General features: G+C 37.9%; 2 protein-coding genes and 1 long non-coding RNA gene across 5 annotated transcripts; 1 reads left to right on the forward strand and 2 right to left on the reverse strand.

Moving 5' to 3' along the window:
- The first annotated feature begins 12,792 nt into the window (after window positions 1-12,792).
- On the forward strand, window positions 12,793-29,612 carry LOC104093015 (uncharacterized). Of its 3 annotated transcripts, none has more exons than XR_011413776.1 (8): window positions 12,793-12,947; window positions 13,109-13,206; window positions 15,406-15,467; window positions 15,546-15,604; window positions 15,689-16,974; window positions 27,684-28,012; window positions 29,048-29,496; window positions 29,598-29,612. It is a non-coding gene; the product is annotated as an uncharacterized lncRNA (long non-coding RNA). The 3 variants fall into 3 exon arrangements; XR_011413775.1 differs by having other exon boundaries at window positions 15,689-16,867; XR_011413777.1 differs by lacking the exon at window positions 27,684-28,012 and having other exon boundaries at window positions 15,689-16,867.
- An 8,399-nt stretch (window positions 29,613-38,011) lies between these two features.
- On the reverse strand, window positions 38,012-40,889 carry LOC138904580 (uncharacterized). The gene is made up of 4 exons (XM_070193087.1): window positions 40,367-40,889; window positions 39,669-39,789; window positions 39,378-39,510; window positions 38,012-38,149 (listed from the first exon to the last, which is right to left on the reverse strand). The coding sequence occupies exons 1-4, from the start codon at window positions 40,887-40,889 to the stop codon at window positions 38,012-38,014; spliced, it is 915 nt and encodes a 304-aa protein (XP_070049188.1).
- A 16,141-nt stretch (window positions 40,890-57,030) lies between these two features.
- LOC104093014 (wall-associated receptor kinase 2-like) lies at window positions 57,031-61,432 on the reverse strand. The gene is made up of 3 exons (XM_033655327.2): window positions 60,365-61,432; window positions 59,028-59,198; window positions 57,031-58,434 (listed from the first exon to the last, which is right to left on the reverse strand). The coding sequence occupies exons 1-3, from the start codon at window positions 61,293-61,295 to the stop codon at window positions 57,248-57,250; spliced, it is 2,289 nt and encodes a 762-aa protein (XP_033511218.1). The 5' UTR covers window positions 61,296-61,432; the 3' UTR covers window positions 57,031-57,247.
- Window positions 61,433-72,089: the final 10,657 nt, after the last annotated feature.

A 72,089-nucleotide genomic window follows, 5' to 3' on the forward strand; every position in this document is an offset into this window, starting at 1 on the left:
GTTCAGTTTTCATAGATGTTCCTGAGAGAGTTTGTACCTCAGTCTCGTCGAGATGCATGGCGCGCGAAGTTCGAGCAGCTGTGCCAGGGCACTATGCCAGTGTAGAGTATGCCGTGAGATTCAGTGATTTGGCTAGGCATGCACCTGTTTTGGTCGCCACAGTTAGAGAGTGTGTCCGTAGATTCATTGAGGGACTCAGGCATGATATTCGGTTCAGTATGGCTCGGGAGTTAGAGTCAGATATTTCATTTTAGCAGGTGGTAGGGATCGCTCGCCGTATAGAGGACATGTGGGGCCATGAGAGAGAGTACATGTGAGATTAAGAGAGAGAGGAGAGGGAGGTGAGGAGGCCTCATAGACCGTAGAGATCTGCTGGTCCTTATTTTGGAGGCAGGGTACGACATAGTAGAGGTTTTGTGGGTTAGCCAGTTCGGTTTGCACTTCAGGCTTCTCACAGTATGTCAGGTGCTCATGGGTCTCAGAGAACCTGTACAGCACAGTTCCCATAGCCACGTCAGCAGAGTGGTTGCTTCGAGTGTGGAGATACCAGCCACAGGGTGAGAGATTGTCCTAGATTCCAGACATGTGTGTCACAGCGGAGTATTCAGGCGAGTAGAGGGAGCCCAAGAGGGGAAGGCCTGACCCGTTGATGTGTTTATATAATAGGCTTGAGGCCACTGCGCCAGATTATGTCATATAAGTATGCTTTTGATTTGTTACAGAGGGGCACCATTCGTATTTTGATTCGGTTCTGCTTATCGGGGCGAGTTCCCTTATTTGTTGTCCCACCTATGGGTAAATTCATGACTTAGTATTATGTTTAGGTATTTGCCCCTGTTGGGAGACTCTATGAGTGGTAGCCCGTGTCTATCATTTTTTTCTATTCATTATCGAAAGTTTCGAGACTAGAAGTGAATTCATGTTGTCCATTATGGCAGGTTTGATGTGATTCCTGAGTAAATTGCTTACGATTTATAATTTGATACTCTACCGGGGTGAGGGTTTAGTAAGTGTTGTAATTTTATTGGCAGAATTGAATTAGTGAAAGATTTCCATTGGTATGATGTGTATTCGACTTGTGATTCAGAGTTGAGGGTGAGACCCTCGCGATTCCAGGTGATTTGATATGTTTGAGCCAGGCTGCGTGCCACGATGGAAGTTATATCAAGATGAGATTCTTGTGATTTGTTCATATACTTTGATTTTTCCTATTTAAAATTGATTCGTAATATGGTACTGTTAGAGAGTTGTGCCAGTCGGGCTTGTTTGATATTTCTCTTATGTGTTTCTTTTTACGTATTCAGTCATTCTCGTTATGTGCTTCTTGAGTTTTTTCTTGTGGGGTGTGTGCCCGGTAGTGTTAGTTGTGACTTGTTAATTCGGGTGTATAGTTAAGAGGTCTTCGTGTTTTTTTGCATCATTATCAGTGTTGTGGAGGTTGAAACATGGTTCTAACGGATGTGAGGCTAATTGCCGGTGATTGTTTTGATTTCGAGCAGCTATTGTGATCAGAAATGTTATTATGGGCCTATGTGTGGTGTGTCTTGTTGTGTGGTCGTACCTTGTGGGTGTAGGCATAAGTTTTTATAGCTCGTTGAGACTGATATCGGTTATGGATTTAGAATCGCGTCTTTTGAAGACAAATGGAAGGTGAGAATTTTTGACTCTAAGGCTTATCGGTGTTGTTAGAAAGGATAAATTACAGTTGGGATGGTGTCGTTAGTCTTATGTGGATTGGGGTGACGTGGGGTCCCCCGCGGGTGTATGTTGAATATGTGCTTCCGGTGATTGAAGACTTTGAGGCGATTCTTAGCACGTTTGAGGACGAACGTTTGTTTAAGAGGGGAAGGATGTAGCGACCAGACAGGTCGTTTTGAGAATTTTAAGTCCCGTTCGGCGGCATAAGGCCCTGAGCAGCTTCGTATTATGTGCCTTGACTTGCATGCGTAGTTGAATTCATTATCGGGTGATTCGAAGTGATTTGGGACACTTAGTCCCTAAATGAGAGCTTAAGTCTTAGAATTTAGACCGTAGTCGGAACTGTGTGAAGACAGATCCGGAATGGAGATATGTCGACTCCGTCAGCTCCGTTGAGTGATTTTGAGCTTAGGAGCGCGTCCGGAATGTGTTTTGGAGGTCTGTAGTAGATTTAGGCTTGAATTGGCGAAAGTTAGATTTTCGGCGATTTCGGCCGATAGTGAAAATTTTGATATCGAGCTCGAAATAGATTTCAGAAAGTGGCTGTGGGTTCGTAGTGTCATTTGTGACCTATGTGCAAAATTTGAGGTTATTCGGACGTGGTTTGATAGGTTTCGGCATCGGTTGTAGGAATTTAAAGTTTCAAGTTCTTTATGTTTGAATTGGAAGGTGATTCGTGATTTTAGCATTAGTTGATGTGATTTGAGGGCTCGACTAGTTCGTATGGTATTTTAGGACTGGTTGGTATGTATGTTTGAAGGGGGGGGGCTCAGGTGAGTTTCGAGTGCTTAACGGATCAAAAGTTGCATTTGTGTTGCTGCTGAAGTCTTCAGGCATCTATCATTTTCGCACATGCGGTGGAGAGACCGCAGGTGCGTGATCGCACAAGCGGGGAGGAAAGCACAGAAGCGGAAAAATGGAAGAGTGCCAGGGGTCGCAGGTGCGAGGTGAATTCCGCATCTGCGATGCCCGTAGATGCGTTAGGGTCACGCATGCGCGGAGGAGATCGTAGAAGCGGACAATAGTCCGCAGGCGCGCACTCGCAGGTGAGGCCCTTTTCCGCAAAAGCATACCCATCCCTCTTAAGTCGTTTCCGCACCTACGAAGGAAATTCCCTAGGTGCGGCATCGCAGGTGCGACCCAAGGTCCGCAGATGTGGAATAACTGTGCAGAAAAGGGGCAGATTCGAGGGTTTGAAGTTCACTTCACAAATTTGATTGAGAGCTCGGTAGAAGGCGGAATTTGGAAAGATTTTTGGAGGAAGTTTTTGGGTAATGATTCTTAATTCCCTTATGGTTATATTCCACTAATCTATGCTAGAATTCATCGTTTAAATTCGGATTTGGGGTGAAAATTTGAGAAGAGTTCTTATGCCGAATTTTGGGGTTTTGATCGAGATTTTGGTGTCGGATTTTAGTAAATTCGATATGGTTAGACTCATGAGTGAATAATCTTTCGTATTTTACGACTTTTACCCCATTCCGAGACGTGGGCCCCTGTCGACTTTTTAGGGCAAATTTCAGAATTTTAGTTAAAGTATTGATTTAATTAATTATATTTGTCTATTATGATTGTAAATATGATATGTAATTGCTTTTGGCTAGATTTGGGCCATTCAGAGCCGGATATTCGTGGAAAGGGCATTCTTACGGATTGATTGAGCTTGACTCGAGGTAAGTATCTTGCCTAACCTTGTGTGGGGGAACTACCCCTTAGGATTTGAGTCATCTATGTTGATTGTAGTCTGTGTACGCGAGGTGACGAGTGCGTGCTCGGACTTATTTGTATAAAGTTGGCCTTTTAGGGTTCTTATGTCCTTATATTCACTGTGTATGATGTTGTTTTTGATACGTTTGAATTCCTATTTGCTAGTTTCACCTCTACATGCTTTGATTAGAGATAATTGCTTTAGGATTCACTCTTATTGTCTAGTTGACCCTTATTCGACTTAACCAAAGATTTTACCTCTTCTATCGTCGTGTTATATTTTTCATAATTGCTTATATTTAATTGAAATCATTATTTTCTAATCCTATAATTGTTTAGCCTTAATTGGAGTTATGATTATTTTTCGCTGCTTATCCTTACTTGAATTATTGAATTTTACTCGTAATTGCTCAACCTCAAAAGGAGTTTAGATAACCTATATCTTAGTTGACTTGCCATTATTTGGAACTATTTGTCTCGTGTTGGCTTCTTATTGTTGACTTGAATATTGTGAAATTGTTACTATATATTTGTTTTGTTTTCCCTTGTTAAGATGTTCTCCTTGTGCCTAGCATTCTTTACTGTGGTTATTCCTTGTGAATGAGTTCTACCGTTCTTGTGATTTAAATTCTTGAGTTGATTTGCTCGTCGTACCTTGCATTTATGTCATTGTTGCTTTTGTACTCATTGTGGTAATGTACGAGGTTTCTGTCGTGTTATAGTTGTTATCTCTGTTGTTTGCGCTGCATATTTAAATTGGGACTACAGACGCATTCCGGGAGATCCCCCAGTACTGCATATTTAAATTGGGACTACAAACGTATTCCGGGAGATCCCCCAGCACTGCATATTTATTTTGGGACTACGGACGTATTCCGGAAGATCCCCCAGCACTGCATATTTAAATTGGGACTACGGACGTATCCGGGAGATTCCCCAGTACTGCATATTTAAATTGGGACTACAGACGTATTCCGAGAGATCCCCCTGTCTTGCATAATTAATTCGGGACTACGGGACGGTATCCCGGTAGATTTCCCCTATGGTTATATCTGTATTCGGAGCTGCTAATCTTCCATGCTTAGGTGTCACAGGGTGACTTATACTTGAAGGATATTACTTGAAGAGTTTATATTTGAAAAGTATTTATCTTGAAGGAACTATATTTGAAGATATTTATTTGAAAGGGTTATACTTGAAAAGTATTTATTTTGAAAGAACTATGTTTGAAGGCTAATTATTTGAAAACTTTATATTTGAAAGGTTTTATCTTGAAAGAACTATGTTTGAAAGATATTTATTTGAAGGAAGTATATTTCAAAAATAATTTCTTATTGGAAAGGATTATATTCTAAAGACCTCAATTTAAAAACTTACGGGTGAAAGTTTACACTTGAAGGATTTGACTAATTTATTGGGGTTATTGGCTGAGACTTGATGTGAAAACTATTGCAGCTGCTGAGTTACTACTTGCCTTTACTTTATTGTGATTTCTGGATTTGGTTGGGATGTTTGACCGAGGGGTTGACTTTTTGATATCGGGGTCGAAATACGAATCTGAAAATTTGAGTACCTCCGTTATGTCATTTATGACTTGTGCACAAAATTTGAGGTAAATCGGACGTGATTTGTTAGGTTCCAGAGTCATTTGTAGAAATTAGAAATTTTAAAGTTCATATTGTGATATTGATACGCATGCGATAGTATAAGGTTTGGGTATTGAAACGCATGCGGTGAGATAAGGGTGGCTTGATACGCGTGGCTAGTAGGGGAACTACTAGAAGTCATGCGGTGTGATAAGGATGGCTAAAACGCGGGATGCTATTTCGGAAAAAATATTTTCTTTAAAATAAATTGTGAAGGCTCCCGCGGTGAGATAAGGAAATGAGATATTGTGAATTTATTTATGATTTGGGACTATGAGGCGGTACCTCGGTAGTGCCCTTGTTGATATTAATTTATGGCCATAGTTGCCTTCGATTAATTGTTGTGATTTTCATAAAGTTGAAAGGAATTCTGTTTCGATTCCATGAGATATTATTTGAAATTATTTGGTGTCATTAAATGTGACATACTATTTGATTCATTTCCATAGTCATTTTATCTTATTAAATTGTTTAAACATTTTTCCATGTCATTATCTATTCTCCAGTAGGGCCTGACCTGACCTCGTCACTACTCTACCGAGGTTAGGCTTGGCACTTACTGGGTACCGCTGTGGGGTACTCATACTACGCTTCTGCACATCTTTTTGTGCAGATCCAGGTACATCTTACCAGTCTAGACGTCAGTGAGTTACCTGCGCACGGAAACTTCGAGGTATATCTGCCAGCGCCCGCAGACTCCGGAGTCCCCTTCTATCATTTTATATTGCTTCCTTATTTTTCTTTAGACCTTGATAGATAGAAACATTGAGAATAAAATTTTAGAAGCTTGTGACTTATTTTTATCGGATTTTGGGAGTTGTAATTATTTGAATTGTAGTTTATTTATTTCAAATATTTATGATTATTCCGCATTAATAAGTTTATCTAGTTTTAGAGATTATGTGTCATCACGACCTCCTACGGAGGAAATTTGGGGTCGTGACAACTTGTGCAGTTCTAGAGTAGTTGTTTCAGACAAATAGAAATGTTCCAAGGAGAGATTCAAGATATATATGATGAATCCAAAAAGGCCAAATTGTTTCTTTTACAAGTCATTTGTTCACTGTCAGTTGCTTCCTTGACAACTAACACTTGACTCTTTAGTAATGCCAAATGAAGAAGTTGTTTGATTTAAGTTTGGGATTTTGACATGGTGTTACAACTTACCCACATAATTAGCACTAAAAAGCTCTAGTTATAGATATTGTCACCAGATAGCCAATAAATGTGTATCACAATAATAATATGTATATCAAGATGAATATCATAATTTTATTTTACCTTTCTGTTTATATTAAAATTTTATTGTATATCTAAAATATGAAATTATAAATATAATTGCTTAAAATTTATTGTTGACTCTATGTCAATGCATATACAAGTGTATAACAAAAAATAAATATATTGTTTGTATATTACAATGTATAACACATCAAATAATGTGTATACCAAAATGTATATTACAATTTTATTTTTATTTTATGTGTATATCAAAATGTATATCAATTTTTTTTTGTATATCAAAATATATATCAATTTTTTTTTCTATGTATATATCAATGTATAACATATAATTTCTTATGAATATACACAAATATAGATGGTAGAAATACATTAATATACAAGATGAAAATTAGGACTATTTTTTCAATCAAAAAATAAATGAAAAAAGCGAAGAAAAAAATGAGGATGAATCCACCCATCAAAAAGTATTGACCCCAAATATATGATACATCTGCATATACGTGTAATTATATATCTGCATTTTTTAATAACAAAATAAAATCTGCATTTTATTTGTTTGCAATCTAATCTGTCTTCTAAATAACAAATCTCAAGTTCATAGCAAAAAAGTGATGAGGCGGAGTTTGAAATTGCAGTCGACGAAGGAGGTTAGCATTTCGTGCTCTTTTTCTCGTGCGGAAACCAGATGTAGTTGAGTCATGAGGGAGAATAAATAGGGAAGTAGGGTTTTCTAGAATTTGGCTATACAATGCCAATTTTTTTGGATTATCTTTGCCAAACGTAATCTAAGGCTAAAATTTTGTTAATTCATGTTATATGTTGTCACACGGTGCCAATTTTTCTTTAAGTTTTGCGTCATGTATGTATATAATGAAGTAAAGATGGATTTATGATCTTTTTCTTGGTGCAATCTTGGAATTAGGTCCAAAGGTAACAGCATTATGCACTAATCTTAGTTAGGAGAGACATCCTTGATTTCAATACTTATGTTTGGTGGACGTGGGGCTCAAAACTAAGACACTGTAAGTTCTTCGATTATAACAACGGAGTCAGAAATTTTAATAAGAAGATTCAAAAAAATATAGAGTTCCACATAGGGGTGTACAAAGGAAACCGACAAATCGACCAAACCGATAACCCGAGTCAAACCGAAAGAAAAAAACCTGATTATGTTTCAGTTTGATTTGGTTTGGTGTTGAAAAAAACCCCAACCATAATTGGTTTGGTTTGGTTTTAACTAAAAAAAGTCAAACCGAAAACCAACCTCACATTACATATATAAATGTTTTAGATATATTTAATACATAAATATACTTATTGTGATGTAATTTATAAATATTTCTTAAACGTTTTCATAATTTTATTTTTTAAGGTATTATTTCAAGGTTGGACTTAGAACTTTTGATTGTTCCAATAAGTTTTATAGCAATTAATTTTAGTAACTCAAATATTGCTAACAAAAGCCTAAATCAAAATCAAATCAATATTAATGCTAACAAAAGGCATTCAATACTAGAAATGACAATGTATCTATTTTTTGTTTGCAATGATTTCGATAAAAATGCATAACCTATTTTTATTTTTTCTTCGGCGTTTAGTCACGAAATTAATATTTCCTTAGTAGTCTACTTATTTTAGAATGACATAGTACTTTTAGATTATTTTTATTTTTATTATGGATTTTTAATTAGCAATATTTATATTACGTGATTTTATTGTTGAATATTTTAGGATAATGCCATGACACATCTCATATTTTGTATTATTTTCTTGGAAAACCTTATGTAGTTGTATCTTACTAGGATTAAAGAAATATTTGAAGCACAAGTTATATGTTTTGTGCTACGAAGATATCACCGAAAAAAACCCCGAAAAAATCTGAAAATCTGAGAAAAATCGAGATTGAAAAATCCGAGTTTTATTAGCTTGGTTTGGTCTTTAGATTTAATAATTCAGCACAATTGGTTTGGTTTGGTTTGGTTTGGTAATTATAAAACTCGAACCAACCCGACCTATGTACAACCCTAGTTCCACATTTGGAATTTGAACATGAAACTTAAATCATTTTTTGGGCAACCATTCACCACTAAACTAAAAGTTTCCATTGCGGCAAGTGAATTCTGTTGGTATTATTCCTCTTTACGTGTTATACTCTAATTTGACAATGCAAATAATAAAGAACTTCTAGTCCACAATTAGTATATGGTTAATTCTCATACCTCTCCATCATTAATTTTTGTAACATATCTAGATTATATGTATATACAGAGTGGGAGAATGAAGTTACTACTTCATAAATGGTTCACATTCATTCATATGACGGCTTCTTAATTTTTGTGACTTCGCTTGTAAAAAGATATTAGCTTTTCAGAAAGTTTGAAATTAGTGTTTTTATGACAGTTTTGTCACTAAGACAAGAATAATATTAACTCCCATTTGATTCTTACATTTCTGATGGAAGAAACCGTAGATGATTTGCCTATATAAGAATCATCATTTGTGAACTAAATAACCAACCAAAAACATTATTCTCTCATCCTCTCAAAAGACTATTCTTCTTATTTTTTCTCGGCAATTATTTTTTGCAAACTCCAAACTTCCAGCCACGAGTGCACGTGTTTGGAAGTACTGTGGAACCTTGGGGAGCGACCGATCTTAATGATTTGCACCCAGTCGGACTGAAATCGCTTTAAAGGCAGTGGCTTGCCACGTCAGAGTATTTATTCGAAAAGTTATTTCTATTCTCTTATTATTCTTGGTCAATAATATTAACTATTTTTAGCGATTTCACGTATAATATTGATCAATGGCTACCTGTCACGACCCAAAAATCACACCTGCCGTGATGGTGCCTATCTCAATACTAGGCAAGCCAACAATATCAATAACCTATAATTTCTTTTAAATATTGAAAATATAATAATTAAATTTAAGAGAAAATCCCACAAATACTGGATATAAATACACTCCCAAAACCCGGTGGCACTGAGTACATGAGCATCTAAATGATAACAAAGTCTGATTGCTAAAAATATTGTCTAAAAATTTAGAACAGTACAAAAACTGAAAGGGAAGAGAGTCAAGGTCTGCGGACGTCAAGCAGCTACCTCGATAATCTCCAACAGATAAAACTCCGACAACTAGCAACAACCGTGTCCGAAAGTATTTGGATCTGCACACGAGATGCAGGGTGTAGTATGAGTACAACCAACTCACCAAGTAACAATACTAAATAAAGAAGTAAAAGTAGTCACGAGTTTCTAAGCTAAGATCAATTACAGTAATTTCCAATATAAGAAAGTATACATGCTTGCAAGTTCAACAATTAATGCCCAAACAGTAATCTCATATCAGGTTTGACTGAAACAGGAGATAATATCTTTCAGAAATTTTTTCAAAACAGGGATATATGATAATTGTAGTATAACAATAATGAAATCAATGCATCCTCTCAGAGCAACAGTCACTCAGTCCTCCCACTCACTCAACACTCAGCACTCGCACTCAGTAGGTACATGCGCTCACTGGGGGTGTGTACAGACTCCTTAGGGGCTCCTTCAGCCCAAGCGCTATAATCCGCACGGACACTCACGTACTACACGGACAACCCACGTGCTAGTATAATATATGGATCCGCACGAACAACTCACGTGCTGCACGGACATCTCACGTACTATAGTATAATATCTGGATCTGCACGGATAACTCACGTGCTGCACGGATAACTTACGTGCTGCACAGACAACTCATATACTAGTATAATATATGGATCTGCACGGACAACTCACATGCTGCACGGACATCTCACGTGCTATGGTATAATATCTGGATCTGCACGAAAAACTCACGTGCTGCACGGACAACTCACGTGCTATAGTTTAAATATCTCACAATCAGGCCCTCGGCCTCACTCAGTCATAAATCTCTCCAATCTCTCGGGCTTTTACCTTCCTATACTACATATGAAACTTTATTATCCCCCTAATCAAGTTTTAACTTAATTACATGACCACATACAATTTATCAATTATATACAAATTAGTTTTAAATGAGTATCCATTTATATTAGGAATTGAATAAGGAATAAGTTATTTCTCATCTCTTTTCTCGATCTCCTGCTCTCTCTCTCTCTCTCTCTCTCTCTCTCTCTCCATCTCTCCCTGTCTCTCTATCTCTCATTCTCTGTTCTTTCCCCAATTTTTCTTTCTCTGATGTTCTCTACTTTTTATCCTTTCACGTTGTATATATTTTTTTTAATGGAATTCATTAATAGATTTCAATCATTTTACTCAGTGTTTTAAAAGGCGTGGGCGTAAGGCGTATCATTTTACATATGCATCAGCGAGGCGTAAGCCCCGAGGAACAGGGCGTAAGCCCCATAGGTATTTAATTTTTAATATTTTATAAAATAATATAATTACAATAAATATTTATAAACAGGTAAAATTGCATAAAAATTGAAGAGTATGCTCCATCCCCACAAAAAACTAGTCAAAACAATCTATTATACGCTACTTACAAGCATAAGTAACTTGAGTTTAAAAGAATAAAATTTTCTACATGCAAGAACAAAAGGGACGACTAACTTGCAATTTGAACTTTGAACTTGCTGCTATGAAGGAGAATGGATTTCTCTTTGTATTTGTAAAAAAACATTGAATATTTGTTGCTTATGAGAGATATTAGCAGACTAGCGGACAAGATAAAGAATTGGAAAATGCCATAAATTAGGGCTTCAATCAATAAAAAAAGTCTTGACTTTTAAATTTAATACATTTCAGTTCCTTTTTAAAACTTTTGAGTAATTACCAAGCCGACTTTTAAAAATTTGGGTATTATATGAAGGACTTATTCAAACAAATTTTATTTTAATTTGAAAAAGTCTATGGGGCTTATGCCTCACTAAAAAAATGTCTCAAACGCCCCGGCATATGCCCCGAATGCCCGAGCACGCCCCGAACTGTTGGGCGTATGCCTCTTGAGACTTTCGCCCCACACCATCGCCTCGGGGTGTTTTTGGTGCGCCTCACCCAGAAAATGCCTTTTAAAATACTGGTTTTACTATAGAGTTTTAACTTAGCAATTTTCTTTTATGTTGCACAATTGGTGTTCAAATTGAAATTGTCAATCAATAAAATTTGAAGGTGTTTGACTCTCTACCATTGACAACCATTAAAAATCTTTGAAGCTTTGAATTTGAATTTGGGTTTTCAAAAATCATTATTTGTTTGGATTGGATGTTGTTGCAAATAATTGAAAATGTTGTTTGGAGTTTATATCTCAATTTTGAGGGTGTTTGGTGAAGATTAGACTTGATTTTGGCTGAATTTCAAATTGAAACTCCTCGAAGAAGAAGAAGAAGAACACATGACATACAATATACTTACAAAATTGTAGTAAATCTGTATTATAATTGTATGTAAATTGTATTCTGTTGTAGGTACGTATATTTTTTTATTTGAGTGTTGTACGAAAGTTGAAAAATAGTTGTATAATGTATGAATCGTTGTATAAAATTTATATTTAAGTTATCAATACTATCTTTTTACATAAAATTCTTGATACGTATCAAAATTGTATTAAGAGAGAATGTTTTGATTAGAATTTTAGAGAGCAAGAATCACACACCACATACGAAATATATACAAAAGACATTGTATAAAATTTGTATGAAAATTGTATTTACGTTGTATGATGTTGTAGATGTATTTTAACTGGTAAAAATAATGTATGAAAGTTGTAGATAAGATGTAAATAAGTGTGTACTATATAATTAGTTGTATGAAATTTATTTTTAGTATGTATGAAAGTTGTACATAAGTTATAAATAAGTTGTATAATTTTTTTTAGTTTATATGCTATTGTAGATGTATCAAATTTATATCAAATTTGTACAAAATTTATTTTTAATTTGTATGTTGTTGTACCATACATTATTTTTTTTCTGACAATCAATTGATTAATAAACTATCGAATAGCATATCTGACTAAAACAAAGAAGTTGAACAATGAAAATCAATTGCTAATCGTTTTATATAATGAAAACGGTATAGTACATACTTGAATTCGAAAGTTTTTTTTGTGTTCCCAAATCTCAACAGAATTGTTGTGCTAATACGTTAGTGAATCAAGAAAACGGTGTGCTAAATAGATAAATAAGAACATACACAGCTAAGAAGTTGTGACTGGAGCAAGTTTGATATGTTTTTGGACGAGTTTGTGTTTAGCTTAAAATAGGTAATCCAGAGTTGGAAGGAATCTTATTGAAAGATAAGAGGAGAGAAAAAAAAAATGGTATAACTTAATTTCCTAATTTAAGGCACTAATAATGAATTGTATATAAATTGTAAGTAAACTTTATTTAGGACGGGTAATTTTTAAAATTGGAATAATTTTGATAATAAGATTTTATATAGTATATAGGAAATCCCTAAAACAAATAAGGAAAACAAGTGGATTAAGACTCCAAGCCCATATCTGATAGCCCATTAAAATTGGGCTTCCTACCCCTCATAAAAAGCCTTATGAATGCATTGTCCCCCAACCGAAAAGATTTCATCTCCTCTCCTGTTTCCGAAGTTGAAAGTCCCGAGATATCTCGAATCTTCGGGAACTTGAGATCCTAATTTAGCTGATTCCTTATTTCCCAAGGTAACAATCTCATCGTACCTCGTCCATTCATTCACTTACGTTTACTTTGCTTGTCGAAATCTGATATTCGATCTGTGAAGTTACTAAATCAGAAGAAAAACGTAAAATTCATATCTTTCGATTGTTCTTTATTTATTTTATTCCTGTTCTTATTCGTATAGAAGTTGTAGCAATCAGCCATGGCTGGAGGAGGAAACTTTATTCATAGGGTTATTTCTTATGTAGCCAACGAATTGATCGTCAATGGACTCGCCAACAGGTAATTAATCTAATTTATTATTTACTTTTGGTTTATATTCTTATCTTATTTATTTATCTTTGGTTGTCCTAAAAGGACAAATCTTTTAGTGCTGGAATGACATTTATTCGAATAGAATGGAACGGATACAGTATAAAAAAGATTCATACATTCATATAGCTGACCTTAATTAGTTTGGAATTGAAACATATCGGCCTAGGAAACTTAATTTATAGGAAAAATGAAACTTACTTTATTGGGTTGTGAATGATTTTACATAATTTATGTTTACTATGTATGCGTTCGCCAATTATGGGTTGGTCGGTTTTAACCCTTCAGCAAGTCTTTAGGATAAATTAATGCAATTTGGAGGAATCAATGACAGGTCATCAGTACAAATCCTAGATTTTTGAATTGTGAGAGATCAATAATTCTCGCCAATTCTTAGATTCACGGACCAAACTCAATTTAGTGGGATCCTTCATTCACGTTTTTTTTTCCACCAAGACGTTTTCTGACCTCTGAATTTGGAGTATCCTACTTTCACACAATTTACACGGTACAACAAGCAATCAATGTTTCAATATGAAGTAGAAGCTTGACAATGATGACTCTGTAGGCTTGTGTGAAGATGATGGAAATTTGACATCAACATATGCAATCGACCGAGGCTGCTTGAATTATCTTCTTATCTCTATTTTATCTTTGTTTTATTTGAGAAAGAAAATTTTCTGAACTATTCATTTGTTGCTAAGATTGTTGTGTTGTGCTTGCTAGAGCTTCCCTCAAAGTGAGTTGTGTGTTCCTTTTTGTTTGTCACATCTTAGATTCTTATACTGCAGTGAGTGAATGGGATGAGGAAAATCTTTCTGGCTTATATGCGATTTCAAACAAATAATAATAGAGAAAAAAAAGTTGTGCAGCTATAATTACACAAAGCATTAAGAATGTATAAACTTATTGTTGCGTTACTATTGTAGCTTTGTAGACAAGTGATAATTTCAATGGATGAATCATGTTTACAAGTATTACCTATTCTCGCTGCTGTTGCTGGCTACTTCTTGTAGACATTCTAGTCGTATAAAATTGTAGACAAGTGCCACTGAAATTTAAAGGCAAGTTCTATAGAGCGGTGGTTAGACCGGCCATGTTGTATGAGGCTGAGTGTTGGGCAACCAAGAATTCTCATATCCAGAAGTTGAAAGTGGCAGGAATGAGGATGTTGAAATGGATGTGCCGGGCACACTAGGTTGGATAAGATTATGAATGAAGATATTCGGGAGAAGGTGGGCGTGGCTACCATGGACGACAAGATGCGGGAAGCAAGACTTAGATGGTTCGGGCACGTGCGGAGGAGAAGCATAGATTCCCCGGTTAGGAGGTTTGAGCGATTGATAATGGCATGTTTGAGGAGAGATAGATGGCGGTCTAAGAAGTATTGGGGTGAGGTGATTAGGCAGGACATGGCGTGACTTCAGATCTCCGAGGATATGGCTCTGGATAGGAAGGTGTGGAGGTCGAGCATTAGGTTTATAGGTTAGGAGGGAGTCGAGCGTTTTTCTAAGTTGTTCTGGGGGCGGGGCTAGGCTAGGCTTATAATGTTTCGCCTTGGGTTGTTAGTGGTTATGTAGTTTCCACACTATTTTCTATGGCATTATTACTGGTTATTGATATTGCTTGTACATTTATTTTCTATTTCTTACGACGCTGATATTATTTTTTTGGCTTCTGTTGCTGTCACTGATCTATTGTCTATTGTTTATTTTCTTCTTCTTGAGCTGAGGGTCTTTTGGAAACAGCCTCTCTACCCTTTCGGGGTAGGGGTAAGGTCTGCGTACACTCTACCCTCCCTAGACCCCACTTGTGGGATTTAACTGGGTTGTTGTTGTTGTTGTTGTATAAAATTGTAGACAAGATTAAACTTAAAATGATGTTGTGTGCCAGGAGTTAATTTTGTAGGAGAGTTTGGAATTACTTCTTCATGTGACTGACCTCTCAAAAAAAAAAAAAAACCTTCATGTGCCTATGTCTCTGGGTAAATGGAGAAAATGTTCCTATGTCGAGAGGAAACATATCTTTCTGGTCCCGTGGGGAATCTAATGTTTTTATTTTTCTGGATACCATTTACTATGTCTCTTTCAGTAGTATCAGACTTGAGATATTATGCTGTAATGGTCATCAGAAGATGCCCACTAAACTGCCTCTTTCTTTTCACCTCAGCCCTGGTTTCCAAAGATTTGCAGTAAGGACCTCGAGGAGAATGGAGGATCTATCTAAAATGGGTAACTAATATACCATCTCGTCCTCATTTTATTCAAGTTTTCAGGCTGTTCTGAGCATATGTTTTGGTACATTTGCAGCTGAGCAAAAGAAGAGAGAAGTTACTGACCTGATCAAGGATGTGTCCAAAAACTCCGAGGTTTTGACTGTGAAACATTTAAATGTAATTATAATAAGCGCCGAACTAATAAATTGGTTTACTGACTGATATTTTTTTCTGCAGTCTTTCAAGAACCAGTGACTTGGAAGGAAGGTGTAAGATGTACAGAGTTGCTTTTTCTTTTTCCTCTCCCATACTAATATGATGAAGAAAATCGAGTCCTCATAGCTGTGATGGGGCTGTTGTTGCATACGGCGGTGTGGAAGTGATCATGGTAGTAAGTAGTAATGCTATAATATTATTGCATTTTAGTGTTATTTGCTTTCGCAAGTTTGTCACTTTTGTGATGTCTCAATAGAGAACTCGCTTGGATCTCCTTTAGGGATTCCATTGTCAATTTTGAATAATGTCTCTACACGGTATGAGAAATTAGTGCACTTCTTCCCGTATGATATGAACTTTGATTTTATTGTCAAAGCTTACAGGATGATTTGTATTTTTTTCATTTATTTCCTGACTTTGCAAATTAATAAACATAAAGAGTAGCGTCTAAGTTACAGAATAGGAAAAGAGTAACTTGGTCTATTTTTTCTTGTCCAAAACAGTTTATGCCTCAAGCGTTAGCCGGACTAACATTCCCCACCAGTTATTGATTATAGTGATTTGGTGTTTAGAGAGGATGTATTTCTTCGAGCGTTCAATTGGTGCATTTTAATTGGATTAGATTAATATCAATGGATTCTTTATTAATGAATGACTAATAACTACAAGTGATAGAGACAGACGATTTAAATTGGACAATCTAAAGTTTTAAATTGTTTCAAGAATGACTAGAAAGGTGGAAATAAGACTAGATATAATTTGATCATTATAAACAAGTCCAAAATCTTTATTTTGGTTATTGTTCCTCATATATATAGCTTTCTCTTCTCCTACGTCACCAAAAGAACAAAGCGTGAATGCAGGCAGCAATATTGTGAATTTCCAAACGAGGTGCTTCGAAAACTAAGCAGGTTGTTCAATTGGATTACAAACTAAAGTATTATAAAACAAATACAGAGTTATGGACATTTTCTCTATAATGTATAAATAAATAGGAACAAAAATATTCTAATGCAATTTTGTGAGTTTTAGGTCAGAATAAAGGATGAGTAGAGTAAGTTGAAGGTTAAATTGCAAATTACTCCAATTATAACCAGAGAATGCTAACTCTGCAAAATATGTAACAGGGAGGGCTATCTTAGCAAGCAGAAATATGCATGTTAGACAAGCTAAATGAGAGGTTGATAGCTATGGTCCTAGGTAAAAGCAAAACATTTATTAGTTGACTCTACAGAAGATGACACCAATAACTATTATCACGAAGAATATCTAAGCACTTTAACACCCCATGGTCTTCCCTCACATAGGTATTTTATCATATTATACATCATGATTTATAAACATATTTTGTTTCTCCACTATTTCTCTTTGTTTTCACTTATGCATACAAACCTGAAAGCTGCAACAAAAAATAACTTTCTGTCACAGCTCCAAATTCCATCCGTAGGAGGTCGTGATGGCACCTAGTCTCTAAGACTAGGTAAGCCTATTAATGCAGAATAATAATAAATATCTGAAATAAATAAACTACAATTCAATCAATTTCAACTCCCAAAACTCGGTAAAAATAAGTCATAAGCTTCTAAGAATTTATTCTCCATGTCTCTATACATCAGAGTCAAACAAATAAGGAAGACAACATAGTAAGATAGAAGGGGACTCCAGAGTCTGCGGACACTGGCAGATATTTCTCGAAGTCTCCTCGTACAGTTAGTTTACCGATGCCTGGTCTGATAAGGTGTACCTGGATCTGCACAAAAAGATGTACAGTAGCGTAGTATGAGTACACCACAGCGGTACCCAATAAGTGCCAAGTCTAACCTCGGTAGAGTAGTGACGAGGTCAGGTCAGGTCCTACTGGAGAATAAATAATGACATGGTAAAATGTTTAAACAATATAATAAGATAAAATGACAATGGAAATGAATTAAGTAGTATGTCACATTTAATTACATCAAATAATGGCAATTAATATCTCATGGAAACAAAACAAAATTTCCTTTCAACTTCAAGTAAATCACAACAAATAATCAAAGGCAACTGCGGCCATAAATCAATATCAACAAGGGCACTCCCGAGGTACCGCCTCGTAGTCCCAAATTATAAATAAATTCACAATATCTCATTTTCTTCACAATTTATTTTAAAGAAAATATTTTTTTCCCGAAATAGCATCCCGCATTTTAGCCATCCTTATCACACCGCATGACTTCTAGTAGTTCCCCCTACTAGCCACACGTATCAACCCACCCTTATCTCACCGCATGCGTTTCAATACCCAGACCTTATACCACCGCATGCGTATCAATATCACAATAAATTACAATTTGCACCTCAAGTGCGCAAATAATTTAACTTGCCAAAATAATTCAACAACAATATTTTTCCATAATAAAGAGTTCACGGCTCCATCACAATGAGTACGAAAATCTTACAAAAATATTCAGAATAAATAATTCAGAAAAATAATATTTCAAAATCTTTAATACGTTGCTTCAATATCAAATTTAAAAATGTCAAATACTTCATATTAATAATATTTAATTTAAAGAAAATCAGCCTTCAAATAATGTACAGATTAAAAGAAATCAAGTTTCAACTAAACAGGTAAAATAATTAGCAGGAACATGTCAAATAAATTTAAGGTATATATTTTAGATCAATGATGAAGAATATAACAAGATAAAATAATTTAATAAATGCGCAATAGTGATCTACACAATTTAAAAATATAATCTTTCATATTTAGCCCGTGTACACACTCGTCACCTCGTGTACACGACTTTCAACACATTTTAATAATCACATCAAAACTAATCCTAGGAGAAATTTCCCCCACATAAGGTTAGACAAGCCACTTACCTCGACTTGCTCCAATTTAACCAAGTATTATGCTTTTTCCTCGATTTTCCGACTTCGATCGACTCGTATCTAGTCATAATTAATTCGATACAATCAACAAAAAATATAGGAATCAATTTCATAAGAAAATATTACAATTTTCAATAAAATCCGAAATTAGCTCAAAAATTGTCTGTGGGGTCCATGTCTCGGAATTCGGCGAAACTTACAAAATCCGACAACCCATCAATTACGAGTCCAACCATACTAGTTTCACTCAAATCCGATCCCGAATCGACACCGAAATATCGAAAATTCGTTTCTATGAGATTTCTAATATTTTCCCAAATTTCTATCTCAAAACACTAATTAAATGGTGAAAATAATGATATATTCGTGTTTATTGACCAAATCCAAGTTAAAATCACTTACCCCAATGTTTTTCCTTGAAAATATATCAAAATCGCCTCTGCTCAAGCTCCAATTCGTCAAAAATGGCAAATGGGACGAAGTCCCTTGTTTTTATAACTTACAGATATGTCAGGGAGCCCGATTTTGACAGGGAGCCTGGTTTTGACTGGGAGCCCGGTTTTGACAGGGAGCCCGATTTTGACAGCATTTCCAACAGAAAAATTGCAATAGCTTTTGCAGCAGCTAAGTTCCACTTTTGATCCGTTAACCATCCGAAACTCACCCGATGCCCTCGGGACCTCAACCCAATACACCAACAAGTCCTAAAACATAATACGAACTTATTTGAAACCTCAAATCAAATCAAACAACGCTAAAATCACAAATCACACCCCAATTCAAGCTTAATGAAACTCAAGAATTTCCAACTTCTACATTCGATGTCGAAACATATCAAATCAAGTCCGATTGATCTCAAATTTTGCACACAAGTCATAAATGACATAACAGAGCTGTGAAAATTTTCAGAACTGGATTTCGACCCCGATATCAAAAAGTCAATTCCCCGGTCAAACATCCAAACTTAAATTCCTATTTTAGCCATTTCAAGCCTAATTTCACTACAGACTTCCAAATAAAATTCCGATCACGCTCCTAGGTCCAAAGTTACCATATTTTGGAATCATCAAAATTCTATTCCGGAGTCGTTTGCACATAATTCGACATCCGATCACTATTTGAACTTAAACTTTTAATTTTTCATCAAAATTTTATATCTCGGGTTAGGGACCTCGGAATTTGATCCCAGGCATACGCTCAAATCCCAAATCACGATACGGACCTACTAAAACTGTCAAAATACTGATCCGAGTCCGTTTGCTCAAAATGTTGACCAAAGTCAACTCAATTGAGTTTTAAAGCTCTAATTCACATTTTAATTCATTTTTTTTCACATAAAAACTTTTCAAAATTTTTTACGGATTATGCACGCAAGTCGAGGAATGATAAATAATATTTTTCGAGGTCTTAGAATACAAAATTAATTATTAAATTTAAAGATGACATTTTGGGTCATCACATTCTCCACCTCTAAAACAAACGTTCGTCCTCAAACGGAGTTAGAAAAAGTACCTGAGTTGGTGAATAGGTGTGGATAACAGCTGCACATATCATGCTCGGTCTCCCAAGTCGCCTCTTCGACTGGATGACCCCTTCACGGAAGCAATGTTCTTTGACCTCAGCTTTCGAACCTGCCTATCCAAAATAGCCACTAGTTCCTCAACATAAGATAGATCCTTGTCCAACAAAACTGAACTGAAGTCTAACACATGAGACGGGTCGCTGTGATATTTCTGAAGCATGGAAACATGGAATACTGGATGAACCGCAGAGAGACTAGGTGGTAGTGCAAGTTTGTTAGCCACTTCTCCAACTCTCTCAAGAATCTCAAAAGGCCCAATATACCTAGGGCTCAACTTGCCCTTCTTCCCGAACCTCATCACACCCTTCATAGGCGAAACCCGGAGCAATACTCGCTCACCAACCATGAATGCAACATCACAAACCTTCCGATCCGCATAACTCTTCTGTCTAGATTGAGTTGTAAGAAGTTGATCCTGAATCAACTTAACCTTTTCCAAGGCATCCTAAACCAAGTCTGTACCCAATAGCCTAGTCTCGCCCGGTTTGAACCAACCCACTGGGGACCGGCACCGCCTACCATACAAGGCCTCATACGGAGCCACCTGAATGCTTGACTGATAATTGTTGTTGTAAGCAAACTCCACAAGTGGTAAGAACTGATCCCTAGCACCCCCAAAATCTATCACACACGCACGAAGCATATCTTCCAGTATCTGAATAATGCATTCAGACTGCCCCTCCGTCTGAGGGTGAAATGCTGTACTCAACTCTACCCGAGTACCCAACTCACGCTGTACTGCCCTCCAGAACCGTGATATAAACTACGTACCCCGGTCAGAGATGATAGATACCGGTACGCCATGGAGTCTGATAATCTCGCGAATATAGACCTGAGCTAGTTGCTCCGAAGAGTAAGTACTAACCACATGAATGAAATGAGCTTACTTGGTCAATCTATCCACAATCACCCAAGCTGCATCGAACTTCCTCTTAGTCCGTGGGAGCCCAACAACGAAATCCATAGTGATCCTCTCCCATTTTCATTCTGGAATCTCTACTTCTGAAGTAATCCACCCGGTCGCTGATGCTCATATTTCACCTGTTGACAATTTAGACACCGAGCTACATACTCCACTATGTCTTTCTTTATATGTCTCTACCAATAGTGCTGTCTCAAGTCCTGATACATCTTTGCAACACCTGGATGAATGGAGTACCGCGAACTGTGAGCCTCCTGGAGAATCGATTCACGCAAGCCAAAACTCAACTCGGCTCGAAAACATCCAATCTGACAAACTGGTTGGCCAAGGCCTGAACATCCAAGGCTAAAGGTCTCTCTGCTATCGGTAAATATGCTAAGCTCCCCAAACTCTCTGCCTTACGACTCAAGGCATCGGCCACTACATTGGCCTTCCCAGGATGATAGAGAATGGTGATATCATAATCCTTAAGCAACTCCAACCACCTCCGCTGCCGCAAATGAAGATCCTTCTGTTTAAACAGATGCTGTCGACTTCGGTGATCAGTGTAGACCTCGCACTGGACACCATACAAATAATGCCGCCAAATCTTCAAGGCATGAACAATAGCTGCTAACTCAAGGTCATGTACAAGATAATTCTTCTCATGCACCTTTAACTGTCTGGACGCGTAGGCAATCACCCTACCGTCTTGCATCAACACTACGCCGAGACCAATACGCGATGCATCAGAATACACAATATAAGCCCCTGAACCTGTAGGTAATACCAATACTGGGGATGTAGTCAAAGTTGTCTTGAGCTTTTGGAAGCTCTTCTCACATTCTTCGGTCCACCTGAACGGAGCACCCTCATGGGTCAATTTGGTCATAAATGCAGCAATAGAAGAGAAATCCTTTACAAATCGACGATAATACCCTGCCAAACCAAGGAAACTCCGGATTTCCGTAGCTGAGGACGGTCTGGACCAACTCTGCACTGCTTCAATTTTCTTCGGATCTACCTTGATCGCCTCGCACGAAACTATATGACCCAAAATCCCACTGAATCAAGCCAGAATTCACACTTTGAAAATTTTGCATATAACTTCTTTTCTCTCAAAGTTTGAAGCACAGTCCTTAGGTGCTGTTCATGATCTTCCCGACTCCGGGAATACACCAGAATATCGTCAATAAATATAATGACGAAAGAATCAAGATAGGGCTGAAATACACTATTCATTAAGTGCATAAATACTGCTGGGGCGTTGGTCAGCCCAAAAGACATCACAAGGAACTCGTAATGACCGTACCGAGTCCTGAAAGCAGTCTTCGGGATATCTGGCTCCCGAATCTTCAACTGATGATAGCCTGAATGTAAGTCGATCTTAGAGAACACTCTGGCACCCTGAAGCTGATCAAATAAATCATCAATACGTGGCAATATATACCTGTTCTTCAGTGTAGCTTTGTTCAGCTGGCGGTAATCAATACACATCCGCATAGAACCATCCTTCTTCTTCACAAATAAGACAGGAGCACCTCAAGGCGATACACTGGGCCGAATGAAACCCTTATCAAGCAACTCCTGTAACTGTTCTTTTAATTATTTCAACTCTGCTGGAGCCATACGATATGGTGGAATAGAAATGGGCTGAGTACCCGGTAGTAAATCAATTCCAAAGTCAATATCCCTGTCGGGTGGCATACCCGGAAGATCTGCTGGAAATACATCAGAAAAATCCATTACTACAGGAACTGACTCCATAGTAGGAGTATCAATACTAACATCTCTCACATAGGCCATATGTGCATCACACCCCTTCTCCACTCTAGGCGCGGTAGGCCTGGCATAGCCAACGTTAGCGTCTTGGCGTAACAATCAAGAATTGTGTGATAGGGAGACAACCAGTCCATGCCCAAAATAATATCGAAATCCATCATACTGAGCAATAATAAATTAGCTCTGGTCTCAAAATCGCTGATAACAATTAAACACGACCGATACACGCGGTCCACAATAATAGATTCACCCACGGGTGTAGATACATAAACAGAAGAACTCAAGGAATCACGTGATACGCCCAAATACAGGGCAAAATAAGATGACACATAAGAATAAGTGGAGCCTGGATCAAATAAGACCGATGCATCTCTATGACAGACCGAAATAATACTTGTGATAACATAATCGGATGCAACGACAACTGTCCTAATAGGAAGGGAATAATATCTGGCATGGCCTCCCCCTCTAGGGCGACCTTTACCTGTCCGACCTCCACCTCTAGCTGGCTATGCAGGTGGAGTGGCAACTGGTGTAATAATCATGGCCTGAGAAGCCTGAGGGCCCTTTGGAATAGGTGGGGCCTAAGAAATATGTGGAGGTTCACCCCTCCTAAATCTGGGGCAATCTCTCATAATATGACAAGTATCACCATTCTCAAAACAAGCCCTCGGAGGACGTGGCTGCTGAGACTGGCTCAGGCCTAATCAACTAGACTGCCCGCTGAAAGCACCCCGTACAGGAGGTACAATAGACACTAGCGGTGCATAATATGGAATATGAGGTCTGGGATTAGCCGGAATACCACTGGAAGTTGGAAGTGCTGAATGAATAGGACGACTCATATAACCTCTACCATGACGGGCTACAACTGGGGCATGAGAATTATTATATGTGCCAGAATCTCGGGGTCTCTTAGATTCCCTCTCTTCCTTCTCCCGGGTCCGCATACCTTCCAATCTCCTAGCAATTGGCACCACATATTGGTATGTGATGTCCATCTCTAGCTCTCGGGCCATACTGTATCTGATACTAGGGTGGAGACCCTCAATAAATCTGCGAACCCGCTCTCGAACAGTAGCAACTTAGGCTGGTGCATGCCTAGCCAAATCACTGAATCGCACCGCATATTCTGACACGGTCATAGAACCCTGGTACAACTGCTCAAACTCTGCGCGCCATGCATCTCTAAGACTCTGAGGAACATACTCCCTTAAGAACATATCTGAAAATTGAGTCCAAGTAAGTGAAGCTGCCTCAGCCGGACTATTCAACTCATATGCCCGCCACCACTGGCAGGCCGCTCCTCTAAACTGGAATGCCTTGAAAAAACCCCCACTGGAATCCACAATAACCATAGTACGAAGGATACAGTAACATTCCTCCATAAAACCCTGAGCATCCTCTGAAGCTAAACCACTGAAAGTAGGAGGGTGGTACTTCTTATACCTCTCGAGCCTGAGCTGCTCCCCCTCTGAAACTGCTGTCCTAATCTCAGGCCGAACTGGGACAACTAGCTGCACTGGTATAACCTTTGGGGCATGGTTCACTTGGGCCCGTGGCTCTGGATTACGGGCGACGAGAGTCTATGCTCCTCCCTCAGCCTGAGATGTGGCAGGAGCAAGTGGAATTAACCCTGCCTGAGCTAAAGTTCCAAACATGCTCAAAAACTAGGCAAGAGTCTCCTGAAGGGTAGGAGTAGTAATACGCATCTCAGCTGCCTGCTCTCCAATTGGAGCTACTGGTAGCTCTGGTGCAGCAGCTCGTAGAGGTGCTCTGGCTGCACCACGTGGTCTTCCTCAGCCTCTACCCCGACCCCGGCCTCTTGCGGCTCCAACAGGGGGCGCGGGTGTCTGATCATCAGATCCAGTTGTGCGTGTCCTCACCATCTGTGAGAGAATAGAAAGATAATTGTTTAGAACTTTGAAATCAACAAAGGCGCACAATAAGGAATCAAAGAAGTGAATATTTCCTAACAGTTCCATAACCTCTCGAAGATAAGTACAGTCGTTTCCGTACCGATCCGCAAGACTCTACTAAACCTGCTTGTGACTCATAACACCTATGAACCTAGAGCTCTGATACCAACTTGTCACGACCCCAAATTTCCTCCGTAGGAGGTCGTGATGGCACCTAGTCTCTAAGACTAGGTAAGCCTATCAATGCAAAATAATAATAAATATCTGTAATAAATAAACTACAATTCAACCAATTTTAACTCCCAAAACCCGGTAGAAATAAGTCACAAGTTTCTAAAAATTTACTCTTCATGTCTCTATACATCAGAGTATAAAACAAATAAGGAAGACAACATAGTAAGATAGAAGGGTACTCCAGAGTGTGCGGACGCCTGCAGATATACCTCGAAGTCTCCTCGTACAGTTAGTTTACCGATGTCTGGTCTGATAAGATGTACCTGGATATGCACAAAAGGATGTGCAGTTGCATAGTATGAGTATACCACAGCGGTACCTAGTAAGTGCCAAGCTTAACCTCGGTAGAGTAGTGATGAGGTCAGGTCAGACCCTACTGGAGAATAAATAATGACATGGTAAAATGTTTAAACAATATAATAAGATAAAATGACAATGAAAATGAATTAAGTAGTATGTCACATTTAATTACACCAAATAATGGCAATTAATATCTCGTGGAAACAAAACAAAATTTCCTTTCAACTTCAAGTAAATCATAACAAATAATCAAAGGCAACTGCGGCCATAAATCAATATCAACAAGAGCACTCCCAAGGTACCGCCTCGTAGTCCCAAATCATAAATAAATTCACAATATCTCATTTCCTTATCTCACCACGGGAGCCTTCATAATTTATTTTAAAGAAAATATTTTTTTCCGAAATAGCATCCCGCGTTTTAGCCATCCTTATCACACCGCATGACTTCTAGTAGTTCCCCCTACTAGCCACGCGTATCAAGCCACCCTTATCTCACCGCATGCGTTTCAATACCCAGACCTTATACCACCACATGCGTATCAATATCACAATATATCACAATTTGCACCTTAAGTGCTCAAATAATTTAACTTGTCAAAATAATTCAACAACAATATTTTTTCACAATAAAGAGTTCACGGCTCCATCACAATGAGTACGAAAATCTTACAAAAATATTCGGAATAAATAATTCAGGAAAATAATATTTCAAAATCTGTAATACGTTGCTTCAACATCAAATTTAAAAATGTCAAATATTTCATATTAATAATATTTAATCTAAAGAAAATCAACCTTCAAATAATGTACAGATTAAAAGAAACCAAGTTTCAACTAAACAGGTAAAATAATTAGCAGGAACATGTCAAATAAATTTAAGGTATATATTTCAGATCAATGATGAAGAATATAACAAGATAAAATAATTTAATAAATGCGCAACAGTGATCTACACAATTTAAAAATATAATCTTTCACATTTAGCCCGTGTACACACTCGTCACCTCGTGTACACGACTTTCAACACATTTTAATAATCATATCAATACCAATCCTAGGGCAAATTTTCCCACATAAGATTAGACAAGCCACTTACCTCAACTTGCTCCAATTTAAACCAAGTATTATGCTTTTTCCTCGATTTTTCGACTTCGATCGACTCGTATCTAGTCATAATTAATTCGATACAGTCAACAAAAATTATAGGAATCAATTTCATAAGAAAATATTACATTTTTCAATAAAATCCGAAATTAGCTCAAAAATTGCCCGTGGGGCCCATGTCTCGAAATCCGGCGAAACTTACAAAATCCGACAACCCATTCAATTACGAGTCCAACCATACCAGTTTCACTCAAATCCGACTTCGAATCGACACCGAAATATCGAAAATTCGTTTCTATGAGATTTCTAAAATTTTCCCAAATTTCTATCTCAAAACACTAATTAAATAGTGAAAACAATGATATATTCATGTTTATTGACCAAATCCAAGTTAGAATCACTTAGCCCAATATTTTTCCTTGAAAATATATCAAAATCGCCTGTCCTCAAGCTCCAATTCGTCAAAAATGGCAAATGGGACGAAGTCCCCTGTTTTTATAACTTACAAATCTGTGAGAGAGCCCGATTTTGACAACATTTCCAACAAAAAAATTGCAGCAGCTAAGTTCCACTTTTGATCCATTAACCATCCGAAACTCACCCGAGGCCCTCGGGACCTCAACCCAATACACCAATAAGTCCTAAAACATAATACAAACTTATTTGAAACCTCAAATCAAATTAAACAACGCTAAAATCACAAATCACACCTCAATTCAAGCTTAATGAAACTCAAGAATTTCTAACTTCTACATTCGATGTCGAAACCTATCAAATCAAGTCCGATTGACCTCAAATTTTGCACACAAATCATAAATGACATAACAGAGCTGTGAAAATTTTCAAAACTGGATTCCGACCGCGATATCAAAAAGTCAACTCCCCGTTCAAACTTTCAAACTTAAATTTCTATTTTAGCCATTTCAAGCCTAATTTTACTACGGACTTCCAAATAAAATTTCGATCACGCTCCTAAGTTAAAAGTCACCATACAGTGTTGGAATCATCAAAATTCTATTTCGGGATCGTTTGCACATAATTCGATATCCGGTCACTATCTGAACTTAAACTTTTAATTTTTCATCAAAATTCCATATCTCGGGCTAGGGACCTCGGAATTTGATTTCAGGCATACGCCCAAATCCCAAATCACGATACGAACCTATCGGAACTGTCAAAACACTGATCAGAGTCCGTTTGCTCAAAATATTGACCAAAGTCAACTCAGTTGAGTTTTAAAACTCTAATTCATTATTAAATGGCTTATGTAATGGAACAAGATTGATATGTAGAGGCATTGACAACACCGTTTTGCATGCAGAAATTATGATAGGCCATTGTGCAACAAAGCATGTGTTTATTCCACGCATTCAGCTTTCACCCCCATAAAATGAAGGATATCCTTTCAAGTTCATTCAGAAGCAATTTCCAGTCCACCTTTGCTTTGCAATGACAATAATTGAAGCACAAGGCCAAACTATTCCCAATGCTGGCTTGTATTTACCCCAACTTATTTTTTCGCATGGACAACTGTACGTTGCACTTTCAAGAGAATATCAATATTCACAACAAAAGTTCTCATCATGAGAGAGCAACCAACATGTCGAAGTGGAACATATACGAAGAACATCGTCTATAAGAAAGTGTTAGGTACGATACGAGCATATAACATATTTTAAACGAATAATATAAGCAATTAGATTATTTTTTCTAATGCATAACTAACTAAATTAAATGATTTTACTTTTCAAGTTCAGACGACATCTAATCAATGAAGTCCGACAATCAACTCATAAGATAAAAAAACCATTTTTCAATTGAGCTTGTAATTTTTTTCCTTACATTTTATGCTACTCATTATATACATATTTTAATATTATCATAGTCCTTTAAAAAAATTCTTACTTTAACAAGTGGAACACACGTGTCCAAAAACTAGTGACTAGAAAAGTGGAAACAAGACCAAATATAATTTGATCATTATAAACAAATTCAAAATCTTTATTTTGGTTATTGTTCCTCATATATATAGCTTTCTCTTCTCCTACGTCACCAAAAGAACAAAGCGTGAATGCAGGCAGCAATCATGTTGCTAGGAGATTGTGAATTTCCAAACGAAATACTTCGAAAACTAAGCAGGTTGTTCAATTGGATTACAAACTAAAGTACTATAAAATAAATCCAGAGTTATGAACATTTTCTATATAATGTATAAATAAATAGGAACAAAAATATTCTTATGCAATTTTGTGAATTTTAGGTCAGAATAAAGGATGAGTAGAGTAAGTTGAAAGTTAAATTGCAAATTACTCCAGTTATACCCATCACTATAAGAGAATGCTAACTCTGCAAAATATGTAACGGGGAGGGCTATCTTAGTAAGCAGAAATGAGCATGTTGACAAGCTAAATGAGAGGTTGATAGCTATGGTATCAGGTGAAAGCAAAATATTTATTAGTTTTGACTCTGCAGAAGATGACACAAATAATTATTATCAGGAAGAATATCTAAACAGTTTAACACCTAATGGTCTCCCCCGCATAGGTATTTTATCATATTATACATCATGATTTATAAACATATTTTGTTTCAACTCTATTTCTCTTTGTTTTAACTTATACATACAAACCTGAAAGCTGCAATAAAAAATGACTTTCCTTTTAACTTTTTTTTTTTCTTATGTAGGTTAGTTTTGAAGGAGAATGCACCCATCATGCTACTTAGGAATCTAGACCCCTCAAATAGCTTATGTAATAGAACAAGAATGATATGTAGAGGCTTTGACAACAACGTTTTGCATGCAAAAATTATGATATGCCATTGTGCAACAAAGCATGTGTTTATTCCACGCATTCAGCTTTCACCCCCATAAAATGAAGGATATCCTTTCAAGTTCATTCAGAAGCAATTTCCAGTCCACCTTTGCTTTGCAATGACAATAATTGAAGCACAAGGCCAAACTATTCCCAATGTTGGCTTGTATTTGACTCAACATATTTTTTCGCATGGACAACTGTACGTTGTACTTTCAAGAGGGATATCAGTGTCCACATCAAATGTTCTCATCATGACAGAGCAACCAACACGTCGAAGTAGAACATATACCAAGAACATTGTGTACAAGGAAGTGTTAGGTACGATACGGGCATATAACATGTTTTCAAAGAATAATATAATTAATTAGATTATTTTCTATAATGTATAACTAACTAAATTAAATGATTTTACTTTTCAGGTTCAGACGACATCTAATCACTAAAGTCCGATAATCAACTCATAAAATAGAAAAACCATTCTTCAATTGAGCTTGTAATGTTTTTCTTTACATTTTATGCTACTCATTATATACACGTTTTAATATTATCACTATCTTTTAAAAATATCTATACTAAAAAACGTGGGACACACGTGTCCAAAAACTAGTGACTAGAAAGGTGGAAACAAGACATAATTTAATCATTATAAACAAATCCAAAATATTTATTTTGTTTATTGTTCCTCATATATATATATATGGCTTTCTCTTCTCCTATGTCACCAAAAGAACAAAGCGTGAATGCAGGCAGCAATCCTGTTAATAGGAGATTGTGAATTTCCAAACGAAGTGCTTCGAAAACTAAGTAGGTTGTTCAAATGGATTACAAACTAAAGTACTATAAAAAAAATCCATAGTTATGGAAATTTTCTCTATAATGTATAAATAAATAGGAACAAAAATATTCTTATGCAATTTTGTGAATTTTTGATCAGAATAAAGGATGAGTAGAGTAATGTAACAACCCGACCGGTCGTTTTGGGCATTTGCACTTCGCTCGGTAGTTTGAGGGCATGGGTAGTTCCGTATGATGTATTATGACTTATGTAAATCGTCGGTTTTGATTTTCAAGTTATTCGGAATCGATTTGGAAGAATGAATTTTATTATTTGAGCTTTAAATTGGAAAAGCTGACCAAGTTTGACTTTTGTGAATTTGACCCCGAAACAGAGTTTTGATGATTCCGTTAGGTCTGGATGTTAATTTTGGACTTGGGCGTATGCCCGGATTTGCATTTGGTTATTTCCAGAAGGATTCGGCGCTAATCGATGAAAGTTGGAAATTTAAAGGTTTGGTAAGTTCATAAGCTTGACCGGGAGTTGACTTCAATGATATCGGGTTCGGATTGTTATTCTGAAAATTTGAATAGCTTTGTTATGTCATTTGGGACTTGTGTGCAAAATTTGGGTTCATTCTGGGTTGATTTGATATGTTTCGGCGCGAGTTTTGGAAGTTGAAAGTTGAAAGTTCATTCTAACTCGAATTGATGTGCGATTTATCGTTTCGATGTTGTTATGTGTAGACTTCGAATATGTCCGTATTATGTTATGGTACTTGTTGGCATATTTGGACGGGGTTTCGAGTGGCCCGAATGAGTTTCGGACCAGGTTCAGATCATTTTCGTTTCATGTTGCATTGCTAAAGGCTTGCTGGTTCTGGTGTTTCTGCATCTGCGGAAGAATGGATCCAGATGCGAGTCTGCAGATGCGGACAATTGGTCGCAAAAGCGAGGGAGAGCTTGGTGAGGAAAATCGCAGAAGCGAAAATTGGGGCGCATCTGCGGCCCCGTAGAAGCGATGGTCTTGGGTGCAAAAGCGAGATTGAGCGCAGAAGTGCATTTGGCTTCACACCTGCGATTGCGCAGAAGTGGATGGAGATCTGCAGGTGCGAGGGGTCGACAGGCTAGTGGAGTCCGCAGAAGCAGAGCTCGTGTCGCAGAAGCGACTCTTGTGTCCACAAAAGCGGAAATGACTTGGCATAAGCTTTAGATCGGGAGTTTGGTCGTTTTGTTCATATTTTGAGATGTGAAACTCGGATTGAGGCGATTGTGGAGGTAAATTTCATCACAAGGATTGGGGTAAGTGTTCTACACTCGGTTTTGATTATATTTCATGATTGTATCTTCATTTTTGGTAATTGGGTTATGAGTTTTAAAGAGAAAATTGAGGATTTTAGCCTAAAGCTTCATAGAGTGAAATTTTGAGTTTTGAATGTCGATTCGGAGTCGGATTTGAATGAAACTAGTATGGTTGGGCTCGTAATTGAATGGGTTGTGAGATTTTGTAAGTTTTATTAGGTTCCGAGGTGCGGGCTCATGTTGGGCTTTTGGGTCAATTTTTGGGCTTTTGATTAAAGATCCGATCTATATCGATTGAGTTTGTTTCCTTTGGCGTAAATTGATATATTTGAATTGCTTGTGGCAAGTTTCGAGCTGCTCGGAGGTCGGTACGTGCGATATGGTATTTTTGGAGCATCGCTTGGCTTGTTCGAGGTAAGTAACACTTCTAAACTTGGTGATGAGGGTATAAAATCCCGAATTACGTGTTATGTGATTTATTTGGAGGTAACGCACATGCTTGGTAACAGGCATGTGGGCGTGCACCGTAGAAATTGAGACTCAATCGATTTCGTAGAGTTGTGTAGTCAATTAACTTGTACTTTTCTATGTATTTTTCATGTGTTAGAGAAACTGAGATGTGACTCATGTTAGAAATCATGCTTAGGCAAATGCTGGTATTATTGGAACCCACTGAGGTCATTTCTACTATCGAATTATATGTTTAAATTATAATTTCATACTCAGTCATATACATTCATTGCATATCAAATCTTAATCTCAGTTGTTAATTATTGATACATCACATCATCATTTTAGGCTAGTTTCATGACATAGTGAGCCCGAGAAACTGGAGAGATTGATGACTGAGTGAGGCCGAGGGTCTAATTGTGATGTTAGTGATACTATAGCACGTGAGTTGTCCGTGCAACACATGAGTTGTCCGTGCGGATCCAGATATTGATACTATAGCACGTGAGTTGTCCGTGCAGCACATGAGTTGTCCGTTCAGATTTAGATATTGATACTATAGCACATAGGTTGTCCGTGTGGATCCATATATTGATACTATAGCACGTGAGTTGTCTGTACGGATCATAGCTCTTGGGCTGAAGGAGCCCCTCCGGAGTCTGCATACCCACAGTGAGTGCATGTACCTATTGAGTGCGAGTGCGAGTGTCGAGTGATAGGGAGGGATGAGTGGATTGATACTCTGAGAGTATGCATATGGTTGTTCACTATGTTGTACTGCATTCGACATGCGCACTTGACATGTAGGCATAAAGATGTACTTTTCCTCATGCCATTTGATAATGAAACATTTACCTGTTGAAAAGTTTTGGAAAGAAAATCACGATTTTACAAACTTACTCATATTTTGGTGCTCTCGGTAAAACATTTGGGTTTTCACTGTTATACTTGAAAAGCATGCCTATTTTTTCGGAACTGTGAACGAGCTGAACATTATATTTCTGAGTTATTTCCTGTACCACTTTTATTATACTGTTATGAGCTATTGCTGGCTATTGGTGTTGGACTTTGACCTTTTGTCCCAGCTCGTCACTACTTTCAACCTAAGGTTAGTGATCTCATCCGAGTTCACACCTCAATTCAAGGTTATGAAACGGTCGATTGCAATAGTAATACCCAACAAGGAGTCGGGGTCGAATTGCACATGGAGCTATATGTGGGATTTAGGAGTATAAATTGCAGTGTATGAGTATGAACTATTTCAAATTGCACTTCCACAAACTTGGGTTGTTTCTAGGTTTAATTTAAACTAAGATTACAAACTAAGAATTTAAACTAGGAAATTGTTTTTGGTTGTTTTTAAATGATATAAAAGGCCTAGGGCTATGACCTTCACCTAGGTGTTCGCTTAATGGGTTGTAAGCCTTAAAGCTTGTTTAATTGGTCGGGGTGTATTATAGCTATCAACAGTCAAGTACTCACTCGATACCTCTCAGTCAAAGAGTGATTTTGCCCAATTTGACTTTCTCAATTCCAAATGGGTATTGAACAAAGCAGTTGATAATAAGATCAAGTCGGATTTTACTATCTCTAGGTTCAACCCTTTAATCGAGCTTATCAATCTCTCGATTGACCCAATTTCTTGCTAGCCAAGTTTTTCTAGACTAAATCTCTCTTTCTCAAGTAGAGACCAAGTCGAATAAGCATGAAATAATGTATGCAACCATTAATTCTTCAAATTAAAGCAAGAACTATGCTAGATAATCAACACCCAACCATAAACAAGCAATAAATAAAACACCCATTAAGTTAACATACTAGGGTTGGGTCACAACGCTAGTGAGAATCTAGCTACTCATGCTTAAATTGGAAGAGAAAGAAGAAGAAGTGATGATTAAACCCATATTGATAATTAGAATAAAGAAATCTATGTTCAAAAGCCCAAATGGCAAAAACTACTAAAGAGAGTATAGAAAAACGACTAGTGTATCTGCTGATGTCAAAACTTAACCTAAAAAAGTAAAACTCTTCTATTTATACAGAGTTGGAATTTTCGGACAAAAATGCCCTTTCGGAGGTTCTGCGGTCGTATAATTCCCTGTGCGGTCCGCACATTTGCTTCAACCTGACAGGATTGGAATCTTGCGGCTGCACAATTATGAACCGCGGCTGCATCTCTCTCTCTTTCTGTAGTTCGCACATTTCTGAGTGCGACCGCACATGGCTCTTTTGCGGACCGCACAAATGCAACTGTGGCCGCGTAGCTGATCTTCGGCGGCTGCACAATAATTGTGCGATCCGCACTTCCGTTGACAGGTTCTCTGAACTTTTGCTCTTGCTTAGCTTCTGCAGCCGCACTTCTGATAGATCTATGATAAGTTCTTTTGCACAATCTGCGGCCGCAGATGATATTCTGCGGTCTGCACTTTAAGCTTCTATGTCTGTTTTTGTCCTTGAATTCAGATCACTCCTTCTTGAGTAAGATTTCATCTTGGAGGCTCATTTTCCAATATTCCTGCAATTAAGCATATTTCATTAGTTATTTTGGGAACACAATTAAACGCTTTTGGACTAAAACGAAAGCTAAAAGACACTAATAAGTAGTCAAAATCCCCACTTATCAATTCTCCCAAACTTAAGCTTTTTTTTGTCCTCAGGCAAATAAAGTAATTTCCACCTCCGCAAGTTAAGAGCTATTCCAACTAATCAAAGATGCATCAATCACACATCAATTGGGACCAACAATTATGCACAACACTTATGAATTATCAACAAGGTGATGAGTTGAGCTTTTAAGCGCAAATAGTTCTAATGTGACACTTGAGCATCAAGAGTCGACTTTATTCATCAAGGAAGCTCGCTCTTTCATGTAGGTCAATGTGGATCCCAAACTCCTCCTCCCCTACTCTCTGTTAGCATAACTCACTAAAGAATGTAGCACTCAATTCAAAAATTTATGAAAGGTTCGCTCATCTCTCTCAAAGAAATATCACAAGTACGGTTCTAAGTACCATATGCTTGCCCTTTATGTAGATCATCACTAATGTAAGTTCACTCGGCTTGAAATCACGTAGGACTTTTTCGAAATGCAATAAAGGCTTTTGGATTAAGGTTGGATATGTTGTAATAGAACAAGTTCATCTTTCCTTAAGCACTCCACTTCCTCTTAACGACTCATGTTTTGCCAACTCTTTGAGGCATTTTCTTTTCCTTAGGGGAACTAGAGAGACTTAACATCACTCTTTCTTGGTCATGATATTCATTTTCTCATTCTTTGTTTTCTCCATGCTTTGCATCATTACTATTCTTTGAAATCCCTTCAACTCTTCAACTTATTCACTTTCTTTTTGCATTTTTCTTTTGTTCTTCTTTTTTATTTTCCTTCCTTTCCTTCTCTTTATTTCTTTTCTCTTTTTGTGCCTTGATACCTTTTTCAAACTCCACGTCTCGCCCCCAAACTTACGTTTTTAGCCAATTATTTCACATGAGTGTTAAGAAAAGTTCGGGTGCCAAGAGAATGTCACGACATAACGGGTAAAGGCTTATAACATGGTGATCAATTGAGAAAGGTTTTAGGCTCAAATGGGTTGACTAGGGATAACAATATTGGTGGGCCATAAAAAATTTCAAGCGGGTCAAGGAGAGCCTACAATCACTTCTCAAGCCAAGCAAAACTTAAAATTTTGCCTAGAAATACATTCGGGGCAAGTTCTAGACCATTTGCACGGGTACTTGGACTTGCAACGAAAACATCTCACCTCTCACACAACTGGATTGTTAAAGAGGATAGAGTCGAGGGACCACAACGACCATATTCAAGATTGAAAATCACTATGGTTCGACTAAACCACTCGATGGTTGCTTAAGTCAACACAAGAGTTAGAAGGTCATTAACTAGAGCTATTTCTTTCCAAAAAAAATTTATTTTTAATCATAAGCACGTAGTTAAGTATGTTGGTACCACGTGAAGCATGTTTGACTCTTCGAGCCTTGCTCAATTAGGTCTTTTTATTCCGTATTACTACTATTCTTACCTAAACACCAAAAACGGACTCAATCCCTTAAGAAGGTTGTTACGCCATCCATCGTTGGGAAGAGTCACCCGGTTCACACAAAAACTACATTTGGAAAGAACCGTGGCATTAAGAAAACCAAAGGCTTATTGTCCACTCAAACATAAAAAGAAGCTACTAAATTAAAAAGAAGCTACTAAATTAAACATTGACTAATAAGAAAATAAAATAAAGAAGCTACAAAGCAAACTACTTCAAGCATAATGAATATACATAATGAGGGAGGAAAAGAGAAAATATATACATCAATAGAGAAAATGAAGAGAATCTATACATGATAAAAAGAAAAGGGAAAATGTTATCAGTTATTACAAACCAAATGTCAAATCATCCAAATATCAAATAAACTCCACCCCCGAATAAAAGTCAGCGTTGTCTCCAATGCTTAACAAATAAAAATAAAGAAGGGTAAAAGTGAAAAGGACTCCCTATGTGGCTGTGTCTATATCAGCGTCACCGCCCTTAGTCTCCTCTAACTGGATCCCATCATCCTCGGTTCTGGGAGTAACTGGGTGGGTGAACATCTAGCGCACTGCCTCAGCAGTGTCGGCAGCCAGGTCTGGCTCCTCAGAATGACCAGCTGGTGCCGCTGGTGCTGATGGTGCTGCTGGAACTACTGGTGCTTCTGGATCTGTCTCCATCAGCATATCAATTGGGAGGTCCCTATCGGCTGCTATCTTGGTGACCTCTCTCCTTAGTCTGTTTAATAATTTCTTGGATGCCTTGGATTTCTTCATATTCTTTACCTGCTTCCCAAGCTCCTCAATCACTGCTCCATGTACTACTAAAGTGTTCATGATTGTCTGCTGATTATCCAAAATCTTATTCAATGTATCCTCCACTGTTGGAGGAATCAGGAGTGCCGGGGTGGATGACTGTGCTGCAATAGCACTGGATAAGTCAGACAGCTTTGCAGTAGCTGTCTGCATCCAGTTGTTGAGGCTCGCTAGTGTCTGGGAGACTCACAACATAGATAGTGGATGAGTGGGCATAGGCACCGGCCTTAAAGTCGAGGTGGGGGGAACTGATGCTGAAGGCTCTTAAGAAGGAAGTAGAGGCATGACAACTGCACTGGTAGAAGGCACTACTGAAGTAGAAGGCATGTCGGCTGACTCTGCAGCTACCATCGAAGGCTCATTAGACTGGCCTACGATAGTAGTTGGCTGACCCTTTTTCTTTGGGTTTCCACCACCCGTCAAAGAATACCATGATAAGGGCTTCTTTGCGAGCACCTTGGTATCAAAATACCTCGGCTCTACCCCCGCATCCGTAAGGTACTCAGTGATAGTGTTGGGATACGGGTAGGAGGTGTCACCTTGCCTGGCGACCAGAGACATGTTGGCCGACATCACGTCACCCATATTGATTGGGTACCCGGCCATGATAGAGGCAACTAGCATTGCCCGAGGAATTGGAAGATTTGTCTCATTCTGACACGGGTCTAGCCTATTGCATACGAACGTCTACCATCCCTTTGCCTCGAAGTTCAGGGTGTTCTTGTGAATAGGAATCCCTGCTGTGATCCATGGTGGTGGTGGTCCCGGAGCTGCTAGAATCTCAGCAAGCCATGGGAGAGCTGCATCACCCATAGCCAGCTTTTCCAAATATTGCACTGGCTCAACATCCTCAAACCCCAAGTAGGTGTTGAAGGTGTTCTGATCAAACCTCACTTTCAGGTTCCTCATTTTTGTCACGTTGGTCCCCTTCTTTATGTATGCCACATTGGCGTAAAATTCCCGGACCAAGTACTAACATACTTTTAGTGAACCATGTCCACCCCTTCCGCTCCCGGAACTGTCTCGACACTGCCGGGTTATATTTATCAAGGTCTTTCAACAAGAACTGATGATCAAGAGTGAGCGATCTTGACGACCACCATTCTTTGAAATGAGAGAAGGATGCAAGACTGACGAACCTATCTTCCCAAATTTCTTTGTTCTTCGACCTCTCAATGCCGGCTACTCTGATATCACCCCTAGGCCATCATCCGGGATCTCATCCACATCCACTGTAGTAGCTGGTGCACCGGGGGCATGTGTAGATAAAAGCTCCGAAGCCTGAGTGTTACGTTCCGACCCCTCAGAAGTTCTATCAGAAGAGGTAGGATCGTTTCTCAGTTGGTATCTATCCTGAAGCGGCTGTGGCTGTGATTGTATAATGGGCCGCTCTTGCACTGAGTTGCCCTCCGATGTTTCCCTATACGGTGCATATGAACTTGATTCGGAGGGCTCGGGCTATCTTCGTCGGTCTGCTTTTTCTTTCTTACTGATTACTCTTTGGAGGGCGAGGGGTAAATTGCTTTTGCCTCTGCCTCTGGAAGGTTCGCCCTTCCCCTTTGATGTATCACCACGACCACGTGATCTAACCATTTTCTGCAACAAATAGCAGCAGGAGTCAGTTCTAATTCAATTGCAGATAAACAGAAAGTCACAGAACAAAACATGTTGCAGGGTGGGTAAGCGTAGTCCGCACAATTGCAAGTACGGCCACAGGTTGGGTTGTGTGGACCGCACAGTTTTAAAGTGCGGTCCGCACTTTTCTGAGTGCGTCCACACAATGGGCACCTGAAAATGGCAACTCTCTGAAGACAGAGAATGCCCTGATTTGCGGCCGCACACACTTTTCTACGGCCGCGATTGAAGTTTTACGGACCACACAATTTCAAGTGCGGTCCGCATAATATTGCTTCACCAAAGCCCTAATCTATACTTCTGCGGACCGCACAATTCCTTGTGCGGCCACACATTTCAAAACTTAATCGGGCAGAATTCTTAGGGTTTTGATTTTATGCACAAATTGAACATTGTAGTAGCACTTAAACATGAAAAACCAAATACCCATTCCCCAAATAGCAACTAGTAGTTTACCCAACACAATTCACACTCCACATAGATATGAAATTGACAAATGGTCTAAAATAACTAACAAATTGTAAACTAAACTAAGAAAATTAAAGAATCCTAGAAATGATTTGAACATACCAGTGATGAAGTGGTGTTAAGGAATGATCAAAGATGCTCAATTAAGTGGCAGCTAATTAACTCAGTAGTGTGCAAGATTTTAGCCTTTGTTTTAATTTCTCAGAGAGTGAAAAGTCTCAACAGTAGCCTTAGGGCTACTATTTATACTATACGGGATTGGCTAAGGGTTCAAGAGACGAGTGCGGCCACAAAATTCCTTCTGCGGTCCGCACTCTATTACCTGTTGTTCAATTTCCCTCCGTTGATCTGCGGTCCACAGAATTATGTTTGTGACCGCAAGTTTTGGTGCGGACCGCAGATTTCCTTGTGCAACCGCACTTTGACCATTTCTCTAACAGACAAACTTCAGAGAGTTTGCAATTTTTCATTTCAGTTTGTGCGGTCCGCAAAAGAATTGTGCGGCCGTAGTTGACTGCTGCTATAACATTCAAAATTGTGCGGTCCACACTTTTTCTGTACTTAGCCAATTTTTCTGAGCAGAGTTCCTGCAATGCACTTCAAAACTAGTTAGCACAAAATAAGACCTATCTAAAGAAAAAGAAACATGAATTTCCTCCCAAGAAACGCCTGATTTAACGTTGCGACACGGTGCAGATTACCATCATTTGAAATGAATTACCTCCATGACATGGCCATCACCAACTTTTCCCAGATAATGCTTTACCCGGTGACCATTGACTCTAAACACCTCATCATTTTTATTCTTCAAGTCCAAAGCACCAAAGGGTGTCACACCCACAACCTCAAACGGGCTACTCCATTTAGACTTTAACTTTCCGGGAAACATCCATAACCGCGAATTGAATAACAACACAAGATCACCTCTTTAAACTATTTGTTCCAAATGCACTTGTCATGAAGATATTTCATCTTCTCTTTGTATAAGGACGAACTTGTGTATGCATGATACCTGAACTCATCCAACTCATTAAAATGTGCCACCCGTAAGTTGACGGCAACATCCCACTCAATATTCAACTTCTTTAAAGCCCACATGGCTTTGTGCTCAAGTTCCACCGGAAGATGACATGCTTTTCCAAACACCAACCGGTATGGAGACATTCCGATAGGCGTTATGTAAGCCGTCCTATAAACCCATAAAGCATCATCAAGTTTCTTGGACCAATACGTCCGGTTAGCATTCACAGTTTTGGACAAAATACTCTTTATCTCCCGGTTGGAGACTTCCACTTGACCGCTTGCTTGTGGATGATAGGGAGTTGTGACTTTATGAGTGACACCATACTTCATGAGTAAGGTGTCAAAAGATTTGTTGCAAAAATGCGATCCCCCATCAGTTATGATAGCCCTGGGAGTACCAAATCTTGTGATATGTTCTTCAAAAATGCCACCACACTTCTTACTTCATTGTTAGGTAGAGCAACGACCTCAACTCATTTAGACACATAATCAACCGTGTCCAAGATGTAGGTGTTTCCACAAGAACTCACAAAAGGTCCCATGAAGTTAATACCACACACATCGAATGTATCAATCTCCAAAATGGGGTTGAGGGGCATTTCATTTTTCTTTGAGATTCCACCGGCCCTTTCATATTCATCACAACGCTTGACTTTGCATCCTTGTAAAGAGTGGGCCAATATAAACTGCAATTTAGCACTTTGGCCACCATTCTTGCTCCACCATGGTAACCACCATATGGCGAAGAATGACAAGCCCCAAGAATTTCAACTTGTTCCTCCTCCAGTACACATCTTCTAATCACTCCATCCGTACAAATCCAGAAAAGGTACGGTTCATTCCAATAATACTCTTGACAGTCCCGTTTGAGCTTCTTCCTTTGGTTTGAAGAGAACTCATTTGGGATGATACCGCTTACAAGAAAATTTGCTAGATCCGCGAACCATGGCACCTCTTTCCTTGAAATGGCTAAGAGTTGCTCATCGGGGAAGGAGTCATTGATTTCAAGTCCATCATGCGACCTCCCCTCCTCCTCCAAACGAGAAAAGTGGTCCGCCACTTTGTTTTCACTTTCTTTTCGGTCTTGGATGTCTATGCCAAACTCTTGCAACAAAAGCACCCATCTCATCAACCGGGCTTTGAAATCTTTATTGCTCATAAGGTAACGAAGTGCCGCATGATCCGTGTGGAAAATCACTTTTGCACCCATCAAGTACGGGCGGAACTTCTCAATATCAAACACAATGGCAATGAGCTCTTTTTTGGTCACAGTGTAATTGACTTGGGTATCATTCATGGTCTTACTTGCATAGTAGACTGGATGAAAGATCTTGTTGATATGTCCTAAAACCGCTCCAACTGCCACATCACTAACATCACACATGAGCTCAAAAGAAATGCTCCAATTCGGAGCGGTGATAATGAGAGTAATTGTCAACTTGAACTTTAGCAATTCAAATGCTCTCATGCAATCATCATTAAAGTGAAATTTAGCATTTTTCTCCAAACGTTTGCACAAGGGGTTCACCACCTTGGAAAAATTCTTTATGAAACGCCGGTAGAACCCCACGTGACCGAAGAAACTTCTCACGCCCTTCACGGATGTTGGAGATGGAAGTTTAGAAATCACCTCTATTTTCTCCTTGTCGACCTATATTCCCTTCTTTGAATTTTTTTGGCCAAGGACAATACCCTTCTCGACCATGAAATGGCATTTCTCCCAATTCAACACCAAGTTCGTTTCTTCACACCTTGCCAAAACCTTATCCAAATTTGCCAAGCAATCATCAAAGGAATCCCCAACTACCAAAAAGTCATCCATGAAGACTTCAAGGTAGTCCTCTACTATATCCGTAAAGATCGCCATCATACACCGTTGAAAAGTTGCCGGTGCATTGCATAAGCCAAATGGCATCCGCTTGAAAGAGAAAGTTCCATAGGGACAAGTGAAGGCTATTTTCTCTTGATCTTCCGGGGTAATAAGGATTTGATTATAGCCCGAATATTCATCTAGAAAGCAATAGAACGCCGGGATGGCCAACCTATCAAGCATTTTGGTCAAGAAAGGGTAGTGGGAAATGGTCTTTCCTTGTGACTTTATTTAGCTTCCGATAATCCATACACACTCTCTACCCGATCACCGTTCTTGTTGAAATCAACTGGTTCTTATCATTGGTGACCACCATTATGCCCCCCTTCTTCGAAACACATTACACAGGAGAAATCCACGAACTGTCAGAAATGGGGTAGACAACTCCGACATCTAACCACTTTATGATCTCCGTTTTGACCACGTCTTGCATGGCTTCATTTAGTCTCCTTTGATGTTCAATGGAGGATTTGGAATCCTTCTCCAAGTTAATCTTGTGCATGCAAATGCGGGGCTTATTCCCCGAATATCCGCCAAAGTCCACCCAATAGCTTTCTTCCTCTTGTGGAGCACCGCCAATGTAGAGTCAACCTACACGTTAGTCAAACAAGAGGAAAGAATAACCGGTAAAGTAGAGCAAGGGCCAAGGAATTCATACCTGAGATGTGGAGGCAATGGCTTCAACTGCAATATAGGAGGCTTTTTAATTGAAGGCTTTGTTGGAGGAGTTTTCCTATTTTCGAGATCCAAGGAAAGTTTCTGAGGTGCATAATTGTATGACCCCATCCCTTGCAAAGAATTGACACTTTTCATGAAGCCATCCATTTCATCATCATCAAAATTTAGCAAAGCGACCTCCAACATGTCACCCACATTAATTGTGAAAATTGTATCATCAATAATCACATCAGTCACCAAGTCCACAAACGAACACACTTCATTGATATTCGGTTGCCTCATAAATTTGCACACGTGGAACACCACCTTTTCATCACCCACCCAGAAAGTAAGTTCACCGGCTTCCACATTAATACGAGCCTTTCCCGTTGCAAGGAAAGGTGTACCAAGAATAATCGGTACCTCATAGTCCACTTCACAATCAATAATGACAAAATCTGCCTGAAGAATGAATTTATCAATAAGAACCAATACATCTTCAATCACTCCCAATGGTCTCTTCATGGTACGATCGGCCATTTATTATCTCATAGACGTGGGTCTTGGTTGCCCAATTCCCAAAGTCTTGAAAACTGAATAGGGCATCAAATTGATACTTGCCCCAAGATCACAAAGAGCTTTTGCAAACTTGGCACTCCCAATGGTATAAGGAATCGTGAAAGCATCGGGATTCTCTAACTTGGGAGCCATTGAATGCACAATTGCACTCACCTGATGAGTCATTTTTATAGTTTCAAAATTCATCGATCGCTTCTTTGTCACTAAGTCCTTCATAAACTTTGCATAACCGGGCATTTGCTCCAAGGTTTAAACCAATGGCACATTGATAGATAGGCTCTTTATCATGTCAATGAACTTTTTGAATTGATTCTCGCCATTTTTCTTGGCGATCCTTCGAGGATATGGAGGAGGAGGCCTAGGTATTGGTGCCTTAGCCTTTTGCACTATCGATTTCGGTATGTCAACAATGTGATCCCTAGACGGGTTCACTTCTTCTTGAGCTTCCTCCACATTGTCATCAATATCAATCCGCACTTCCTCATTTGCTTTCACCGCATTGTCCGGGATCTCATCTTCTTGAACCACTTGCTCATCATCCACAAGCTTCCGTTGATTCGAGGTGGGTGCATCCCCACTTTTTTCACTCCTTGTAGTAATGGCCATGGCATGTCCCGTGTTGTTTCTACCCTTTGGGTTTACCACCGTGTCACTTCGTAGTGCCCCCTTAGGACGAGTTTTTAGGGCTTGAGAGATTTGCCCTATTTGTACTTCCAAGTTTCGGATAGATATATTTTGAGAGGAAAGTTGGGCATCGGAGTCGGAATGTTTCTCCATCATTTGCTTAAACATGTTTTCCATTCGTTCCATCTCATTGTTGGAAGAATTTGGACCATGGGAAGAATAAAGAGGCGGGTTTCTCGGTTGTTGATACATCGGGGGCCTTTTAAAACCCGACCTCCGACTGCCTTGATTATTGTTCAATCCCCCTTGGTTGTTGCCTTCCCAATATCCTTGATTATTGCCACTCCAATTGCCTTGGTTATTACCACAACTCCAATTTCCTTGATTGTTGCCACCATTTCAATTACCTTGGTTGTTAGAATTCCAATTCCCTTGATTACCTTGAGGTCGCCATTGTTGTTGATTCGAGCCTTGAGAGTTATTTCTTTGCCCTTGAAAGTTGTTGTCATATTGCACTTCCTCCTCTTGTTCATTGTAAGATTCATCTTGATCAAACCCACTATCGTCTTGCACATAATTCTCCACTCGATTTTGCACTTGTGGACCTTTGGGCCTTCTTTTGTTCACCATCATACTAACTCACTCCATGGCATTAACTTGCTTAGGATTTTGCACTTGTTGAAGTTGAGCTTTGGCTAATTGATTCATTGTGGTGGTCAGCTCGGCAATGGCTTGTCCATGGTCATGCAATTCTTTATGTAGGTAAATCACGTTGGGATCACCTTGAGGAACATTTGCTCTACTTTGCCATGCCAAAGAAGTATCCGCCATTTTATCTAAAATCTCACAAGCTTCCGCATACGGCGTTGTCATCAAATTTCCACCGGCAAGTGTATTAACCACGCACTGATTGGTAGTATTGATCTCCCGATAGAAAGTTTGTTGAATCATAGCCTCCGTCATGTCATTATTTGGGCACTCTTTGACTATAGTTCGATACCTCTCCCATATTTCATGCAACGGCTCATTGGGCTCTTGTTTGAATGCTAGAATCTCGTCTCTAAGAGTAGCCATATGCCCTGGAAAAAGAACTTGGAAATCAATTTCTCCGTTAATTCATCACATGTATGGATAGAGTGATTTGGAAATTTTTCTAGCCAATCCAAGGCTTTTCCCCCCGTAGAGAGAAAGGAAATAGCCTCAACCTTAAAGCATCCTCGGAGACGTTTGTCTGTTTGCTCCCCCAACAAGTGTCCACAAACCTCTTCAAGTGTTTGTATGCATTTTGACTCGGAGCCTTGGTGAAGAATCCTCGTTGCTCTAACAATATGAGCAATTTATTCGTGATTTGAAAGTTGCCCACCCTAATGCGGGGCGGGACAATGGAACTTGCATACACTTCATTCGGCAACACCCGGTGTGGAGCCGATCTTGGTGGAGGTGGAGGTGGAACTGGGATGTTGTCTTGAGGTGCCCGGCCTCTTCTATTTGCTTGAGGTTTAAGAGGAACCTCTTCAACTTGGTCATCTTCAACGTCCACATCCCCCAAAGGCATGTTTCCAAGTTGATCGTTGTTGTTTGCCATTATGGTACCTAAAATTGATTCACACAAATCAGTAACAAGGAAGGAAAAGAAGACAATTCACACACAAAATCAAATATATAGCTAAATCCGTTTTTATGCTCCCTGGAAACGACGCCAAAATTGATCTCGTCCAAGTTCACACCTCAATTCAAGGTTATGAAATGGTCGATTGCAATAGTAATACCCAACAAGGAGTCGGGGTCGAATTCCACATGGAGCTATACGTGAGATTTAGGAGTATAAATTACAGTGTATGAGTATGAACTATCTCAAATTGCACTTCCTCAAACTTGAGTTCTTTCTAGGTCTAATTTAAACTAAGATTACAAACTAAGAATTTAAACTAGAAAATTATTTTTGGTTGTTTTTCAAATAATATAAAATGCCTAGGGCTATGACCTTCACCTAAGTGTTCGCTTAATGGGTTGTAAGCCTTAAAACTTATTTTATTGGATGGGGTGTATTATAGATATCAACACTCAAGTACTCACTCGATACCTCTCGATCAAAGAGTGATTTTGCCCAATTTGGATTTATCGATTCCAAATGGGTATTGAACAAAGCAGTTGATAATAAGATCAAGTCGGGTTTTACTATCTCTAGGTTCAACCCTTTAATTGGGCTTTTCAATCTCTCGATTGGCCTAATTTCTTGCTAGCCAAGTTTTTCTAGACTAAATCTCTCTTTCTCAAGTAGAGACCAAGTCGAATAGGTATGAAATAATGTTTGCAACCATTAATTCTTCAAATTAAAGCAAGAACTAGGTTAGATAATCAACACCCAACCATAAACAAGCAATAAATCAAACACCTATTAAGTTAACACACTAGGGTTGGGTCACAACCCTAGTGAGAATCTAGTTACTCATGATTAAATTTGAAGAGAAAGAAGAAATGATAATTAAACCCATATTGATAATTAGAATAAAGAAATCTATGTTCAAAATCTCAAAAATGGCAAAATATACTAAAGAGAGTAAAGAAAAACAGCTAGTGTATCTGCTGATGTCAAAACTTAACCTAAAAAGGTGAAACTCTTCTATTTATACAGAGCTGGAATTTTCGGACAAAGATGCCCTTTCGGAGGTTCTGCATCTACACAATTCCATGTGCGGTCCGTACTTTTGCTTCAACCTAACAAGATTAGAATCTTGCGACCTCGCAATTCTGAACCACCGCCGCATCTCTCTCTTTCTGCGGTCCGCACATTTCTGAGTGTGGCCGCACATGGCTCTTTTGCAGACCACACAGATGCAACTACGACTGATTAGCTGATCTTATGCAGCCTCACAATAATTGTGCGGTCCGCACTTCCATTGACAGGTTCTCTAAACCTTTGCTCTTGCCTAGCTTCTGCGTTCTTTTGCACAATCTGCGGCATCATCTACGGTCCACACTTTACGCTTCTGTGTCTGTTTTTGTCCTTAAATTCAAATCACTCCTTCTTGAGTAGGATTTTAACTTAGAGACTCATTTTTCAATATTCCTGCAATTAAACATATTTCATCAGTAAAACGAAAGCTAAAAGGCACTAATAAGTAGTCAAAATCCCCACTTATCAGTTAGGTTTGTTACTTATTGAGTACATGGGGTCGGTTGTACTCATACTACATTTATGCACCTTGCGTGTAGATGTTGGATGCTGATGTTACTGTGCATGGCGGGAGCTGGATCTGAAGATGTGCCTGCATTCCTGTTATAGATGCCTCTCGACCTTGGTAGCTTTAGAATTTTAATCTATTCATATATATTTCAGACAAATGATGTACTTTATTTATACCAGTCTTGTAAATTCTAAATCTTAGAAGCTCATGATTTGTACTACCAGTCCTTGGGGAGTTGTATAAAATTTAGTTATCTCATCTTTGCTTCACATCAGTGTTATTATATTATGTATTTTGTTAATTGGCTTACCTAGCAGGTTGGGTTAGGTGCTATCACAACGGTTTGAATTTTGGATTGTGACAAGGTGGTATTAGAGCTCTAGGTTCATAGGTTCTATAAGTAATGAGCAAGTGTAGTGTCTTGCAGATCGGTATGATGACGTCCATACCTATCTTCAAGAGGCTACAAGGCATTTAGGATAATTTTCCATCTTTCTTTCCTTATCGTGCAGAATTGATTCAGCTTGAAACATAACTCTTTGAATTCCCTCGACGTATGTGTGCGTATGTGAGCGTGCGGTATCAGCTGGTGATTTTGGTTGTGTGAGTACGTTCTTTTGGACTTATATGTCCGGTAGTGTCCCTATTAGTGGAAATTGTGGTTGGATGAGTGGTTGTATGGCGATATGGTGAGTATGATGTGACTACGGGATGTGTTCAGATGGTTTGATTGTGATGAGAATAGTTTGCTTGAGATATAAAAAGGACTATTGGGTGCTATATTGTTGTCTTGATGTGACGTATAGTATCGAGTTACGAGTGTTTTGAAAGATTTTTCATGCTGTTTAATTATGGAACGAAGTAGATTTTCATGTCTTATCGTGAGTTTAGACTCAGGAGGATTAAGTGATAGCGTAGTAATCGTGGCTTCGAAAGGGTATAACAAGATGCCAATTTGAGGCTAAGTATGTGGGTTATCACATGCCGAGTAATCTACGGAGGTGTGATCCTTATAATAATGTTGTGTGGAGAGTTTCTTTTCTACCAATGGGGTATATGTGTTGAGATTTAAATTTGAATTTGGTTGTCACGATCGTCACGTGGATGAATGCGAGCTTAGCATACGATTTGAGGTATTATATGGTTTATGTTACATGAACTTATGAAAGATTTAGTTGAATTTTAGTACGAGATTATGGCAGTAATAGAGTATGGGTATTGTGAGTTATCGACTATTTTGTTCTATGACTTTGAGCTAAGTGAGGGAGTCTGCTATCGACAATTTGATTACATGGTTATGTGTTGTCTGGTTTCGGCTTGAGGTATACTTGTGAATCAGTTATGACTTGCAAAGGTTGAGATAGGATGAATCGAGTAAGGGAATTTCTAGATACTGGATATATTACACTTTAGGGGTATATGGAAATCATGGAATGATTTGAGTTATTATTCGTGACGGATGTAGTGCGCATGGAGTAGGAATTTGCTTGATTGCGTTAAGGTAGGGGTTACTTCTTTGGGTGTCGTCATGCTAATGGGGCACAGGTCGTTCGGCCCGTTTGGGCGGCGCAGTTAAGATTTGGGCAGAATGGGTGACTCTCGAGAAAGTTCTAATGGATTCAAGAATTATGCGTAGCAATTGTGAGTTTTTCCGGATTGGTATATGGCCAGGATCTAAGATTTACATTGGATGGTGTCGAGACTAGCGATATTTCGATGTCATTATGAATCTTACATTTCGATATCAAGAGGGTGAAGGAAACAACTTTAGATTCACAGAAGGTCTCTTTAGAGAATGTATCTCGGTTGTGGTACTTTTGGGGTGCTTAAGAGGGTATACATCGGCTTATGGGCCTTAGGGCGGTGTGATATTTATTCTAGGATCTTGTAGGGTGAGTTTTGGTTAAGGATCGTGGTGTTCTGGCAAGAAGAAGTGTCACCTTGAGGGTAATTCGGAAGGAACTCGGATAAATAGGAGAGTTTGATAGTATGTTGGGTCAGCACGGTAATGGGTATGATCGGTTCTTTGGGTACTTATGATTTGGTGAGTCTCTACAGGTGTTTCGGTGTCAATACTCTTGGGTTTGGCAATCTGCGTGACTTGATTGAGTTAGAGGGATTCAGTTCTGATAACTGGGTTATGTGCAAATGGATTTTAAAGTGTTCTCAATGGTTTTTACCATGGTTCGAGGTGTATTATTCCTAATGGCGTGAGGAGCCTGTTGTGATTTTCTCCTAGATGAGATCAAATGGAAGGTTCATGGCTAATTGAGTATGTAGTTTGCTTGTGACTCAGAGTTGATTATGAGATTCTCATACTTCTCATATTCGTGATAGATGCGGTATGTTGTGTAGGATTAAGATTTGCGTGTGCAAGGTCACAGTTTAGTTTCGAAAGGAAGGGCAAGAATTCTTAGTCAATATGGGCGGTTTCAGATGACTAGATGAATGATATTACTACTTGGTATTGCCTGAGGAGAGCATGGATTTCAGAAGGTGCACTAAATGTTGACTTACTGATGCTTCATTGGTATTGCGGTACTCGCCTGGTTGATCGAGTACTGATATTCATATTTTTCTATGTGGAACGAAAAAATTATAGAAGTATTCCTCGTGAGATAATCGTGTATGAGAGATGTGTTAGACATTCGGGTGGTGGAGTTGGGATAAGATATGGTGATTTGTGTGTTCTACGGATTTGGAGACCAAGAGTTCTCAGAAGTAGATTATTTTGTGGTTGTGGACTGTGAAAATGTGGCCAAAGCTAGCCAGATGATAGTATATGTTATGGTTAGGTCATTGTGGACCTTCGGAGGATTATTTATCTATTTGTGGATGACCAGAGTTGATTTGGGGACCATTGGTAGGCCCAACAAGGATGTGTATTGTACACCAGGTTGGATTGGTCGACTCCGTACTGCTATTGTTGGGGGATATACCATTCGGTTAGAGTAGGGCTTATTCGTGATCTGATATGATCTATGTGTTACCCCTCTACGCTACGAGGGGTTGTGATTTGTTGGTTATAAGCATACATGGTGCGGTTCTGTTTGGGGCCTTATAGAGGAATTCGAGCAGAATGGTTATTGGGGGTTAGGAATGATTGATTGTGCCTTTGTTATGTTCTCTCCGGACTGTGGTATATTGTGTTATTTACTACTCCGTGGTTATGGTCATACACTTCGTGTATTTGATGTCGAATTACATGCAGTGGCGGATATTGGAGCATGGTGGCTTGAGGTATTTCATATGGATCCGTGTTTGGATGGGGTCACGCAGTGCATCTGGTTATGTCGGGATATGATCCTTTGTGTTAGATTCGTGTATCTTGGTTCTACTACGTAAGATGGGTTTATAGCATTGCGGTTGTGGTGGTACTTGTTGAACTTGTGGGATAGTTCTCTCGTTTGAGTCCTTTTGCATGATTGAGTACATTTGGATTACTGCTTATTGGTGCGCGAATTGCATGGATTGTGGTTTTAGGTTGTATCGATGTGGCATATCACTAGAGTGGTTGTATGATGAGATGAGGTCATCAGATCTAGAATGGATGCTATCATATTTGTTTGCGGTATAATCAGAAGGATAATGTCGTTGATCGGCTTAGAAATTGGCTATAGTTCTTGTTGAAGGAGAGGGAACTCTATGGCTTGCTGGTGTGATGAATAGTTGTGAGTTTCTGCGTGTTTCTTTCATCATCAACAATGTACGAAGGTTTTAGAATGAGGTTTTGTTTGATATGAGGTTTATTATGGTATTGGGACGTTTTGAGCAGCCACCGTGATCGAAAATTTTGCTACGAGTATGTAAGTTGTGTGGTGTGTCATGTGATCACATCTTGGGTTATGGTTATGGCTTGATACAACTTGTTCAGACTTATACATTGTGTAGATGTGAGGTTCGGGTCTTGTGAAAAATTCTTGATGTTGGGAATTGGACTCTATGGTTTACGGGCTAGGGTTAAAGTAATGATCATCAGTTATGTTGCGTTGTCCAGCCTATATGGAATAGGGTGACGTGGGATCACCCCCGGGTATGTGCATGGTAAGGTTACATGGCGATTTGATGGCTTTGGAACGACTCTTGGCACGTTCGAGGACGAACATGTTTAAGTGGGGAAGGATGTAACGACCCGACCAGTTGTTTTGAGCATTTGCACTTCGCTTGATAGTTTGAGGGCATGAGTAGCTCCGTATGATGTATTATGACTTATGTGAATTGTTGGTTTTGGTTTTCAGGTTATTCGAAATCGATTTGGAAGATTGAATTTCATGATTTAAGCTTTAAGTTGGAAGAGTTGACCAAGTTTGACTTTTGTGAATTTGAATTAACTTGTACTTTTCAATGTATTTTTCATGTGTTAGAGAAACTGAGCTGTGATTCATGTTAGAAATCATGCTTAGGCAAATGCTGGTATTATTGGGACCCACTGAGGTCATTTCTGCTGTCGAATTATATGTTTAAATTATAATTTTGTACTCAGTCATATACATTCATTGCATATCAAATCTTAGTCTCTATTGTTAATTATTGATATATTACATCATCATTTTGGGCTAGTTTCATGACATAGTGAGCCCGAGAAACTGGAGAGATTGATGACTGAGTGAGACTGAGGGCCTGATTGTGAGGTTAGTTATACCATAGCACGTGAGTTGTCCGTGCAGATCCAGATATTGATACTATAGCACGTGAGTTATCCGTGAAGCACGTGAGTTATCCGTGCGGATCCAGATATTGATACTATATCACATGAGTTGTCTGTACAGCACGTGAGTTGTCTGTGTGGATTATAGCGCTTGGGCTGAAGGAGCCCCTCGGGAGTCTGGACACCCACAATGAGCGCAAGTACCTATTGACTGCGAGTGCGAGTGCCGAGTGATTGGGAGGGATGAATGGGTTGATACTCTGAGAGTATGCAGATGATTGTTCACTATGTTGTACTGCATTCGACATGCACACTTGACATATAGGCATAAAGATGTACTTTTCCTCATGCCATTTGATAATGAAATATTTACCTGTTGAAAAATTTTGGAAAGAAAATCACGATTTTACAAACTTACTCATATTTTGGTATTTTCGGTAAAAGATTTAGATTTTCACTGTTATGCTTGAAAAGCATGCCTATTTTTTCGGAACTGTGAACGAACTGAACATTATATTTCTGAGTTATTTCCTGTACCACTTTTATTATACTGTTACGAGCTATTATTGGCTATTGGTGTTGGACTTTGACCTTTGTCCCAGCTCGTCACTACTTTCAACCTAAGGTTAGGTTTGTTACTTATTAAGTACATGGGGTCGATTGTACTCATACTATATTTTTATACCTTGCGTGCAGATGTTGGATGCTGATGTTGATGTGCATGACAAGAGCTGGATCTGAAGATGTACCTGCGTTCCGATCATAGCTGCCTCTCGACCTTGGTAGCTTTATAATTTTAATCTATTCATGTATATTTCAGACAAATGATATACTTTATTTCATACTAGTCTTGTAAATTCTAAATCTTAGAAGCTCATGATTTGTACTACCAGTCCTTGGGAAGTTGTATAAAATTCTGTTATCTCATCTTTGCTTCACATTAGTGTTATTATATTATGTATTTTGTTAATTGACTTACCTAGCGGGTTGGGTTATGTGTCATCACGATGGTTTGGATTTTGGGTCGTGACAAGTAAGTTGAAAGTTAAATTGAAAATTACTCCAATTATACCCATCACTACAAGAGAATGCTAACTCTGCAAAAGATGTAACGGGGAGGGCTATCTTAGCAAGCAGAAATGAGCATGTTGACAAGCTAAATGAGAGGTTGATAGCTATGGTTCCAGGTGAAAGAAAAACATTTATTAGTTTTAACTCTACAGAAAATGACACCAATAATTATTATCAGGAAGAATATCTAAATACTTTAACACACAATGGTCCCCCCCCGCATAGGCATTTTATCATATTATACATCATGATTTATAAACATATTTTGTTTCTCCACTATTTCTCTTTGTTTTAACTTATACATACAAACCTGAAAGCTGCAATAAAAAATGACTTTCCTTTTAACTTTTAATTTCTTATGTAGGTTAGTTTTGAAGGAGAACGCACCCATCATGCTACTCAGGAATATAAACCCCTCAAATGGCTTATGTAATGGAACAAGAATGATATGTAGAGGCTTTGACAATAACGTTTTACATGCAGAACTTATGATAGGCCATTGTGCAACAAAGCATGTGTTTATTCAACGCATTCAGCTTTCACCCCCAGAAAATGAAGGATATCCTTTCAAGTTCATTCGGAAGCAATTTCCAGTTCGCTTTTTTGTAATGACAATAAATAAAGCACAAGGTCAAACTATTCCCAATGTTCGCTTGTATTTGCCCCAACATATTTTTTCGCATGGACAACTGTACGTTGCACTTCCAAGAGGGATATCAATGTCCACAACAAAAGTTCTCATCATGATAGAGCAACCAACACATCGAAGTGGAACATATACCAAGAACATCGTCTACAAAGAAGTGTTAGGTACGATACAAGCATATAACATGTTTTCAACGAATAATATAAGTAATTAGATTATTTTCAATAATGCATAACTAACTAAATTAAATGATTTTACGTTTCAGGTTCAGACGACATCTAATCAATGAAGTCCGATAATCAACTCATAAAATAGAAAAATCATTCTTCAATTGAGCTTGATTTTTTTCTTTACATTTTATGCTACTCATTATATACACGTTTTAATATTATCACTATCCTTTAAAAAATCTATACTTAAACACGTGGGACACACGTGTCCAAAAACTACTGACTAGAAAGGTAAAAAAAGACCGGATATATTTGATCATTATCAACAAATCCAAAATCTGTATTTTGGTTATTGTTCCTCATATATATAGCTTTCTCTTCTCCTACGTCACCAAAAGAACAAAGCGTGAATGCAGGCAGCAATCCTGTTGCTAAGAGATTGTGAATTTCCAAACGAAGTGCTTCGAAAACTAAGCAGGTTGTTCAATTGGGTTACAAACTAAAGTATTATAAAAAATAATCCAGAGTTATGGACATTTTCTCTATAATATATAAATAAATAGGAACAAAAATATTCTTATGCAATTTTGTGAATTTTAGGTCAGAATAAAGGATGAGTAGAGTAATTTGAAGGTTAAATTGAAAATTACTCCAATTATGGTGAATTTGTGATAGTTTACAGCTTTCATTTTCTATTTATAATTTACTTTGTGTCTGCTGGTAGTGCCATGTCTTTGTAATTGTTCGATTTTAGCTTCCACTGGAACTATATACTATCCAGAGAAATTGCTGTTTTTGCGTTCATAGTTAATTGAAGTCGTGTAAAGATCTAACCACTCCTCATTCTCTTCATGTCTGTGTTAGGATGAAAGTTAAATTAATCATCACATTTGTAATATGACCAATATTTTGATTAATGGAGTCTATCTCACATAAGTATAAGTATATTTGTAAAGTGCAGGCTTTGTTGGCAATAAACTTTGGCACCCAAAAATATTGCATTCTGTGGTGGACATCATTTGCGAAAGTTGTATCTCTTCTTTTATACCTAAGAGGCCAATACTTTTTTGCCTATAAAAGGGAAGACCATTAGTTCTTTTTAGACACACCAACAAGACTTACATCATTTGCACAAGTTGTATCTCTTCTTTTACACCTAAGAGACCGAGACTTTTTTGCTTATTAAAAGGGAGGCTATTAGTTCATTTTAGACACACCAACAAGACTTGAGTTTTCATTTCTTGTTTCTTCTTTTCCTGCTTTATTAAGAGTGTTTTGTATGAGAGTTAGTGTTGGGAAGCACTTGTGTGAACCCTTTTTTTGGAGTGATCTTGTGAGGTTATTCTCTTAGGGTATTTGGAATTAATTAGAGTATTTACTCTAATTTTATACTCTCTTTTGTACTCTTATTGGTATAGTAAAATTGCTCCTCTCCGCTTGTAGACATAGGTCACTTTGACCGAACCACATTAAATTTGTGTCTTCTTTATATGCTTTAATTGCCGTTGTTATCAACTCCCATTGTATTTGTTATTGTCATTATACCGTTGTTTGACTAAATTTTGCACTACCGGGTTTTCGATCCTAACAAATTGGTATCAGAGCCGGATCTAACCGGGCTTGTTTCAGTAGCCAATATGATTTTAACAAAGACTTATGTTGAGAAATTTGATCGAAGTGCAAACTTCAGAATGTGACAATTAAAGATGGAAGCTATCCTAATTCAGAATTGCTTAGATTTGGCATTGTAAGAAAAGGAGAAGAAGCCGGATAAAATGACGGATGAGGAGTTTGCCGTCATAGATAAAAAGGCAAAAGACAGGTATCATTTTAAATCTCTCAAATGAGGTTTTACGTGAAATTTCTGTAGAAACCACATCCAAATGCATGTGGAAAAAATTGAAAACCTTATATATGAAGAGAACGGTGGAAAATAGACTTTACCTGAAGCAGAAGCTTTATACAATTCGTATGGGTGAATGTACCTCTATTCTCTCTCATCCTTACACCTTTGATTTCATTCTTATGGATTTGAGCAATATAGATGATGAGATTAAAGATGAGGATCAAGCCGTATTACTGCTTTGTTCTCTACCTCCATCTTTTAAGCATATAAGAGACTCTATGCTTTATGCAAAGGATAATATCTCTTATAAGGATATTAAATCTATCTTAAAATCAAAAGAACAGATAGATAGTGATATTACTGGGGAAACTAGTAAAACTCAAGAAAGTTGGATTGTTTGTTAGGAACAAATCCGACTATATATCCAGATACAATAATTTAGAGTGTCATTATTGTCATACGAAAGGTCACATTATCTCTGAATGCTATTAACTGAAAAATAAAGAAAAGTATAAAGAAAGAAAAAATGAGCACAAAAATACTGATACCACCGAAGCTAGTGTAGCAACTCATGAGATTGAGGGAACTATATTTTTAGCAACTGAAACTAGTTTCAGATTAGACTATGAGTGGATTTTAGATTCCGGTTGTTCATATCATATGTGTCCTAACAGGGACTTATTTTCTACATATGATTCAGTTGCAGGTGGAGTTATCTAACTGAGTAATAATATTACTTGTAACGTTATTGGCAAAGGTACAATTCGGATCAGAATGCACGATGGCGTGGTGAGAACTCTCACCGATGTTAGATATGTTCCTGAGTTGAAGAAAAATATCATCTCTTTGGGCACTTTAGAATCCCTTGGGTGCAAATTCACTGGTGAAGGTGGAGTTCTAAAAATTTTTCAAGGTGCTCTTGTGATCATGAAAGCACACCGATCTGGTTCGTTGTATACTTTATTGGGCTCCACTGTTATAGGCCCTACTGTAGCTTCGATATTAGATAACCTGTCTGATTTTGATGGCATTAAATTTTGACATATGCCCACTGAGGCTTTTGCGGAGAGAGTGGAGCAAATTTACTATATCATCCAAAATTAGGCCAAGCTGGAGATTTGTAATATTGCCAATATTTTGGCTAATGGAGTCCATCTCACATAAGCATAAGCATATTTGCAAAGTGTAGATTTTGTTGGCAATATTTTTTGGGACCCAAAAATATTGCATTGTGTGGTGGACATCATTTGCACAAGTTGTATCTCTTCTTTTACACCTAAGAGGCCAAGACTTTTTTGCCTATAAAATGGAAGACCATTAGTTCATTTTAGATACACCAACAAGACTTGAGCCTTTATTTCTTGTTTCTTGCTTTCCTACTTTATTAAAAGTGTTTTGTATGAGAGTTAGTGTTGGGAAGCACTTGTGTGAATCATTTCTTTGGAGTGATCTTGTGAGGTTATTCTCTTAGGGTATTTGGGATTAATTAGAGTATTTACTCTAATTTTGTACTCTCTTTTATACTCTTATTGGTATGGTGAAATTACTCCTCTCCGCTTGTGGGCGTAGGTCACTTTGACCGAACCATGTTAAATTTGTGTCTTCTTTATATGCTTTAATTGCCGTTGTTATCAACTTCCATTGTATTTGTTATTGTCATTATACCGTTGTTTGGCTAAATTCCGCACTATCCGAATTTTCTATCCTAACAACATTCAATATTAAGTTGTCTGTATCATCTAGATGCTTTTAAAGGGCCCATTCAATTGCCTGGTATTTTTGACATATATATTGCTCTGTTAGGATAAAAAAGTTAAATTTCCGATTTGAGTAACCTGAAAAGAAAGCTAAACAATCACTGTGTTATTGAAGTACTAGCTAGTAGTTCTACAATGCATTTTTAAGAAAGCTAAATAATCACAGAGAAAGGGGTTTCATGCTTTGAGCATACTTTGATTACTTTATTTCATGCCTCCATCACTAAAAGAAGAAAAAGAAAAAGAAAACCCCTGAAAACAAAAGAAATGTATCTAAAAATTGAGAGGAAAAAGGGAAGGAAAACACATTAGAACATTCAATATGGAAGAAACATAGGGATGGGGACAGTAACATACAATCTTATGTTATTATTAGTGGTAGTGAAGCTAGGAAATTCAATAACCAGTAATCATATACCCTATACGTAATATAATTTTTCGGCGAAAGATGTTCAGTTGACCAGCCTTGGCTATACATAGCTTTGCCCCTGATTAGTGGCCTAGATTTTGGATCAACTTGGACTGTATGTGGGATGCATTATACGAGAACTATCCGAATTGGGGGTATTCCCATAGGAATTAATTGGAACAGTGTAAAGATCTGATAATTCATTCTGATCATTCTCTTCCTGTTCATTTTGATTAGACCAAGGGATCCCAGTTAACTTCCTCATACCTTCAATTTCTATGGCCACTTCTTTCATTGTAGGCCTATCTTCTCCGTGCACGCGAAGGCAGTTCTTCACTAGCTCAGCCATCTTTTGAAGTTGCTCAAGACTTCCTTCTCTCAAAATACGGCGATCAAGAATCTGAAACAAGGTATTCTTATTCATGCACATAACAAAATAATCGGCCAAATTCTTGTCCTCACCGTTTCTATCCTTAGAAACAGGTTTTAATCCCGTTAGAAGTTCTGCTAGAACTACTCCGAAGCTGTAAACATCACTTTTCTCTGTCAGTTGACTTGTGCGAAAATATTCAGGATCCAAGTACCCTGATGTCCCTAGAACTAATGTAGCCAAATGTGTTTGATCCAGAGGAATTAACCTTGAAGCTCCAAAATCTGCCACTTTAGATGTGTAAACATCATCTAACAGTATGTTGGCAGACTTGACGTCCCTATGAATTATAGGCATGGACGCAAATGAATGAAGGTAAGCGAGTGTAGTGGCTATTTCTGCTGCAATTCTCAATCGGTTTTGCCAAGATAACCAATCCGCTCCACGTTGATTGTGAATGTGCTCGTAAAGAGTTCCTTCAGAGACATACTCATAAACCAACAAAGGAACTTCAGCTTCCAAACAACACCCAAACAGTCTCACCACGTTTCGATGGTTGACTTGAGTAAGAATAAGCACCTCATTGATAAACTGATCAATTTGACTCTCGTCCACAAATCTAGATCTTTTAATAGCAACTATGCTATTATCACGTAGCACGCCTCTATATACAATCCCATTGCCACCGCGACCAAGAATTCTGTCATTGGCATAATTATTCGTAGCTTTCTTGAGCTCCTCAGCTGTAAAAATTTTTGTTGCTTTCAAACCACCCTCGTTAGTGGAGATTCTATGTTTCAATAATAGACCACCATTTTGTTGGAAGAATTTTTCTCTGACTCTAATCAATTTTCTTTTCTTGATGCTGAAATAGAGCCAAGTTATCACAACCACTATGGAGATAAAGCCAACTCCGGCACCTGTGTAATTATTGGAATTGAACTTTTAATGTCTACTTCAACTAGATCAAAAGAGCAGGATTGTACACATTCATTTGCTATTGAATGTATATGCTGACGAATTGGTGTTCTAAGTGGCTGTTTCAAACACATAAAAGAAAGTTCTGTATTATTCAAACATAGTCCGGATTTATGAAGAAAAAAAAAAGTATCTCTTGGTCCTAGATCATAATCACCATACCAAAATTTGGATTTTTAAGTTTTAAATAAAAAAACCAAAAGAATAAGGGAAATAGGTACTGCGCCTTTGCCACATGTGTGGTGTGTGCATGCTGTACTATCATACAAGAGAAACATCTAATTAAAATTCAAAACTTTAGTTAAATAAAGACGTTTGCAAAAATAGTTTGAAATGAAGTGACAAAATAAATATTCATATATTATGGAGACATAACAAGAACCACATATATACTTGTAAGTTATTTTCTTGTCAGGTGCACAAAACATCCCGCATTCGTGCAGGATCAGGGAAAGAGACACCCCAAAGGGTGTGACATAGACCCATGGAAAATAATATAGTATTCGTGGTTATGAAAGTATTCCATGATTTTTACCTATAGAGAATTTGATCCATGGGAATTCAGAGTAGGGAGCAATACAACCACGGCCATCCTTTTTGCCATCACCGGTATATCTATCAGGACAAGAACAAATATAACTCCCTGGGGTGTTTGTGCAGTTCTTTTCACATGAATTGGTGTTTGGATCAGCACATTCATCAATATCTGGCAAAACCAAACAAATATAAAACGGTCATGAGAAACTCACTTTATTTGGAGAAAAGGGTCATATTTATTTTGTATAATTCGAAATTGAGCAACCTTAGTGTCTATTAAAATTTGTAATCTTATATTATCCTAGTCGTTGGAGAAAAATCTTATTTTCACCAGCTCAAATTTGAGTGTTATTCAAATTATTGTCAAAAGTTGAAGGATAAATTTGGACCTTTTTCTCGAAAAAATTTGACATGCTAAATCCACTCATTTCATATTGGAGCTATGCTAGAGGGTCAAGAGAAACACGAGACATTTTTCTTACCGTTAACATAATATTAGACCAAAAGTTAATTAAAGGAAAAAATTGAGTAATTTTGAATAATACATGAATAAATTTGGATGTCTTTCCTATTTTAAGAGCTAAGTTACTTTTACAGAGTTTTGCATTTTATAAATTATATTCTTAAACAATGCTCTCCTAATCCACAATTGACGGTCTAATTAATTTGCTACCTTTGAATCACTTTCCTTACTATCTTGACTATTTAGAATTTTTTATATACTTTGGTATACAAAATTTACTAGCTCGACTAATTCACCTTCACACTATTCTTTAGAGATGATCAAAGGGAGAATGGTCTCTGTAGTATCTCCATTTTTAGGAAGATCTATGGTTAAGGTGGAGAGATACTATCCACTTCATTACATTACTTAGTACCCCCTGCGCCCCAATTTATATGGCGTTATCGAACTTGATGCGAAGTTTAAGAAAGAAACAAAAACTATTGAAATTTGTGGTCTAAACCAAACTATAGATATTTGTGTGACTGTAAATCATTTTATTAAAGGTAAAGTAGAAAGTTTAAAGTTAAATTATTTCTAAATAAGAAAGTATGATATTTTTTTTGGAACAGTTAAAAAAATAAATATATTGACAGGGACATAGGGAGTAGTAACTGTCTTGACTTCTAACTTCATCTTAGATTCAAGCCATCAACAACACTCAAAAATTATTACTCCAATAATCTTTATTACATAAAAGTTTCATTAAAAACACTATTCAATTTGCTATTAATTTTTAATGTATATAATTTTTTCAGGAGATATTTCTACTCACAAATTAAACATCGAAAAAACTCCTTTTTGTGTGTGTGTGTGTGAGAAAATCGTCCTACCTTGGCAGCCTGGACTAAGATAAGGATTGCCCTCATAACCTTTATTACAGCTGCAGCGGTAGCCACCAAGACCAGTGTCTGAATCAACACACTCGCTATTTTCACTGCAAGCATAATCCTTGCTTTTCCGAGCTTCAATGCACGTAAGATTGCCAATTGCCCAGTCAAGCACAATGGGAACACTAGCCATAGTCCTCTTATAAAAGGTCATATCACTTAAATCTTGTACGCCACGGAAATAAAATCGATCTGCTTCGCCTAGAAATGCATATCCACATTGATTAAAATACCAAACATCCGTGTGGTTTCGAGTGCTAGAAATGATTGGGACAAAGTATTTCAAGCCCTTGGGTATCTGTACTTGATAACAGCCTTTGCCCATACATTCTCCTTCAGTCACATCCCTTGACAAGTTACAGCTAGTAGAGCAGTTATACTCAAAGTTAGGCCCCGTGATAAGAGCGTTGTCGTCGCAACCGATGACGATAAACCTGTTCAGCGCAGAGAAACTATATGGATAAGTTGAGTTTCCCAAACGGATATAATCGAGATATTCATTGCGTACAGCTCCATTTGAGTTGTAGCATCTCCAAGCGATGGAATTTGAGATGCGCACTTCAGTGTCAGATATGTTGTACACCTCAAGGGTTCCTATGAGGGGTTTCTGAGAACCGTCACTAGAAATATTGCATTTGATCTCAAACCCTGCATTAATGGCGCAACCTGATCCTTTCCCAATACCAAATGGGTATGGAACTGTAACGTTCCCACACTGCTTACGGCATCCTCGTTTTGTTATATTGATACCTTTAGTAATTGTGGTGGTGGTGCTATTAGTGGTTGTTTGGGCCGTGGCTAATGTCAGTATTAGAACACAAGCGTAAAAACAAATAATTTGGTAAGGAAGCAAAATCATTTGTTTTTGATCCATGGTTTTTGAGTTTCAAAAATGATGCAAACTCTGGTTCGCGTAACAACTCACTACTATAATTTTCATATTAATAAATTGCAAAGATTTGGGGTCAATAATCATGCCTTATGAGTCCTGCCTTCTCAACTGCTGTAGAAGAGTCAAAAGGGACGACCTTGACTCCACTGTGGATAAGAAGATACGGAACCCAAATTAAAGGCGCACGACTATAGACAAGAGTCTTGCAAATTTGTCTTCCTCTCATGCACAAGTCTATTTCGCCTAAGTTTAATTTACAATTTTTGCGTAAAAAAGAAACTCAATCATCCTCCATATGACATAAGAAATTTAATAAAAGACTAGCTAGTACATATTAGTTACAATTCCTTGAGTGACTATCGGGCAGAGCTAGAATTTAAATTACCCGTTCCGCGGTTCAACCGAACCCAATAATTTTAGTTCAAATTAAATATTTATTTTAATAAATTTATTTAATATATATAAATTATTAATTTAATTTAAAGTACGATAACTTAAAATGTCTAGAATTTATATTCATAAACTTTAAATCCTAACTCAGCTATAAGTTCCTCGAGAGAAGACTGACCCGTGCTATTTTCACCTACATCTTCCCATCTGTTAGGGCCCATTATATGAAAATGCGGTCCCTAAAATGAGCGTCCCCATTTTTAAGGCTCAAAAGAAGTATTGTTAAGGTAGATGAATCCTATACACCCCATCACATCACTTAATAACACACTAATATTTAGAATTCTAACTTCATATTATCTCCAAGTATTTCGCTATTCAAATTAAATTTTGCAAAGTCCAGCGCCCTTCAAGTTGAAGTCTGCAAGTCCGCCAGTCTTCAAGTCGAAGTATTCAAGCCCTCCAAGTCTTCAAGTCTGTCGGTGGTCAATTTGAAGTCCTCAAGTTCGCCGGTCTTCAAGTTGAATTATATAAGCCCTCAAAATTTTCAAGTATGTCGCTCTTCAAGTTGAATTCTGCAAGTCCACCGCCCTTCAAGTTGAAGTCTGAAAGTCTGTCAATCTTTAAGTTGAAGTATTCAATCCCTACAAGTCTTCATGTTCGTCGGTCTTCAATTTGAAGTCCTCAAATTCGTCAGTCTTCAGGTTGAATTATTTAAGCCCTACAAGTCTTAAAGCTGAAGTCTTCAAGTCTACTAATTTTTCAAGTTGAAGTAAAAGTCCACCGCTCTTCAAGTTGAAGCATCAAAGTCTACCAAATTTTCAAGCCCGTCAAATCTTCAAATATTTTGGTCTTCAATTTGAAATCTGCAAAGTCTGCCAAGTCTTCAAGTTGAAGTTTTCTAATTTTTCAATTTTAAGGTGGACATGTTAGTCTCTTTGCACCTTAAGTTGGTCTCTTCACGGGTTTGTCCTTAAAAAGAACTATAATTTTTCAATCCTAAGGTGGACGCTGAAGTCCCTTTTGCACCTTAAGTTGACCTCTTCGTAGGTTTGTCCTTAAAAGGAACTTTAATATTCCAATCTTAAGGTGGACGTTTAAGTCCCTTTGCACCTTAAGTTGTCCTCTTCATGGATTTGATCCTTCTATATATTGTCATGGATTTGATACTTCTATATGCTGTCATGGATTTGTACTTCCATATGATGTTGAAGATTTGTCCTTCTATTTGGTGCCACGAATTTTTCCTTCTATGTGCGTCTAACCTTGAAAGATGTCTCCATTCCCTATAATGACAAAAAAAGAAGGCAGCAAAAAAAAAATACGAGTACAAGAAAGATGGTTACCTGCCAAGGCATGTCAGATTCGAAAATTGAGTTCAAAGTATTGCCTAGAACAATATGGCATGATTCTGGCCATGATTTTTGGTGAGATGAATCAGTCTGAGACTAGGTTCTATCAATTAAAATGGTTTCAATTCCGACATTCCAGCATCAAGATACAAAAGGTTTGATGAAGCCGCGATAATCTAAAACTGTTGGCGCATTAGAATATAGAGTCGACTTAAAACATTCATACAGAACGATCCTGAAAGTATTCAATTTTGAATTTTGGATATGTTATAGATCTTGAATTCTAGTTTCTGAGAGATTAAACGGTTTGTGATTCCAAAGTTCCTATATCAAGATATAAAATGTTTGGTGTAGACGCACAAATCTAAAACTGATGGCGCGTTAGAATATAGAGCCGACTTTAACAAATTATCTGGAGCAATCCTGAAAGTAGTTAATTCTTAATTTCGGATATCTTGGACTCTAGTTTCTGATAAATTAAACGGTTTGTGATTCCGAGATTCCTATATCAAGATATAAAACTTTTGGTGAAGTCGTACAAATCTAAAACTGATGGCACGTTAGAATATAGAGCCGACTTCAAAACATCATTTAGAATGATATTGAAAGTGTTTAATTCTGAATTTCGGATATGTTTTATATCTTGAACTCTAGTTTATGAGAAATTAAATGGTTTGGGATTCCGAGGTACCTACATCAAGATATAAAATCTTTGGTGAATAGCACAAATCTAAAACTATGGGTGATCCGCAAAGATTCTAATTCCGAATTTCGGATATGTTCTATACCAAAGGTCTATCTTCCGTAGAATCAAACGGGCTATGATTTGTACTTTTCTACGGGAAGATATTAATTTTATACCACAAGATGTGCTGACTGTAAGAGGGTGACGAAAATTGAAAAAAAGAAGTTACCTGTCAAATATGTACTCCAGAAATTGGCAAACACTGCGAATTGATATTCATAATGGGAGAGCATGCATCTATACATATAGATGCCGAAGATGGGTTGCAAAGACATATTAACAATGTGGGAGCCAGCAATGTAATTTGTCTCATACAGGGAATTAGTCATTGGCTACTTCAAGTTCAAGTGGGGTTTCAAACACTCCTTATTTGCTTGGTGATGTGCAGACGATGACATTCCTATATGAATAGGAGTCCTTAACTCACGTGTGCCACCATAAAGATTGAGTATTGGCTTTGATAATATATCTCTTTACAGTAGAGGCAATTGATCTTCAATTATTTTTATAAGTAAACTTTCTTGAAGCCAACATTAAAAGCTCATCAACTTACAATATATAAATCTTTCTAAAGAGGATGAAAATTTCTTGAACGTATTAAGACTGAAAACTTTATATTTGAGAAACAAATTGCGATTCGGGGTCAAGAGCTCAAGCTATTTTACATTGTACTTCAAGACTTGTTTTAAAGTTCAACACATCTACATCCAACAAGTCTTGAAGCAGGGAGCATTTGTGGACATGCAAAATTCATTGGATTTAAATTCAATAAATAATTTGGACTATATTTTAAATATATTAATCTAAATAAATATTATGGGCTAATATAAATGGATTAATTACTTAAGTTCAATAAATATTGACTAGGCTAACATGTTTAGTTGGGCCATAAATGATGAGCCCACTTCATTAGGCCTAATATGTCATCATCCTAGAGGACCAGTTTGGTGCCACGTGTCAAATGACGGGCACGCTACGTCAAACGGAAGAGCCAATAAAATCATACCACATGTCAAAATGACAAGGCATGCCAAGTCAAATTAAAATGCCAATGAAATCATGCCACATATGCAAATGACATGTTCTGGCCAATTAAATGTTGTGTTGTCATGCTTTGATCTGATTGGCCGAAAAGAGTTTGTTCTCATCACAACTCTTCCCTCCCACAACTATAAATAGGGGTCTTTATAACCCAGAAAAGGGATCAGAAGTTATAACAAGAAGACATAAGGGAACTCATAGATCAAAGGCCACAATTCTCTGCAAACTGCAAGTGTTCAAGCATTCAAGCACTTCAACACAAATTTCAAGTATTCCAGATCAAGAATGGAGTCAAATTAAATACAAGGCGTTCAAGATCAAGGCTACTTGTTCGTGATAAAATTCGTGGCAACAATCAAAGTGTTCACGACGGATAAATCGAATTCAAATTCAAGATCAAGCTCAAAGACCCTTGAATTTATATTGAAAAAGTAGAATTAGAGGAATCATAGAGATTGTAACACTCAAATTACTCGAAATAAAATACTCTGATTGTTGCAATATTTACCGATCATGATTTTATTTTCTCGACGCAAATTTATTGTCTACAACAACCAATTCTGATTGGTTAATTTGGATGACAACTTTTCTTATAAAAGGAAGTGTTTTGTTTCAGTTTCAAACACACCAAAATCGAGAGAAGCTAGAGAGAGTTAGAGAGAGTAATCCATAGATTGTACTCTGTGAGATAAATATTGAGTGAGAGTAATATTGTTGTGACGTATTTAAAATTAAGAGTGTTTATTCTTTCGAATTTATAATAGTATCTTGACACTACCAAGTTATAATATTATAGTAGTGGTATTATATTGTTCTGCTTGGTATTGTATTTTACCCTTAAAAGAAATAAGCTCTTTGTTACTCTCTTGTTTTATTGTGATTTACCGTGGATATTATTCCTGGGTGGGATATTATTTTTACCCAACAACGTGGTATCAGAGACATGGCGAATAATGGTTCGCCGTCTTTTCAGTATCCTTATTTCACAAAAGAAAATTATGAGAAATTGTGTCTACGTATGAAAGCCATTCTTGGCTCTCAGGATGTGTAGGAAATCATAGACAAATGGTATGCAGAACCCGATAATGAGGAAGCTCCACCTCAATATGAAAAGGATGTTTTGGCAAAGATAAGGTAGAAGGATCAACAAGCCCTCACGCTCACCCACCAATATTTGGATGATACCATGTTTGAGAAGGTGGCAGATGCTACCACCTCAAAAGAAGCTTGGGAGATTTTACAAAATTCTCTCCAAGGAGTTGACAAGGTGAGGAAGGTAAAACTTCAAACTCTAAGGATTATTGTTCAAATGAAGGCTGTTGTAAATCAATTGAGAAGATACAGGGAGGACATATAAGATGTCTGTGTGGTAGAAAAGATCCTTCGCACTTTAACACCTAAATTTAATTTTGTGGTATGTGTTATTGAAGAGTATAAAGATTTAGACTCTATAATGGTAGAGCAGCTGGAGGGTTCTTTACAGGCCCATGAAGAAAGAATCAAGAGGAGACAAGAAGTGCCATTGGAGTAACTTCTTAAAACTCAAGCATCCTTTAAGGATTATGGAGGTGAAAAGAGCTATCGAGGGAATGGACGAGGATGAGGCCGTGCCAGTCATGGAAAAGGAAGAAGTAATGGTAACAACTTCAACAATGAAGTTAAAATCCACCAAACATTGAGAGGTCGTGGTCGTGGACAAACAGGATGAAGAGGATGTGGCTACTACCAAGAAAATAATGGACAAAGGTATGACAAATCAAAAATTGAGTGTTATAATTATCATTAATTTTGCCATTACTCTTGGGAATGTTGTAGCAATGTTGAAGAGAAAGCTAATTTCACGACCCAAAATCTACTATAGGTCGTGATGGCGCCTAACGTCTTCGTCAGGCAAGCCAACAGTGATTTAATCATCTTAGTTACTCATTTTATTATTTTTGAAATCATAATTTCCATTAATTAAGAAGTATGAAGTTGAGATTACAGGGTGAAATGATAATAACTACGAGAACTCTCATATTAAACATCCAGTAGGAATCCCCAAAACCCGATGTCACAAGTGCATGAGCATCTATTAAAGAGTGTAATAATAATACAATCTCCGTCTGGAATACAAGTTAAACGAGAAATAGAAATAACTCTGATGGAGACTCTATATGCTACGGATCGTAACAAGGAAGGGAAACTCACTGTAAAGTCCCCGCAATAGTCGTGCCTCTCACCCAGAGGACCATCAGAAACATATATATATATGCCACGATACAAATCGATGGGCCATGACGAGTGCCCGAGTCCTACTTGTCGAGTACCCCTAAACATGCATCTAAGATATAAGCATGAATTAAGGGTAGGTCATGAATAACATCTATAAATAAACTTCTCAATCATGCGAATAACATACGTGATGAAAACATGTCCAAAAGACATATATACATATACATGCGGAATACGGTGGGGCGAGCCGATAAGGCTGCTATAGACAACTATATATCCAAAACTAGAAGCCGACAAGGCCACGTACTATCCAACTATACATGACTGTCTACAGACCTCTAATAGAGTGTACAACTATATGAATGAAGGGATTGGGCCCCGTCGTACCCATATCTACATAAAACAATAGCGTACCAAAATCAATAATAACTCCGGATCAAGTGGAGCACACCACCTCTCGCTGATCAAGGCTCCTAAAAAGGGGGAACGTCAGCCTGTCTACCTGCACCTGCGGGCATGAAACGCAGCATCCCCAGGCAAAAGGGATGTCAGTAAAAATAAAGTACCGAGTATGTAAGGCTTGAAAGTAACATGGTGTAAAGAACTCAACATATAAGTCAGAATATCTCTGTGAATCGTGAAACATTTATAGTGTCATGCATATGCGTGTAAATATCATACCATACATAGGTATATGAGTACATAACATCATCAAGCCTTTGAGGGCATCCCATCATATCATCTCGGCCTCTGTGGGCGAAATCATCAGCGTATACCAGCTGATCAGGTGGTGATGCGTATATAATGCCATAACCTTTCCCCATACCCCATATTCATATAATATAAGCGTATATAATGCCATCTTGTCATGTGTCAATGTACATGTATAAATGAATGCAATGCATGAGAAGTAAGTCAATAAGATCTCTCGAAATGTCATAAAATCATTATGCCTTCGCGTAATATCATGAAATAAACTTTATCAATTTACGTATTTTTTGAGACCCATGAACAAATGATAGAATAATAGGAAACATGGGGAATCAAGAACATAGGAATCCCTAGTACCTTTAAGAATAGTGTCATTTGTGAAAGTTGCGCGTTTGCTCGTTTCGTTTGTATAATATGGATCATGCCAAAAGAAAAGAAGGGACAACCTTAACATACCTGAGCCGATTCTCTTGACAATCCCTCTAACACACGTCAATCATGACAAAATACGTAACAACAAGATCGAAGTAGGAAACAATCCGTATGATATTCTTGAGAACGGTTGTACCATACTCCCTTAGAATCGTAATCTCACGCTGCTATAGTATTCTGCAGTTTCATATGAATTCTTTTTTGAACTTCATCCGTTATTTATCAAACATACACATCCCACTTAATATTGTAGGAATATCTCTTATAATTGTGGGTTGTGGGCCCCAATTTTATGGACTACTTTTGCCCAAAAATCCCATAAAGATGCCACCTAGTCACATAAACCAAGAGTCACCATTTGGTCTTAACATTTATAATCCCCTTGCTGCCACGTGGGGTGATATTTTCACCAAAGATTTATGTCACTAATTTCTAATTAATTTACTAATTTCTCACTAAAATCAATAATTAACCCCTTATCAACATAATTAGGTAATATCCTAATTTACTTAAAATACTAATCACTTTTAACATACTTTATATACCTTACTATCATGGTCATGTGGTACCTTGTATGGCACTAGTCCATAAATACAGGGTATTATAGCTTGGACCGTATTTATCCCAAATTGACAACCTTCAATGAAACTCATTTTCTTTGATTTGTTTACCAACTAACCTTCACGGTACTTACTTATCACATGTTATAAATAGCATAAATACTTATAACTATCTCATCCTCGAGCCTACGTTGATTAACTTACGATGAAACTTTAACGTACGAAAATGCGAAATGTAACATCCTTCCCCCCTTAGAAACATTCGTCCTCGAATGTTTAAATCCCTGGGATCTATATAAATTTTGGCAGAGTCGCCTTTGTAACAGTACTACTACCAACCCTTCCTGTAGAAAACTCAATAACTCAATTCCACATAGGGCTATAATCATCAATAACGACAATGGCCTCACACGACCAATGACAATAACTAACATAAGAATCCATACACGCACCTTAAGACTGTGATGTCTCAGTCGGATCCTTCTCTAGAAGAGGAAACAAGTGAGGATACCTAGACTTCATGTCTTTTTCAGCTTCCTAAGTCATGTCTTCCACATTATTGTTTCTCCAAAGTACTTTCACCAAAGCTATGTCTTTAGTCCTCAATCTCTGAACCTGTCTATCTAGTATAGCAATAGGAGTTTCCTCATATGATAACAGCTCTGTGACCTGAACATCATCAACTGGCACGATTCTAGAAGGATCTCCGATACATTTACGGAGCATAGACACATGAAAGATTGAATGTACAGACTCCAAGTTAGAAGGCAAGTCTAACTCATATGCTACCTGGCCTACCTTACGTATGATCTTATATGGTCCAATGTACCGAGGACTAAGTTTTCATTTTTTACCGAGCCTCATAACATCTTTCATCGGTGATACCTTTAGGAATACCCAGTCGTCAACTTGAAACCCCAAGTCTCGTCATTGATTATCCACATAAGACTTCTGACGGCTTTGAGCTGCTAATAGCCTTTCCTGTAAAGCTTAATCTTCTCGATTGCATGTTGTACCAACTCTGGTCCTACTAACTTAGTTTCCCCAACATCAAACCATCCTATATGCGACCTACACTTCTATCCGTAAAGAGCTTCGTATGGAGCCATCGGAATACTGGAATGATAACTATTATCATACTTGAACTCAACAAGCGGAAGATGATCATCCCAGCTACCCTTAAAGTCTATCACACAAGCCCGTAAGATATCCTCAAGTGTCTAAATAGTACGCTCAGCCTGTCCGTCTGTCTGGGGATGAAATGTTGTACTAAGACTTACCCGAGTCCCCAATCCTTTTTGGAATGACCTCCAGAAATTTACTGTAAACTAAGCACCTCTATCCGAGATAATAGATATAGGGACACCATGAAGTCATACTATCTCCTTAATGTAAAGCCTTGCATAATCCTCTGCGGAATATGTAGTCCTAACAGGCATAAAATGGGTTGATTTTGTAAGTCTATCAACAATCACCCATATAGAATTGAACTTACGCTGGGTACGAGGTAAGCCTATGACAAAATCCATATTAATTACTTCCCACTTCCAAGTCAGAATCTCTATAGAGTGCAATAATCCACTGGGTTTTTGATGCTCAATCTTAACCTGCTGACAATTAGGGCACTGAGCAACAAACTCTGCTATATCCTTTTTCATTCCGTCCCACCAATATATTTTCCTGTGATACATCTTTGTTGCTCCTGGATGGACAGAATAACGAGAATAGTGAGTTTTTCCCATAACCTGCCGGCGCAGCCCTGCAACATTAGGGACACATAATCGTTCTCGATATCTAAGGACTCCATCTCCTATAATCTCAAATGGTGTCTTCTTCTTCTTCTGAGGGGTTGCATCCCTATAATGAGCTAACACATAATCCTCGTACTAGCATTCCTTCACTTCAGTTACTAAAAAGGATGTTGTTGTGTCCTGAATAGTAACTCTGGTATCAACTGAGTCCAGTAATCGAACTCCAAGACTAGCTAGCTGATGAATCTCATGGGCTATTACTCTCTTCTCTGGCTGTAAATATGACAACCTACCCATAGATCTACGGATAAGGGCGTCAGCTACTACATTCGCCTTCCCCGAATGGTATAGAATATCAATGTCATAGTCTTTCAGTAGCTCCAACTATCTCCTTTGGCGTAAATTTAATTCCTTTTGCTTGAAGATACACTGAAGGCTCTTATGATCCGTATAGATATCAACATGAATTCCATACAAATAGTGCCTCCATATCTTTAGTGCATGAATCATCGCGACTAACTTTAAATCGTGGTTCGAGTAATTCTTCTCATGTTTTCTTAGTTTTCTAGAAGCATAAGCTACAACCTTACCATGATGTATCAGTACACAACCCAATCCAATGCTCGAAGTGTCACAATAGATAGCATAACCATCGGTTCCTTCTAGGAGTGTTAGAACCAGTGCTGAAGTTAATCTGTCTTTAAATGCCTAGAAACTCCATTCGCAAGCATCAGTCCACTGAAACTTAGCTCTCTTCTGAGTCAACTTTGTCAATGGTGCTGAAAGAGAATTAAATCCCTCTACGAATCTCCTGTAATAACCTGCCAAATTGAGGAAGCTACGAACTTCCGTCGGTGTCGTGGGTCTAGGCCAAGTCTTCACTGAACCAAGTTCTAACTTGCACTTTCCAAGCCTTCTCTTCTTCCAAACACATCAACCACAATAGCAATGGTTTTCTTAAGTTATTTCTACTGATTTCCATCCATAAAACATCAAGAATTCAACTCCAACTAGTCCAGTAACTACAACATTTCAACATGAAGTTCAATTTACTTCACAAGTTTCCTTTATAAAATCAACTAGATATACATAGATGATCTTAAATACATATAGGAGAAGTTAAACCTTACCTTGGCAGCAAGAATACCCATCCAACTAAGATTTACTTCAAGCTCAAATAGGCTCTTTACCCCAAACCACAAAGTAGAGAGATAACTAGGTGATCTTGATCTTCCAAGAGAGAAATCACCTTACCAACTTTTGGATTTGGTCTTGAACCCTAGGATAACTTTGAGAGTGATCTTGGGTTGATATTTTAGAGCTTCTTCACGTTGCAATAGAGAGAGATGGATTATGAATTGTTTTCTAAGTGCAATTGAGATTTATCTATGTTTATATGGCCCCACCAACGAGCTTGGGTAGTTGGGTCTTAAGAAAGCTACAGAATTCAACCAGAATTCACTTTTAGAGAATTTTGCATACAACTTCCCTTTTTGTAGAACTCTGAGCACAGTACGCAAATGATCTGCATGCTCAGTCTCTGAACGAGGTTAAACCAATATATCATCGATAAATACAAT

Source organism: Nicotiana tomentosiformis, chromosome 2, assembly GCF_000390325.3.
Source record: "Nicotiana tomentosiformis chromosome 2, ASM39032v3, whole genome shotgun sequence".
Taxonomy (NCBI): domain Eukaryota; kingdom Viridiplantae; phylum Streptophyta; class Magnoliopsida; order Solanales; family Solanaceae; genus Nicotiana; species Nicotiana tomentosiformis.

Coding starts and splice junctions, on each gene's coding strand:
- LOC138904580 (XM_070193087.1), bottom strand. CDS start 40,889: ATGGGTGCAAAAGTGATTTTCCACACGGATCATGCGGCACTTCGTTAC. Junction 39,790..40,366: donor GGCCAAAGTGCTAAATTGCA/GTTTATATTGGC, acceptor TGTTTGGAAAAG/CATGTCATCTTCCGGTGGAA. Junction 39,511..39,668: donor AATGAGTTGGATGAGTTCAG/GTATCATGCATA, acceptor TAAATGGAGTAG/CCCGTTTGAGGTTGTGGGTG.
- LOC104093014 (XM_033655327.2), bottom strand. CDS start 61,295: ATGGATCAAAAACAAATGATTTTGCTTCCTTACCAAATTATTTGTTTT. Junction 59,199..60,364: donor TCTTAGTCCAGGCTGCCAAG/GTAGGACGATTT, acceptor TGGTTTTGCCAG/ATATTGATGAATGTGCTGAT. Junction 58,435..59,027: donor ATGGATCAAATTCTCTATAG/GTAAAAATCATG, acceptor ATAATTACACAG/GTGCCGGAGTTGGCTTTATC.